A 72089-nucleotide genomic window follows, 5' to 3' on the forward strand; every position below is an offset into this window, starting at 1 on the left:
TAAAGAGCCCTTATTAGAGCCTTATGTGTTGTGATTCCTTCAAATATTTTTGTCCATTAACCCACTCATTCCAGTTGGTCTCTACACTTTTAAATGTCTTTATTTTTAATAAATTTTAAAATAATAAACGAAAATAATAACTTTCATTTAAGAAAGATACAATGAAATCAAGTATAATAAAAGAATTTTTTTCCCAGAAAAAGTTAACTACAAACTAATAGGAAAAATTTGAGAGATGTTGTAACTTTTCAAAACAGTTAGTGAAAAATCGTAATTTGAAAATAATTAGAGAAATATTGTAGTTTTGGAGATTTGACTTGTGTGAAATAATATATTTTAATTGATCAAGTGCTCAACAATTGATCAAGATACTTTGATTTTTTTTTTTAATTCCAACAATGATTGAGTGTTCAATAATCAACCAAGTTATTTAATTTATCTTTTTCAAATGGTCGAGTGTTGAACACTCAATCTAACTTTTTTTTAATACTCTTCCTTTTTACCTTTCCCTAAACGACGTACTCTATACAAATTTATCGTTCTATTTCTTAATAATATGAAAAATTTACCATTGTTTCATCCATAATTATTCTAACTTTAAGAGACAACATAGAAATAACAAATTCTCAATCTTTTTTTTTCTTCCATATTACAACTATTGTTCATAATTGAAAAATAAAAAAAATGTGAATTAAAATGTCCATATCAATTCAATAATTTGATGGTTTTCATTCATTTAAAAAAAAAAAAAAAAAACTCAACGTGTCCCACAAGGCGGGTTGGTTGTCATCGTTGTCTTTGAACTCTATGTTGCTCTGGTTTCTTTTGATACTCTAGTTCCTCTTGATCCTCTGGTGGCCTTGGTATCTCTGCAGGCGCTTCATAGTATAAATATTTGTTATGTTCTCCACGGCCCATGTCCATGCATGTATGAAGACGATGGACTGACCTTTGAATTATAATATCCTGAATGAAGATTGACATCATCATCCTCGGACTAGTATAACCAATTTGGTTTTGCGTCTACATCATAGGAGGCAATTCTTCCATATTCTAGTCCACCTCACCGAACTCATCTTCTTCTACTCGAGCATGTCCCCTATGCCTAGGAATTGGTGGAGGTGCAATAGGCATATCATACATATAATGTATCTCTTCCACATAGCTCTCATTATTACTACATACAGTAAGGACCTGGTTTGGATCATCTACAACATCACGAAGGCTACTGTTACTCAATCTTTGTGAATTATAAAATAATTAGAAAATATTTAAAAAAAATTTAAATTAAAAATAATTAGATAATATTTAATTACGTACCAGATGACCCACAACTACTCCCAGACGAGTAATATAGCACCTCTTAATATTATTATACTAATGGATATAATCTTGAGTTACATCCCTATCGAATTGCCCAATTGAAACCCTAATTGCAATAAACCTTCTATGATAGTGTCATCGCACTAGCAATTGTGCAAATTTTTCAGACCAATTTGTGATTCTCAAGTCAATGTCATGTAATAGATATTTGGTATTGCACTATGATTGGACATTCTGTTGAAAACCAAACTGTTTGATCACCTTGTCAGGAAGATGCCACTGGCCATGTGAAAACATATGAGATGACTTGTCGTCCGTCATATGTCTTGACCGTTCGTACAAAAATTGGACAAAGTGTCCATGACAGCTTTGTAAGGCTCCCAAATAATCTGAAGCATAACATATTATATTCAAAATATTAAAGACAAGTACATAAAAAATATGTATAAAAAATTCAATTGGGTATAGTATTCACGTACCTAATCAAGTTGAACGAGATCAAACATGTATATATACTGACTCAATACATATGTAGTTGACTTAGTTACACAAAATTGATTTTGAAGGAACCCCAAGGTCCACAGAAGAAGCAAGGTTCGTCCCAATTTCATTTTTACCATACAATTATATCTTACAGAACAAAAAAAATTATGCATTAACATTAAATTACAACATGCTTAAAATTGGAAAAAGGGAGAAGGTTACATACCCTTGAAGCCAAAGACCTTGACAAAATCCCTTGAACCGGTCACGAATAATTCGTGTAGGACACCACCAATAGTGAACCTCCTGTATTCTCCTTAGGGGTTGGGAATTGGCAGGAGGTGTGGGCTCTACTACTTTTTGGAAGAGAGAGAAGAAATTTGAGAAGGAAATTTTTCTAGGGAGATTAAGCAGTTGAACTCAACCTTCTCTATGAAGAAAATGAATTGGATTGTCAAAATTGATCTCCCACTAGCACGATTAATTGAGAGAAAAGGGAGGGGGAAGAGAGTTACAACTCCTTCCTAAAAATAATTTTCAAAAAATAATTTATGTCTATATAAAACATTATATATATATATATATATAACCACCTTATCATATTACAATATATATATTAAACTATATGTTATATCAAATATAACACATAACCTATAGCTTTTATATTGTATCAAATACAATATAACCTTTAGTTTGAATTTCTCTCGATAATGCATGTCAGTTAATATAAATCACATTTATACTAAATTTAATTATATAAATCTCATTTATATAATTAGTATTTGAATCATATTCAAATATTTAATTCTTCACAAAATAAAATTTATATTATAATGTATCAAATACATTATGTTAATTATATCACATATAAATAATTTAAATTAATCATATCATATATAATTAATTCTCTCAATTAATTTGAACATTTCAAATTAATCCAAAATTAATTTTCAATAATCTCAGTTGAGCTACAGAGAAAACCTTATGGACCATAGATTGAAGCTCCAGTAGTATTTGAATAATTAATTAAACTCATAATTAATTAAACTCCTTTAATTAAATTATTCCACATCCATTAACTGTTGGTCACTTCACTAGAGATTGAACAATGCGATGACCCTTCACAAATTGCTCGTAATTACAACTAAACCAAAATTACCATTTTGCCCATGTAGTTACATCTAACTCCTTAAGTACCACTAATCCCTCTAATGAACAATAAGTCATAGTCCAACTATGACCAGAAAGGGTATGACACCACATTGTTCAAGCCCCAGAATCAGCCCTTAAGGGAGCAATTTATCTACTTACCCAGACGTCAGGGAATGAGTGAATCTCGTCCTGTGTAATCGTGTTCCCAGCTCCCTAATCAGACGAGTCCTCAAAATGATAGGCTTATTGAGTTGATGATCTGGCCACTCTCACCCATATAAATCAAAGGAATGCCTTCATAAGCAGAAGTTTACAACTCACTCCGGATTCAGGTCATATCACCTTTGGTCATCCTGGTGAAATGTAAGTCTCTATTATTAACGGTGATATATAATGAGACTATTCATTTTATGGTCCGATCTTATACAAACCCTTTTGTATAGAACACCCATGCTCACATGTCTTCACATGAATGATCAGGATTTGACATTTGTAGCACTTTACAACAATTGTAACATCTACAAAGTGGATCATATTCGTAGTGTCACCAAGATAAGGTATCCAGCCTTATCCATCTACTACATACCATTTAGGTTATCATTTAAACATGATCCACATGTATGTCTCTACATACATGTTTAAGTTACAATAGATAACCTTGGATGTTAGTTTATTGGTTTTGTCGGTTAATACAACTAAATGAATAAAATATCTCATATTTTATTAAATAAATAAATTATTTGTACATTACAATTACAAACTATGGGACCCACGAGATTTAGGGCATCAACCTCAACAATCTTCCACTTGTCCTAAAGCTAGTGGAGTGTACATCATAAAAGTCACACTATATAAAAGTACACAAAATAGTAAACTATGGCATAATATGCGCCCATTACAAAATCTCGTACTTGCCTTATACTAAATGTGGCATGTCCCGTAGACCCATACTTTGCAGGTGATCGTTAAACACCTTAGCCAGGAGGACCTTTGTAAACGGATTAGCAACGTTGTGCTCCGAAGCTATCTCCGTGACAATCGTCCCCTCAATGCACTATCTCCCAAATGAGATAGTACTTCTACTCTATGTGCTTCCTGCACTTATTACTATTAGGCTCTTGGAAATTAACTACAACACCACTATTATTACAATAAAGTGTGATGGGTTTTGACATGTCTGGAACTACTTCCAGATCAATTAGGAATTTCTCGAGCCACATAACTTCCTTAGTAGCTTCACAAGTCGCTACGTACTCAGCCTCCATAGTGGAGTCAGCAATGCAACTCTACTTGATGCTCCTTTAGACTACTGCTCCTCCGTTAAAAATGGACACTGATCCTTATATGAATTCCTAGAATCCTTATCAGTCTGGATACCAGTCATGTATCTTATAAGAATCAAATCCTAAAAACCATACATAAGCATGTAGTCCCTCATTTTTCGTAAAAACTTGAGGATGTTCTTAACGCCGTTCCAGTGATCATATCCTGGATTAGACTACCAACAACCGATGCATAGGAAATCCGTCTCATTTCCTCAACCTCTTAAGGTGTCTTAGGACACTGTTACTTAGACAAAATAACTCTACGCCTGAAAGAGAGTAAACCCCTCTTAGAGTTCTGTATCCAAAACTTGACAAGAATTTTGTCAATGTACGATGTCTACGACAGGGTCAGTGTTTTGTTCTTTCGATCTCTAAAGATTTGAATGCTCAGAACAAACTGTGTCTCTCCCAAATCTTTCATTTGGAATTGGGTCGCTAGCCAATTCTTAAATTCAATCAACATGCCTACATCATTGTCAATGAGTAGCATATCGTCTACATACAACACAAGAAAAGCTACTAAACTATTGATGATTTTATTGTAAACACAAGGCTTATCAACATCCTGATCAAAGCCACAAGATTTGATCGCAGTATCAAATCTTATATTCCAAGATCGAAAAGCTTGCTTCAATCTATAAATGGACATATTAAGCTTGCAAACCTTTTATTCTTGACCTTAGGTTATAAATCCCTCAGGCTACTCCATATAAATGGTCTCTTCAAGATTTCCCTTCAGAAAAATAGTCTCGACATCCATTTTCCAAATCTCAATCATATTATGAGGTAATGGACAAAAGTATCCAGATAGACTTTAACATGGCAACAGGTGAGAAAGTCTCTCATAGTCGACTCCCTCAACTTGGGTATAACCCTTTGCCACAAGTATAGCCTTGAAGGTTTGCACCTTCCCATCAGCACCCCGTTTTCTCTTGTAGATCCACTTATAACCTATAGGTTTTACCCCATTAGGTTGATCTACAAGATCCCAAATTGAATTGAAGTACATAAACTCTATTTTGAGATCCGTAGCTTTAATCCATTCATCTTTGTCAATATCCTCCATTGCCTGTTTAGACGACAATGGATCCTCAACATCTCCGTCAGTTACGTTAGCCTTGAAGGTTTGCACCTTCCCATCAGCACCCCATTTTCTCTTGTAGATCCACTTGTAACCTATAGGTTTTACTCCATTAGGTTGATCTACAAGATCCCAAACTGAATTGAAGTACATAAACTCTATTTTGAGATCCGTAGCTTTAATCCATTCATCTTTGTAAACATCCTCTATTGTTTGTTTAAGCGACAATGGATCCTCAACATCTCCGTCAGTTACGTTAGCTAGGGTTTCTGTTAAACCCATATAACGAACAGGCGGGTTCACAACCCTCCCACTTCGTTGAGGCTCCCTCAACGTTTGAGGTAAATGTGGCCTACTGGATGATCCAACTTCAACAACTCTTATTGAGGTGTTGGGCTCTTCAACAACTCTTATTGAGGTGTTGGTCTCTTCAACAACTCTTGTTAAGGGTTCAATAGTTTCATTGGAAAATTCATTCAACACGATCCTACTGCGGGGCTTATACTCCCTTATGTGGTCCTTTTCTAAGAAGGTAGTGTTTGTCGACACAAACACCTTATTATTCTTAAGATCATAGAAGTAACAACCTCTCATTCCTTTAGGGTAATCTATAAATAGGCACAATTTTGAACAAGGTTCCAATTTCTTATAATTTTCCTTAAGCACACATGCTGGGCAACCCCATATCCTAAAATAACGTAAACTACCTTTACCACCATTCCATAATTCCAAAGGTGTTCCAGTAACATTTTTTAAAGGAACGCGGTTCAAAATGTAAGTTGCAGTATGTATTGCATAACCCTAAAACGAGTCAGGTAAGGTAGCATAACTCATCATAGACCGAACCATGTCTAATATGAAGGAAATCGAATCCGATATTTCCATGAGCAGCGGAAAATAGATCATTCCAAATTACAATCATTAATGAACATTACAAATTACAGTCGTAAACAAAACATATGCAATTAATACAGAAATTACAATATGAACAATCAAATAAACAAGGAGAATGCTACAAACGTTTGTCGACTCGTCTCCATGCTCCTTGCTCATGAATGTTCGAAAAAAACCTCGAACACCCGAAAAACACGACCACAACACTGCACGAACACTTCGCACTCGTCCTCAGCAATCGCCTCGGTCACGAACTCCCCAACAACACGAACGGCCTCCACAGAACCTCGATGATATCGAGTTGAGTATGACACCACCAAGAAGATTACCTTAGTCTTCTCAGTGTGAGAATCCAGAGGATGGGCTCTGTGTGGACTTGGAATAAGATAGACGAAAGAGGAACGAACAATTGTGTACAGGATCGGGCAAGTGGGAGAAAACAAAAACCTATTCTATAGGTCGATGCCTAATCGTTTAGCTAAAGCTAAGTGATCGTCTAACAAAAGCTAAGCAATCGTTTAGTTCAGCGTCCGTCGCCTACAAAACACTACACAATCGTTTACTTCGCTCAAGCTATCGCTTAGTAAATCGGTATTTACTTGAGAAGCTCCGTGAGTTTCTTTTTATGAGAGAGAAAACTCAAAAAAAAAATTTCAACCTTTTGTAAAAACTTACTAAAATTAGGAAAACAATTTTCCTTTTATCTCATAGTTATCATGAACCACCAATAATCTCCCACTCAATTGTTTATTAGAGAAAAATATTTAATTATCTAATAATTAATATTATTCTAAATATAAATGATAACCAACTTATCATATTATATTTATAACCTATAGTTTTAATATTTCATCTCATGAAACATATAAACCATAGTTCTTTTTCTATTCCATGGTACTTAATGTAAATCTCACCATAGTTCTTTTTCTATTCTATGGTACTTAATGTAAATCTCATTTACATTAATCCTCCAGTAGATGTATCTTATACATCATACCGATATCATATATAATCAAAATACCTCTTGTCAATTTGAACATTTCAAATCAACACCAAGAACTGATCCCTAACTGAATCAATTGAGCTACCAAGGGGACCTTATGAACCTGTAGCTCGAACCTCCAACGGTACGTGAATAACTTACTAAACTTTTTAGTCACGGGATCCACCATCCGTTAACTGCTAGACACTCCACTAAAGACCGACGGCTAAGCTCTCCTTACCAAAGATATATTATGTGTCCATCTTAACCAATCAGAACTGCGACAACACTTCACCAGTCGCTCGTAAGTACAACTAGGCCAATAACCGTTTTGCACCTGTAATTACATCTAACTTCTTAAGTACCATCGATCCCTCTAATGAACATAAGTCATAGTTCTACTATAATTGAGTCATCTCTTCTAAAGAGAAGTTGTGGCTACTATGTTCAAGCCTCGGAATCAGCCCTTAAGGGAGCAATCTATCTACTTATCCATGCTTCGGGAAAGGAGTGAATTTCATCTTGTGTAAGTAAGTTCCCAGCTCCCAGAACAGACAAGTCCCCAAAAAGGTAGGCATGTTGAGTTGGCAATCTGGCCACTCTCATCCATACTAATCAAAGGACCGCCCTTAAAGGCAGAAGTTCTCAAAACACTCAGGATTCTTGTCGTGTCACCTATGGTCGTTTAGGTGAGATGTAAGTCTCTAGTATTAATGGCGTTATATACATAGGCTAGTCATCTTATGTTCCGGTCTTATACAAACTCTTTCTATAGGACACCCCCGCTCCAATGTCTCCACATGAATAGTTAGGGTCTACCATCTGTAGTAGTTTACAACACTTGCAAACCTCTACAAAGCGGGTCATATCCGTAATGTCACCAGGATCAGGTATCCCACCTTAACCCTTATACTACAGACCTATTTAGGTTATCACTTAAGGCATGATCCACTTGTATATCACATATACATGCTTAAGTTCACATAAGATAACCAATGAGCTTTGTTTATTGGATATGAGTAAATGCTAGAATTAAATAACACTTATTTTATTCATTAAACAATGTGTATCTTTACAAAACAATGAGACTCCAGGAGAATTAGGACACCAATCCGAACATAATAGGGTTCTATTTCTCCTTTCTGATACACCATTTTGCTAAGGTGTATCAGATGTTGAGAGTTGAGATACAATTTCATTCTCTATCAAATAGTTTTGGAATTTTAGATCCAAATACTCTCCACCTCGATTAGATTGAAATATTTTAATAGTTTTATTTAATTCATTTTCAACTTCAACCTTATACTCCTTGAACTTTTAAAGGGTTTCAGACTTATGTTGCATTAAATAAACATACTCTTATCTAAAATAATCGTCAGAAAAAGTGATAAAATATTCAAACCTTTCTCCTGCCTTAACATTCATCGAACCACAGAGGTCTGAATGTACAAGTTCTAAGGATTCTTTGGTCCTGTGACATTTTCCAGTAAAAGATCTTTTAGTCATTTTGCCTTCAAGGCATGACTCACATACATGTAAAGAATTTTCTTCTAACTCACTTAGAAGTCTATTTTTTACCAGTCTCTCAATCCTATTGAGATTTATGTGTCCTAATCTTAGCTGCTAAAGATGGGCATTTTCCTTAAGAAAAATTCTCTATCTTTTATTTTGTGTTATCGCAGTTTTAAACAATTCAGTATTAAGGAAAACTTTAATTGCTAACGGTCTTAGCACATAAAGATTATCTTCCAGCTTAGCAAAACAAAGATTGATACCATTTTTGTAAATAAACATTTTATTTACAGAAAAATGTACAAAATAATTTTGTTCAAATAAATACTTTACATAAATTAAATTCCTCTTTAAATCAGGAACTACATATACATTGTCCAACAAATATAACTTTTCTATAAAGTAAGCCAGAGTCTTCGCACTGCCCTAGTTGAGACGACGTGCCCAATTCCAACACATATCGTAATCTTCTCAACCTCTAGTTGCCGCCTGGAACTAATTCCCTGAAATGAAGACCAAACATGGTTAGTGGCGCTTGAATCTATTATCCAGGTTGAATCATCATTCTCCACTAAACAAGTCTTTAAAATAACTAAATCACATTTACCTTCTTTGGCCTTCTTCTTTTCTGCCAAGTATTTAGGACAATTTCTCTTCCAGTATCCCTCCTGGTTGCAATGGAATCAAATTCCCTTTGTAACCTTGGCCCTTTTGCCCTTCTAAGCAGCAGTTGGTGGGTTAAATTTCCCCTTTCCACCATTATTCTTCTTCCACTTTTTGGTGTCGGAAGATGAAAGCACAAACTTAGTTCCAAAGAACGATCCTCTGTAAAACTTCTTAGAGGACGATCCTCTGTAGAACTTCTTGATGCTCTAAAATCTCATGTTCTGTAGTTTGTAAACAGTTTGTACGAACGCTTGTGATGTATAATATATGATATTTACTTCACTTCTTGATTTTTCTCATTTGAATGTTTTATTTGTTTTACCACAAACCAATAAACTAAAATCCCTGGTTATCTTTATATAACTTAAGCATGTATGTGGTGATATACAAGTGGATCATGTCTTAAGTGATAACCAAGATGGTTTTTAGTATATGGATATAGAAGGGAAACTTATCTTGGTAATGCAACGGATGCGGCCCGCTTTGTGGAATGGTTACAAGTGTTTCGACTTGTCACAGATGGTCTGATCCTAATCATTCGTGTAACGGACATGTGAGACGAGGAGTCCTATACAAAGAGTTTGTATAAGACCTGACCACAAAATGTTAATGTCTTGTTATATAATACCGTTCATGACAGAGACTTCACTTCACTAAGATGACCATAGGTAACATGACCTCAATCCTGAGTGAGTTGGGAACTCCTGCCATTGAGGGCGGTCCTTTGATTTGCATGGGTGCGAGTGGCCAGGCCGCTAACTCAAACCTACCACTTTAGGGATTCGTCTGATTTAGGAGTTGGGAACTCAGGTACACAAGATGGAATTCACTCCTTCCCCGAAGTAGGGGTAAGTAAATAGATAGCTCCCTTAATGGCTGATTCCAGGGCTTGAACGATATGGTTGTTGGGTTTTATGTTCTAAAAACTCGCAGTTTGTAAAATGATAAACATTTTCTATAATCAATATACTTATTATTGATTTTATAAATTATATGAAAGTCTAAATCCAATAAATTAAAACCCATGACTATTGTATGAGTACTTGAACATTATGTGGAGACATAAGAATGGATCAGGTTCGAGTAATAGTCAAAATGATCTATGGTACATGAATAAGGTTGGGTACCTTATTCTGGTAACACCAATGGATGCGGCCTACTCTGTAGTTGTTACAAAGAGTTGTAAAGTGTTACATGCGATGTGATCCTAATTCGTACATGTTGTGACATGAGAAGTAGGGCCGTCCTATGCAATGAGTTTTCATAAGATCGAACCAAGAAATAAGTCACTCTTACTTTATAACGCTGTTTACTGTATAAGACTGACTATTTCACCTAGATGACCTAGGTAACTCGATCTTAATCCTAAGCTAACTATGAACTCATGTTTATTCAAGATTATTCTTAGATTTACATAGGTGAGGGTTGACTCAACAACATCGGCTCAATAAGACTCCTATTTCAGGGGTAAGACCAAATAGATAGTTGGGGACGTAGGGTGCAAGACGGAGTTCACGCCTACCCGATTTAAGGATAGAAGAAAGGTTATTCTTTCAAGTACTGAATCCAGGTCTTGAACAAGGGGCCCCACCCTCTCACTGGGCTGAGAGAGTTTGGTTTAGTGATTGGATCACAAAGCAGTTGTTCATTAGAGGATCAGTATTGAGGAATAAGACGTAATCTCGGGGGTAAAACAGATATTTGACCCAGCCGTTATTACGAACAACCTGTGAAGGGTCGACTTGCTGATTATGGTTAAATCATGTGGACATAATATATCTACAGTGAGCGGGAGTGCAACTATGGCTTTAGTGGAGTGGCTCATTAGTTAACGAATGGGGTTAATCTAGTCTAATGAGTTTAGCCAATTAATCTCGTATATTTTGGACCCATGATATAGGTCCACGAGTCCCTACTAGCTCGTAACGAACTAGTTCTAGATAGCGTGATAAGTTGATTTGAAACGTTCAAATTAGAATTAAGGAAATTAGTAATTATATGAGAGATATAATTAGTGTTTATTGAGAATTAAACGAAATAGGAGAATTTATATTAAATATAAAATGAATAATGGTAAATAATTAATTTAATATTTGATTTTAAATTAATTAAATTTTATTTAAAAATTAATTTATGAAATTAATTTTATTTTTCAGTTTTTAAAATCAAGATGGTTTTTTAAAATTAAGTTTTGATTTTTGATAAAATTGGAAAATTAGAAAAACAAAATCAAGTTTTGATTTTTGATAAAATTGGAAAATTAGAAAAACAAAACACATGGAAAAACTTGGTTTTCCATTATCCATCTCCTAGTTGCTCACACAAAAGCCATCAACATTGTCTTGTGTTACTCCAAGCATGAGCTGCAACTCATGCGACTCTTTTCCTTGCATGATGGTCGGCAATATATGGAAAAGTTTGGAATGAATTTCGGGCATGCAATCAAGAGAGAATTTTAGAGAAAATTCGTGCTGAAGAAAGAGTTATTCAACCAGATTGCTGCTGTGAGCTATTCTCCTTAATTCCTTGATTCAAGCTTGTTTTGAATCCCACAACTCAATCTAGAGCACCAAGAGAATAGTGGGAAAGATCTTAAGGTGGTCTGCAACAAGACTTTAAGAAGATTGTAGCTGGAGAACAAGCTTTGAAGAAGTTCTACAAGAGGTATGTCATGAAACTCACTTGTTTCTTGCAAGAGTATGCTTTATATTTTGCCAAAATTAATGAATTAGAGTGCTTAAATGATCCTTGTTGCTTCCGATGCTGCTGATATATTACTACGTGGCGCCACACACCTTCTCATGGCCCGAAAGGTGTTCACACATAGTTGGACTATGTTGTATTATTCACTAGAGGGATCAGTGGTACTTAAGAAGTGAGATGTAACTAGAGGGGCAAAACAGTAAATTGGCCCAGTTGTAATTATGAGCATCTATGGAAGGGTTATCGTACTCATGATTGGTTATATCCGATGGACACAGAAATATATCTGTGGTAAGAAGAGTTCAGTTGTCGGTCTTAAGTGGAATGTCTGGCAGTTAATGGATGGTGGATCTCATGGTTAAAGAGTTTAGTCAGCTATTCACGTACCGTTGAAGCTTTAAGCCATAGGTCCATAGGGTCCTCTTGGTAGCTTAGATACAATTTGAGAATCAGTTTTTGGGTCAGTTTGAAATGTTCAAATTGACAAGAGGGAGTTCAATTATATATGGTTAATTATATGTGATATGATTGACTAAATGTATGAGATACATTATTTTGGAGAAAATTAGATATAAATATGATTTATATTAAGTAGAGGAGAAAACATTGTGGTTGATATATGATATCAAACTATAGGTTATGAATATAATATGATTATATTTATTATTTTATTAATTGGACGATTATGAGATAATTGGCTGGCGTTTTCTCCAAATTCATGTGTTAGTAGGAAGTTTAGGACAGTTCTAGTAACTGAAGAATAAAATGAAAATTATTTTCATTTTGCATGAGACACACATAATCGCTCACGGTGTGTTAGCCTTCATCGCTTAGTGTTTGAGAGCCTATATAGCGTCCGCTTACTAAACGATCGCACACCCACACCCGTACTTTCTTAACGATCGCCCACGCTTTCCTAAACGGTCGCTTACCATTTACTAGACAATTGCTTAGCACCTGAGCGTAACTAAACGATCGTGTATCCCATTCTAAACGATCAAGCACCCAACTATACGATAGTCTTCCCATTTTCCCACTTGCTAGATCATAGNCTGAGCGTAACTAAACGATCGTGTATCCCATTCTAAACGATCAAGCACCCAACTATACGATAGTCTTCCCATTTTCCCACTTGCTAGATCATAGTACACGATAGCCTTTCCTCCTCCCCTCTACCAATTCCATCAAAGCCCACCCTTTGGATTCTCACTCCGAGATTACTAAGGGCTCCGAGTGGTGGTGTCGTCCACTTTTGCTATTGTTTGTGCGAAGTTGTTCGTGTAGACGACCGAGTTGTTGTTGGGCGATTACTTCCTGGACTAGAAAGAGCGAAAGGAGTTCGTTTACAGAGAGAACGAGTTTTCAATTGAAGAAAGTCTTCAACTGGTATGTTCTCTTGGTCTTTTATTTATTTATTCCTTTAAGCATGCCAGTAATTTAGCATTATCAATGCATATCTATTTGTTTGAATGTATATGTGGAAATTCTATCACAATGAATTGGAAAGATTCGCTTCCGCTCATAGGTACTCTTGTATAAGAGTTCCTTCAATTGGCATCAGAGCTAGGTTTCTGATATTCCAATTTCATTGTTGGAAAGAATTGTATTTACATTCTTGGTGGGTGTAGCATGTCTACTCTCTATTTTAATTGTTAATTCGTTTGTGGATGTGTGGATTAATGGAGTTTTCTGAGATGAAGCCTCGGTTTGTTAAATTCTTTTACATTTCCAGTTAATGTAATGGCCCCTGTGTTTTTTGGCATAATTAATTGCTATCAAGTCTGTAATTTCAAAATTAGTTTGAGTTTTGAGACGTTCGTGAAGAAGTTTGGAGCAAGGGTTGCTATTCTTCAAGGAAAAAGACGACCAAGCGTTGGTCGATTCGTGTAGACGGTGAGGTAGATGATCACTGAGTATCGGATGCTTGGGTATCGTTCAACGCGCGCGTGCACTAAATGATTGTAATCGCACGGAAAATCATTTACCTTTTCGCGTGTTAAGCGATTGTCTAGATGATCAGGCTTCGTGGCCTCGTTGTCGTCTAAGCGATCATTTAGCATTTTGCACTATTGTCTAGTGTGAGCTACACAAAAGTTTACCTAGAGGTGTTTATTAAACGATGGAGCTTCGCCCGACAGTTCAAGACCCAGCTCGCCTGTGAACTGGTTTGCTCGGTGGAAAAATGTAATAAATAGAATTTTTCATTTCGATTTTAGTGTTGGTTCAACCCGGTCCATTAATCTGTGTTTTAATACATAAGATGTATATTTAATAGTATACACATATAGAAAATTTCACCTTAGGTTATGCATTGGTCATGCATCATCTCTTTATTATAAATGTTATACTTTAGAGAAGCACGATTTAAATTTCATAAGAGTATGCCCATACATCATATAATATAAGAGTTATATTTATGCATGCATAAAAAGCATTGACATGCATCATCTTTATATTATAATTGTTATAGTATAAGGGTATATGGAAAGCATGTTTGCTTGGTTGTTGCTAGTATATAAAAGTTATGTATAGTAATGACCGGACATTGCATGGAGCATGACACATAGGTTACTTTATAAGTGTTATAAATACCTTGTAATTTGGCAATATGTTTTAGTTGTTTATTTTTAAGGGTTAAAGAGAAATTAGAACTAAAAGCAATAAGAAAGACATACATGTTCACTTAGGTTTAATTCATGGTTTTAAAATGTTTAAAACTTGGATGACATAGACCTGAGATCACGGTTCTAATATGATTAGCAACCCTTAGGCTTTAATCTTTGAATTAGTTTAATAGGATTAAATTGACTAATAAAAGATTATAGTGTAGCAAATTTATCTATAAGGGACCTTTTTTCTAAGGCAGGTTCTGTCTAGGCTGGGGTATTTAAGTTGACGGAAACGTAACACCCCTACCTGGAAAGGTGAATTAGATAGATTTGATGCATGCATGCAAGTTAAGGACACTTCATTGAAGTGTTTAAATGTGACTACTTAAACTTGTTTTATTTCATATACAAAAGTTGTTTATGAGTAGACTTAAAAGATAACTTACACTAAAATCAGTCGTCGGATTGTCTAGGTTAATGAACTCCTAGGTAGAACATTCAGTGGAAGGTACTTAGGGTATATGATGCTTCATTTAAACCTTTCACGTTTCTCCCATATAGTCCATACCGTGAGATCTACCCTCGCCTCGTGGCACCCTGGGAGTGTCCCCCTAAAGGATGGTGTTTGGGTAGGTCAATATCAAGGTGGATGGATAGAATGTTCATAGTAAGTGGGAGCGGAAAGTGCGACAACATGTCCCACAGTCTCCCTCGTTGGATTGAATAAAGTTTCTGCGCATCGCCTCGAGGCACCCTGGGAGTGTCCCCCTATAGGATGACAATTTTGTGTGTTTCTTTATTTGATCTCATGTAAGAGGATAAGGTTACTTAATCTCTTGTCCTAATCTACTTCTTTCCTATGGTAGGCTCATTACAATGGGACTCTGGCGTTGAAAGCGAGGGGTCACACCTACGCAAAATTGTTAAGGGTTAACATTCTAAACCAAATAAATGGTGGTTGTTAGGTTCAGTTCCAAGAGTTGGTTCTGCCTAATGGTTGAGAATGTCTCATCCCAGTAAAGGGGCATCTAATCACCCCACCGGTGACGTTTGTTCTGCCTCGTTGGGGCATCATTGCAAAATAGAAGTCTTAAACATTTAGGGTACTTACAAACTGTTTTGCTAAAATTAATTGGTTAAAATGTGGTTTACCAAAATCTTATAAAAGTTTGTTTATTTTTCAGCAACAAGTTTTAAAAATGGCTACAACCACTATAGCTTTGCTTGGTGCTGACAAACTTACTAGCGACAACTTTTCAACTTGGAAACATACGATCACGACAATACTAATAATCAAGGATCTCGTGTTTGCCCTTACGGAGGTTTATCCTCTTATTCCAGCTCCCAACGCCGCTCGAAATGTTTGAGAGGTGTACGAGCAATGGACACGGGTAAATGAGAAGGCCCGAGCCTATATCTCGGCCAGTCTTAATGACGTGTTGGCCAAGAAGCATGCGCCCATGGTCTCAGCACGTGAGATCATGGAGTCCCTGCGGGGAATGTTCGGATAACCACCTGAACAGCTCAAGCACGAGGCTCTAAAATACATCTTCAACTCTAAAATGGAGGAAGGCACCTCTGTTCGTGAACATGTGCTTAATATGATGGTCCACTACAATGTTGCAGAGATGAATAGGTCTAGTATCGATGAGAGCAGTCAGGTTAGCATAATCTTGCATTCATTGCCAGAGAGCTTCCTACACTTTGTTAGCAATGTGATTCTTAACAAAGTGAAATATACCCTTATAACTCTCCGCAACGAGTTACATACATACCAATCTTCACTAAAAAAAAGGAGAGAAAAATGAGTGAGGCAAATGTTGCTTCATCTTCTAGGACGTTTCATCGAGGTTTGAACTCAGGAACGATGTCTACACCTTCTACTTCTAACTCTGCAAAGGGAAAGAAGAAGAAGGGTGGTTAGGGGAAAGGGAAAGCGCCTGCTAACCTGCCACCTGTTACACCAATGAGGCGTCCGCTGCTGGTTGAAAAGGGAAAATATTTCCACTGCAACAAGGATGGACACTAGAAAAGGAATTTTCCTTAGTGGTTGAAACAAAGGAATGTGGCTAAGGCTAAGGCCAAGGGAGATAAAGATAACTATGATTTACTTGTACTAGAAACATGTTTAGTGGAGAATGATGATTCTACTTAGATAATTAATTCGGACGCCACTGATCACGTTTGTTCTTCTTTTTAGGGGATTAGATCCTAGCGACAGTTGGAGGCTAGTGAGATGACGATGCGAGTAGGCACCAGACACTCATCTCAGCTGTGGCAGTGGAAGGCATCTAGTTATCTTTACAGAATAGGTTTTTAGTTTTAAAAGATGTATATGTAGTTCCTGAACTTAAGAGAAACCTCATTTCTGTAAAGTGTCTGTTACAATGTAAATATACGCTTTCTTTTAATGTGGATAAAGTGTTTATTCATAAAGATGGTGTTAAAATTTGTACAGCTTATCTAGAAAGTAATTTGTATGTGCTAAGACCGTTAGCATTAAGTTCCCTCCATAACATAGAGTTGTTTAAAACTATCATAACTCAGTCTAAACTTTATCGAAATTCTCCAAAAGAAAATGCCCAACTTTGGCACCTTCGATTAGGACACATCAATCTCAATAGGATTCAGAGATTGGTAAAGAATGAACTTCTAAGTGAGTTAGAAGAACATTCTTTACCGATGTGCGAATCTTGCCTTGAGGGTAAGATGATAAAAAGACCTTTTATTGGAAAAGGTTATCGAGCCAAAGAGGCTCTTGAGTTAGTACATTTTGACCTTTGTATTTCTATGAATGTGCGAGCCCGAGGTGGCTATGAGTGTTTTATCAGTTTTACTGATGATTACTCTACGTATGGGTATGTTTATCTAATGCAATGGAAGTCTGAATCTTTTGAAAAGTTCAAAGAGTTCAAGGTTGAAGTTGAAAACGCATTGGATAGACAGATTAAAACATTTTGATCGGAACAAGGTGGAGAGTTTTTGGATTCTGGGTTCCAAGACTATTTGATAGAACATGGAATCATTTTCCAGCTCTCAGCGCTGGGTACACCTCAGCAAAATCGTGTAGCTGAGAGGGAAATAGAACCTTGTTGGACATGGTTCATTCGATGATGAGTTATACTTCCTTACTAGAGTCGTTTTGGGGTTTTACAGTGGAGACTAAGGTATACATATTCAACTGTGTTTCTTCCAAGAGTGTTGCAAGAACACCTCTGGAGTTGTGGAACGGGCATAAAGCTAGTTTACGTCACTTCTGCATTTAGGGTTGTCCTGCACATGTGTTTGAGGCAAATCCTAAGAAGTTAGAACCATAGTCGAGGTTATGCCTTTTTGTAGGCTACCCCAAAAGTACACGAGGGGGTTATTTTTATGATCCATCAAAAAATAGGGTGTTTGATTCCATAAATGCTACTTTCCTGGAGGAGGAACATATTAGGGAGCATAGTCCATGTAGTAAAGTCATGTTACGTGATTTTTCCAATGAAACTACCGAAACTTCAACAAGGGTTGTTGAAGAACCTGCTTCATCAACAAGAGCTGTTGATGATAGTTCATCTAGTAGGTCGGTTCCACCTCAAGAGTTGAGGGAACCTCGACACAGTGGGAGGGTTGCAAACCCGCCTGTTTGCTATATGGGTTTCACAAAAAGCCTTGTTATGGTAGCAGATGGTGACATTGAGGATCTGTTGTCTTATCAGAAGGCAATGGAGGATGTAGACCGGGATGAATGGGTCAAAGCCATGGATCTCGAGATGGAGTCGATATACTTCAACTCAGTATCGGATCTTCTAGATCAGCCTGATGAGGTAAGACCTATAGGTTATAAATGGATCTACAAGCGCAAACGCCTCGGGTTTAGGTGGACAACCCGACAGCCATTAGAAGGAGCTTGTATATATTCTGCAGTCCCCCCTATGAATACTCCGCCGGTATGAAAAGTTCTTAATGTTAGTTGAGTACCCGGTATTTGGCTCAGCATGTTCTATTCGATACGGGTAGGAAAAGAACCCAACTCGGTATTATTAAAAAAATAAAGAAATCAGAACCCAGTCAAGATGAGCTTCATCGTCGAGAGGGAAACAGCCCGGATCACCAACTAAGGCCCCTAAATGACCGCTCAGTGATAAAGAAGGTAGGGGTGCAGAGACAGCCAGGAGGTTTGCCTAGAAGCAGCCACCCTTGAAAGAGTGCGTAATAACTCACTGATCGAGCGCTCTTGTGCCGAAGATGAACGGGTGCTAATGGGAAGGTGCAAACCTTCAAGGCTCGACTTGTGGCAAAGGGTTATACCCAGGAAGAAGAAGTTGACTATGAGGAGACTTTCTCGTCTGTTGCCATGTTAAAGTTGATCAGCATCCTCCTGTCCATTTCAGCTTATTATAATTATGAGATCTGGGAAATAGACGTCAAGATGGCCTTTCTGAATGGCAATCTTGAGGAGACCATTTACATGGTGCAACCCGAGGGGTTCATTGCCCAAGGTCAACAGTAAAAAGTTTACAAACTGAATCGGTTCATTTATGGGCTGAAACAGGCATCTAGATCTTGGAACATTCGGTTTGATACTGTGATCAAATCATATGGATTTGATTAGAAAATTGATAAACCTTGTGTCTACAAGAAGATCGTCAATGTTTAAGTAGTTTTCTTAGTGTTGTATGTAGACAATATACAACTCATTAGGAATGATGGAAGACTATTGACTGCAGTTAAGATTTGGCTAGCGACCCAATTCCAAATGAAAGATTTGGGAGAGGCTCAGTTTGTTCTGAGTATACAGATCTTTCGGGATCGTAAAAATAAAGTCCTAGCACTGTCTTAGGCATCGTACATTGACAAGATATTGCTCAAGTACTCGATGCAGAACTTCAAAAGGGGCCTACTGCCATTCAGGAATGGAGTCACTTTGTCTAAGAAAATGTGTCCTACGACGCCTCAAGAGGTTGAGGAAATGAGACGGATCCCATATGCATCTGTCGTTGGCAGTTTGATGTACGCAATTCTCTACACTAGGCCAGACATCTGCTACGCTATGGGAATAATCCGTAGGTATCAAGCTAACCCAGGCCAGGGTCATTGGACTGCAGTGAAGAATATCCTCAAGTATCTTCAGAGAACGAGGGACTACATGCTCGTGTATGGATCTAGGGATTTGATCCTTACTGGATACACAAATTCTGACTTTCAGACTGATAAGGACTCTCGCAAGTCCACTTTAGGGTCAGTCTTTACTCTTAACGGAGGAGCTATAGTATGGCGAAGCACTGAGCAAGGGTGCATCGCCGACTCCACGATGGAGGCAGAATACGTAGTGGCTTGCGAAGCTGCTATGGAAGTCGTCTGGCTCAGGAAGTTCTTGACAGAACTGGAAGTTGTTCCATATATGTCTAGGCCAATCATCCTCTATTGTGACAATAGTGGGGCTGTGGTGAACTCCAAGAAGCCTAGAAGTCACAGGCGCGACAAACACATAGGGCGGAATTATCACCAGATCTACGAGATAGTGCATCGAGAGGACGTGATCGTCACGAAGATCGCTTCAGAGCACAATGTTGCTGACTCGTTTACGAAGGCTCTCACAGCTACATGTTTGAGGGTCACCTTCAAAGCATGGATCTACAGGACCACCCGCGGCAGGACTAGGGCAGGTGGGAGATTTTATTGTACTGGGCTTTTCTGCCCTAGTTTATTATTTTGTACTTGTTTTTGTACAACCTCACTTCGCTTTAGGACAAGTGAGAGATTTTTGGGGTGGATGCCCTAAAGTCTCGTGTCCTGTAGTTTGTATGAACGTTTGTGACGTATAATATATGATATTTACTTCACTTCTTGATTTTGCTGATCTGGATGTTTTATTTGCTTAACCACAAACCAATAAACTCAAAACCCTAGTTGTCTTTATGTAACTTAAGCATGTATTTGGTGACATATAAGTGGATCATGTCTTAAGTGATAACCAAAATATTCTGTAGTATATGGATATAGGAGCGAAAACTTATCCTAGTAACGCTACGAATGCGGCTCGCTTTGTGGAATAGTTACAAATGTTGTGACTTGTCACAGATGGTCTAATCCTGATCATTCATGTAGGGGACATGCGAGCAGGGGCGTCCTATACAAAGAGTTTGTATAAGATCTGACTACGAAGTGTTAACGTCTCGTTATATCACACCGTTCATGACAGAGAATTCACTTCACTAGGATGACCATAGGTAACATGAACTCAATCCTAAGTGAGTTGGGAACTCCTACCATTGACGACGGTCCTTTGATTTGCATGGGTGCGAGTGGCCAGGCCGTCGACTCAAACTTACCACTTTGGGGATTTGTCTGATTTGGGAGCTGGGACTCAGCTACACAAGATGGAATTCACTCTTTCCCAAAGCAGGGGTAAGTAGATAGATAGCACCCTTAAGGGCTGATTCCAGAGCTTGAACGATGTGGTGCCACACATCTTCCCATGGCCCGAGAGGTGTTCACACATAGTTAGACTAATTTGTATTGTTCATTAGAGGGATCAATGGTACTTAAGGAGTGAGATGTAACTACAGGGGGAAAACGGTAAATTGGCACAATTGTACTTACGAGCATCTGTGAAGGGTTATCGTACTTATGATTGGTTATATCCGATGGACATAGAAATATATCTATGGTTAGAAGAGTTCAGTTGTTGGTCTTTAGTGGAATGTCTGGCAGTTAACGGATGGTAGATCTCGTGGCTAAAGAGTTTAATAAGTTATTCACGTACCGTTGGAGCTTTGAGCTATAGGTCCATAAGATCCCCTTGGTAGCTTGGATACAAGTTAAGAATCAGTTCTTGCGTCAGTTTGAAATATTCAAATTGACAAGAGGGAGTTTGATTATATATGATATAATGAACTGGTTAATTATATATGATATGATTGACTAAATATATGAGATACATTAGTTTAGAGGAAATTAGATATAAATATGATTTATATCAAGTAGAGGAGAAAATACTATAGTTAATATATGATATTAAGCTATAGGTTAAAAATATAATATGATTAGATTTATTAATTTATTAAATGGGCGGTTATGAGATAATTGGTCTACGTTTTCTCCAAATTAGTGCATTAGTGGGAAGTTGAATTCAGTTCTAGTAACTGAAGAATAAAATGAAAATTGTTTTCATTTTTCCAGAGAGATGCATAATCGCTCACGGTGTGTTAGTCTTCTATGCTTAGTGTTTAAGAGCCTATACGATAGCGCCCTCTTACTAAACGATCGCACACCCGCGCTTTCCTAAATGATCGCCCGCGATTTCCTGAACGATTGCTTACCTTTTCATAGACGATCGCTTAGCGCTTGAGCATAACTAAACGATCGTTTACCTTTTCGTAGACGATCGCTTAGGGCTTGAGCTAAACTAAACGATCGTATAGACAATCGCTTAACTTTTACTACACAATCGTGTACCCCGCACTAAACGATCAAGCACCCAACTATACGATAGTCTTCTCATTCTCCCACTTTCTTGATCGTAGTACACGATAACCTTTCCTCCTCCTCTCTATCCATTCCATCAAAGCCCACCCTTTGGATTCTCACTCCGAGAATACTGAGGGCTCCGAGTGGTGGTGTCATTCCCGTTGCCTGTTGTTCGTGTGCTGCTATTCGTGTAGACGACCATGGTGTTGCTGGGCGATTTCTTGCCAGACGAGAAAGAATGAGAGGAGTTCGTTCACAGAGAGACCGAGTTTTGTGAAGAAAGTCTTCAACTGGTACGTTTTCTCGGTCTTTTGTTTGTATCTTTTAAGCATGCCAGTAATTTAGTGTTTTCAATGCATATCTGTATGTTAGAATGTATGTGTGGAAATTTTGTCACAAAAAATTGGAAAGATCCGCTTCCACTCATAGGTACCCTTGTTTAAGAATTCCTTCAGTGGAAACACTGAATTGAGGTCAATTGAATATGGAAGGAAGAGGGTTTTATAGAGTAAATCAGAGTTTCAGAAATTCCAGCAACCTAGCCATGTTCGAAGTTGGGATTCAGCTTATTTAACCAGGTTAGCCATGCAAGCACTTAATTAACTGCTAATTGACAGTTCAATTAGCACTAATTAAGTGGGAAAAATGTCTTAATTGAATGAAAACACCTCAATTGAAGAAAAAGTTGGAGAATTCCACTCGAGTGGAATTTCCAATTAATTCTCAATTTTTCCACTTAAATAAAATAAAAATCAAGTCTGAATTTTATTTTAAAAAAAAATAGAAAAAAAATATTTAAATAATTAATTAATTAATCAATAATTTAATGTTAAATATTAAATTAATCAAACACCTAATTCATACATGAATCATATTCATGTAATTCAATAATCAATATTTAAATATTCTAATCTCTCCAATTTTGTTCAATTTCAATAAAATTAAACATTTTATTTATATCGCATAAAATTAATCAAACCCTAAATTGAATTTGAACACTTAAAATTCAAAAACCCTAATTTTGAATTTGAACACTTCAAATCCACTCAATTCACTAATCCAAGATATAATTTTACGAGCTATAGTGGGACCTTATAGACCTACATATCATGAGCTCCAATGATATGAGATTAATTGGTTAAACTCTTTAGATCGAATTAATCAATATTCGTTAACTACCGAGACTCACCACTATAGCTCGATAGTTTCACTCTCCTCACTGTAGATATATTTCTGTCCATTTTAACTATAATCAGTAAGTTGATCATTCACAGGTCGTTCGTATTTACAGCTAGGTAAAAATTACCATTTACCCCTGTAAATACTGTGAGGATTGATGCCCTAAATCTCATAGGGTTCTATAGTTTATAAACTTTGTATGAACAAACTCTTATGTGGTTAATAATATATGATATTTTTATTCACCTTGTCTATAAAATAATGTGATATTTTAGTTGCATTAACCACAAACCAATAAACTAACAACTATAAACCAATAAGCTAACTCCAAGGTTATCGTTGTAACTTGAACATGTATGTGGAGACTTACAAGTGGATCATGTTTAAGTGATAACCTAAATGGTCTGTAGTATATGGATAAAGATGGGTACCTTATTCTAGTGACACTACGAGTATGGCCCGCTTTGTAGGTGCTACAATTGTTGTAAAATGCAACAAATGATATGGTCCTGACCATTCATGTATTAGACATGCGAGCGGGGATATTCTATACAAAGGAGTTTGTATAAGACCGGACCACAAAATGTTTAGTCTCATTATATAACACCGTTCATAATAGAGACTTTCATTTCACCAAGATGACCATAGGTAACATGACCTTAATCCTGAGTGAGTTGTGAACTCATGTCTATAAGGGTGGTCCTTTGATTTGTATAGGTGAAAGTGGCTAGATCGCCGACTCAACAAGCCTACCATTTTAGGGATTCATCTAATTGGGAAGTTGGGAACACAACTACACAAGATGAAATTTACTCATTTCCCAAAGCAGTGATAAGTAGATAAATTGCTCCCTTAAAGGCTGATTCTAGGTCTTGAACAATGTGATGCCACACCCTCTCCTAGCCCAAGAGGGGTTTAGTCATAATGGGACTACGATCTATTGTTCATTAGAGGGAATAGTGGTACTTAAGGAGTTAGAGGTAACTACAGGAACAAAATGGTAATTTGGCCTAGCTCTAATTACGAGCAATTTGTTAAGGGTCATCATGTTGTTGATTGGTTATATCCAATGGACAGAGAAATATATCTGTAATGCGAAGAGTGCAACTGTCGGTCTATAGTAGAGTGCCCGACAGTTAAAAGATGGTGGATAATGTGATTAAAGAGTTTAGTTAATTATTCACGTACCATTGGAGCTTCAAGCTATAGGTCCATAAGGTCCTCTTGGTAGCTCAAAAGGATTTAGTTGAGAATCAGTTTTTGGGTTAATTTGAATTGTTTAAATTAATAAGAGAGAATTTAATTATATATAATTAAATTGATTCAATTATATATGATATAATTGTCATAATGTATTTGATACATTATTGTTTAATTAGAGGAAATAAATATTTGAATAAGATTCGAATATATTTTCTATGAATGTGATTCATAGTTGTTAAATTTAATATAAATATGATTTATATTAACTGTCATAAAATAGATAAAAGGAACTGTAGTTTATTTTGTATATGATACAATATTAAAACTATAGGTTATGTGTTATATTTGCTATAACATATAGTTTAATATAAATAAGATATAATAAGTTAGTTATCATATTTATTTATATTCATTTTATTATTTCGGATAATAATTCCCAATTTCTCTCCAACCACCTTAGTGGGTGGTTAATTGATTTTTTATGGCAAAAGGAATAAAAGAAATTTGGTTATCTTCTTCCTCATAAGATAAATGTAGAGCACTACACGATTGAGGTTTACATACGATTGAATATAGAAACGTTTTGTATTCTCAATTTTTCTTCCTCCTCCAAACTCAAACAAACCCTCCAAACCAAAATTTCAGAGCTTACCACTCCTAGACTCTCACCCTGAGAATACCAAAGGCTCTTAGTGGTTGTGTCTCGTGTTGGTTCGAGAATTCTTGAAGAGGGTTTTCAAGTTTGTTGTAATTTTTGAGCTCGTGAGCGTTCGAGGGATTTACAAGAAGAAAAGTTCTTCAAAGGTAGTATCTCTTGAATCCTTTTCTTCTTTCAAGCATGTTGTAATTTATATATAGAATGCATATGTTGTATGTTTACTGTAAATTTGTTTTTTTCAATCAAAATGGAATTTGGACAATCCGCTTTCGCTAAAGGATCTCTTTAAAATGAGTTCCTTCAAATACATCTTGCTTCTTAAGCTCCCATTAATCCTTCTATTGAACAATTGGTTTATAATCCAACTAATAAACCATGACCCTCTCAATCATGAAAGGGCGAGACCCTGTTGTTCAAGACTAGGAATCAGTACTTAAGAGAACAACTTATTTGCTGACCCTAAATTAGGTAGGAGTGAATTCCATCTTGCAGGACTATGTCCCCAGCTATCTATAAAGTCTTATCCCCAAAATGGGAGGCTTATTGAGTAATGCTATTGGACTACTCTCACCTATGCAGATCAAAGGATAATCCTGAATAAACGGGAGTTCATAGTTAACTCAAGATTAAGATTGAGTTACCCTAGGTCAGAAAATTTTGAAATAGTCAATTTTAACGGTGAACAGTCGTTATAAAGAAAAGTGACTATTTCGAGGTCCGATCTTATGCAAACATCCTTTACACAGGATGTCTCCACTCGCATGTGTCCACCTGAATGATTTTGGGATCACATCATTTATATCAGTATACAAAGTGGACCGCATCCAATAATGTTACCAGGATGAGGTACCCAATCTCATCCATATACTTATAGACCTTTTTTCTATATACTAAAGCTTGATCCACATTTATATCTCTACATAAAGTTAAAGTATTCATATTATAGCCATGGATTTGTTTATTAGATTTTTATAACAAAATGCAATATCAATAACATTTTATTGAATGAACAACTTAATAATACTTTTATTGATAAATAGAATATGTTTCCAGTATATATGAACTGCGAGTTTTAGGACATTCCCAACAAAACATTCCAAATGCAGAATATTAAACTCACCTCTAAACTGATTTTGTTTTAAAAAAAAAATACGAAGAACATGGATGCAAGAAATTGTCTCTGATACCAATTGAATGGATCGAATCCTGCTTGTGCAAGAAAGATTTGCATCCCGCAAATCGATTTTTACATAAAAAAATTCATTATACTAAAACAGAATATAAATATGTAAATAAGCATGCTTTGGGAAAATATTATGACCATTCTTACCTTTGTAGATTCTCAAGCTTCACGAACAATCCTCTTTAAATTCCAAGGACCGACTCCTCCAATGATCTTGATCACGAACGATTTCTTGAACAATCTCGAACACTACCAAGAGAGTAATCTCGTTATTCTCTAGGATTCTAATATAGGGATGGGTGGATCCAACTATTGGGTGAGGAAGGGGAGAAAATGGTTTTGGAAAGTAGAGAGGATTCTCTTTGTGGCTTAGGAAAAATTTTGCACAATAACACTCGTGTGTTGTGTATTATCAGTGTCAATGTCAGGTTTAGTGTCTCCTAAAGGGGCCATAGAGAGGTCTTTATATAGAGAAGGGTCGAGCCCTTTTCCTAATCATTTTCCTATTTTCCTTTTCTAAAATTAATTAATTAAATAACACTTATTTAATTAATTAGCCCAATTAATTAAATAACACTTATTTAATTAATTAGCACAATTAAATAACACATATTTAATTTAATTTAATTTACACATTAATTAAATAACTATTAAATCTAATTTAATGTATATATATTTAATTATCATAAACATCGTATGTATATATGCAATACCTTTCTATTAGTCAATTCACTTGAATTATTTAACTGAATCCTATTCAAATATTACTTTCTATTTTAATTTGAATTATGGACCGTATCCATAATCAATTATATATTAATCACATTAATATATGGTTTCCTCAAATTAATTTGAACAATTCAAATCATCCCTCTTAAATATCCTCTACTGAGCTAATAAGGGGACCTGATGGACCTGTAGATCAGAAGCTCCAACAATATGAGATTAATTGGCTAAACCCATTAACAAAGTTAATCAATATTCGTTAATTATGGGTACACTCCACTAAATACCTATGACTGCACTCTTCTCGCAACAGATATATTTTTGTGTCCACGGGTATAGACCTATAACAGTAAGTTAGTCTTTCATGAGTGTTCGTAACTCCAACTAGGTCAAATTACGGTCACGGATCCCTCTTGTCATTCGTCGGCCTATCTCTACCTTTACCTAAAAAACATGAAAGGAAAAAGATGAGTATATAAGTATACTCAGTAAGCGACCCCTACTGGGCCCACTCAGTGATCTGTTAACCTTCCCATCGGGATACAAATGCATAATGACACCGTAGGCGTAGGCATAGGCATAGGCATAAGCATAAGTATAAGGGGCGAACCCGTATGTAAGCTTTTATAAGTAGTGATCTCGGAGAGTACAATCATAAACATAAGTGGTGATCCCAGGAGAATACCGTACGTAGGCATAAGGTGTGGGCCCAAAGGCTCACAACATGCGATGTGCATAGCCCAATGGAAATGCTAATAGTCACAGCAATCTCGTTCAAAATGATTTAGAGCTCGCTACTCATTATTAGATTAAGGCATTGAATCTGGCTACGCTCTTCGTTTTGGATTACCCCCACGAGTTTCATGCAGGTATCCAACTTTGATTGCATGCCATATTCAACTTGACTCTTATCTTAGCTAAATAATTTGCGCCAGACAGAGGAGTTGTTATTATGCATTGATTTTGGTCACCTACTTTCGTTTTGGCTTACCTGAACGGGTGTCATGCGAAGTATCCAACTACACGTAAGTACCTTTCACAACTTAACTCTTATCAGCTTAGGTTTTCCCCTTTGCGCTGACAGTGGAGTTTTTATTATGATCATTTTTTTAAAAACATTATCGCTATTGTGAGCCTTCGGGCTATGCACATCGGGCTATCGCATGTTGTGAGTCTTTGGGCCCACATCTTATGCCATGTACGGTGTTCCCTTGGGATCACCACTTATGTTTATGATTGTACCCTCTGAGGTCACTACTTATGAAAGCATACCTACGGGTTCGCCCCTTATGCTTATGCCTATGCCTACGATGCCATTGTGTACTTGTATCCCGATAGGAAGGCTAACATATTACTGAGTGGGCCTAGTAGTGGGTCGCTTACTAAGTATACTTATATACTCATTCTTTTCCTTTCATGTTTTTCAGGTAAAGGTAGAGATAGACCGGCAAATGACAAGAGGAATCCATGACCTGGCCATTTGGACGAGTTATTGCTTCCACACTTAGGCTTCATTACTAGTATCTGGTTTAGAAGTCAGGCATTTTAAAATCCTATGGATATTCCTTAATTTCATTTATTAATTTATTTAATTGCTATTTATTTTAAAGTTGAGTCAGGGGTACCCCGAATGGTATCTTCATGATTTCTCTTCTTTATTTATTTGAGTTTTATTTAACGAAATAATTTTTTTTATCTCTTTTGTTTAATTGTCCTTCAACAAATGTATTGCCAAGCCTATACATGCATAGAGTAGCATCCTAGAATCTTAATAGAAATTTGGGTCATTACAAGTGCGGTCGTGGAGAGCATAACAAATATTTATATTATGAAGCGTTTGTAGAGGTACCAGCGCCACCAGAAGACCAAGAGGAATCCGAACAACCTAGGGTTCAAAGTCGACAACAACATCCAGCTTGAAATCGACGACGTCCCCCTTGTGAGACACATTGATTTTTTTATTATTATTTTTTAATGAATAAGAAATATTAAATTGTTGTATTGATATGGACAGTTTAATTTATATTTTATTATTTTCTAATTATGAACCACAGTAATTTCTTTTTATTATTAAGAAATACAAAGGTACTTTTTTTTATTACTATTAAGAAATAGAACGATACATTTTTATAGAGTAAAATTTTCTATTAAAAAAATAAAAGAAAATGAAGAGTATAAAATAAAAAAAAATTTAAATACTACTTTAGTCCATATGCTTTTGGTTTTGGTACATTTTGGTCCTTATACTTTCAAATCATTCATTTTGGTCTCCATACTTTAAAAATATTCATTTTAGTCCTTGTACTTTTAATTTTGTTTCATTTTTTGTCATTTTGGTCCTTTCATCTTCACTTTTAAATGATAAAATGATCGCTTTTTTTAAAGTTCAATGACCAAAATGAACCAAAGTTGAAAGTACAATGACTAAACTAAACATTTTTAAAGTATGGGGACCAAAATGAACCAAACTTAAAATGAACCAAAGTTGAAAGTACAATGACTAAACTAAACATTTTTAAAAGTATGAGACCAAAATGAACCAAACTTGAAAGTATAGGGACCAAAATAAACATTTTGAAAATAGAGAGACCAAAATGAACAAAAACTGAAAAGTACAAGTACCAAAATAGTATTTGAACCAAATAAAAAATGCTTTTTTTCAATTATAAAAGGTAAACGAAGAGTATAAAATTAAAAAAGAAAAGGAGGTCGAATGTAACACTTGACCATTTGAAAAGAAAAAAAACAACAACAAAACAAAGAGGTCATGTGTTCAACACTCGGTCCATTATATTATCATACTCCCTCCACGTCAAATCACCAAAACTATAATATTTTTCTGATTATTTACAAAACTACAATATTTTCTAATTAATTTGAAAAATTACAATATATATCTAACTTTTCAAAACAAAAAAAACACTCAGATTAGTAACTTCGTATTAGAAAACAAAAAAAATAACTAAATTTTTAAAATTAAAAAATTAATACTAAAAAATTGAATATTATAAAAAATATATATTTAAAAAAAAAGACCACTTAAATTACTAATTTTGTATTTAAAAATAAACAAAAATACTAAACGTTTTGTATTAAAAAACTATAAACATCAAACTTAAATACTAAAAAAATCGAATATTATAAAAGGTATAAAAATTCACTGAAATTAGTAATTTTATTAAAAAAATAAACAAAAAATACTAAACTTTTTTAAATTTTTTTTTTTAAAAAAAAACTAATACTAAAAAATCGAAGATTATACTTAATATAAAAAAATAACTCAAATTAGTAATTTTGTATGAAAAAAACAAAAACACTAAACTTTTTGTATTAAAAAACTATAAACATAAAATACAAAGAAAACTCAAATTACAAATATATTGTAAAAAAACAAACTATAATACAAATATAATTGTACTAAAAAACACAACTCAAATACTAAACTTTTTTAAAAAAAGAACTCTAAACCCTAAACCCTAAAACTCTAATACTCACCAAATCTAATATTATCTAAAATACAAATAGAAGAATCACTCAAATAACTAATACTCTACTAAAAAAATAACTCTAATACTATTATTTTTTAAAAAAAGCCTAAATGCTAAAACTCTAATACTAACAAAATCTAATATTATTTAAAATGTAAAAGAAAACATTAACATAGTAGATCTAACATAATATAAATAAGAACATTAAATTATAGAAGAAAAAAACTTCTAAAAATCAATATAATATTATTGAATTCAACTACCATTAAAATAATAAATAAAAACATTAACATATTAGATCTAGCATAATATAAATATTAGAAAATATAAAAAAAAACTAGTAGTAAATGAAAAGGAAACTCACAAATCCAACAATAATCCTACTTTTTTCCCCAAAGTTCACCCTCCCCCCCCCCCCCCCTTTTTTTTTGTTATGTGTTATCCAAACAATAATAAAAACTATGAACAAATGGAATAATATGAAAATATGGATCTATAACTTATTTTTCTTTAAAAAAAAAAAACGTATAGAACTTAGTTGGGTGAAAGTGTGCCTCTTTTTTTAGTTCTTTGTTTCCCAAACAACAATAAAAACTATTAAAAGAAATGGAATAGTATGAGAATAGGGGCAATATGAATTTAGTAGAGTAACACAAACCTCGCAACTTGAATGACCACAGTTTATGAATGAACGTCGCGAATAAGAGAAAAGTAGTAATAATTTTGAGAAGAAATTGGTTAATATGTGTGGAAGAGGAGAGAAGATTTGTGGGGAAGAGAAGAGAGTAATCGGTGGGATTTAAAATAGAGTAGGAAAGTTAAAAAGAGGAAGGTCGAGTGTTAAAAACTCGACCTACTAAACGAGACGAGACGTCGATGTGATAAGACGAACGTCGTGTCAGCATGCATGTTTCGGGTAGGGTATAGTCAACACAATGGATGGTGCAGATGGTTGAAGGTCGAAGTCTTGACCTAGCTTGGTTGAATTTTCAACTCTTGATCTAATTTAATTGATTTATTTATTTTTTCAATTAATTAATCGATAGTCAAAGACTCGACCATCTGAAACGCCTACTATACTACCACTAAATATTATCAAAGCCATTAAATTTTTCTAATTATTTTGTTAAACTATAATATTAAAATAAAAGGTCCAAACTAAATCACGTACTAATTTTAAATATATTTCAAGATTTATTCAGAATACATTTGTAACTACAAAATTAAAATGGAGCTAATCTCAATCTTTTTCCCTAAAGAAAAAATCTCAATATGTATTCTACAAAATTAAAATGGAGCTAATCTCAATCTTTTTCCCTAAAGAAAAAATCTCAATCAAAATCGTAGAACCACTCAATAGTAATGGACATATATTCATTTCTTCGTGTATGGAGTTCGGATCTTTATACACATTTTCATTATCACTGGCATCTTCAAGTACGAATGAATTTCTTGGATAGATGATCCAAATTTCACACCCAAAATATCGTTTGACATACATTTTGAAAAGCAATGAAAAATAACAAACAAAAGTTATACATTCTTATTTTCAGAAGTTGGATCGAACGACATTTTGACCGTAAAATTAAAAAATCTCCATACAAATATTCAAAATAATCATAGGCTGGGAAGATACAGAATCAGAAAATATTTGTTTGATCTAAAATTAAAATGGCAGCACCCACATTTTTCACGGCCATAATATCAAATTAACTTCTCCAGCTTCACTCACAGTTTAGAGTTTACAATACTCGGCCGTATGCTGAACAACGAGTGCCTTCCTTCAGCGACAATTTCTCCATTCCTTTTGTTCTTAATAATCACACTGGTTCCAGAGTAACGCCCTTTTTGACCTAAAAGCTTTGATACAATTTCCACTTCATCCTGCACATTTTCAATTTCGCATAAAACAGTTTCAATTTCATTCTTCTTCTTTGTTTATTTGCTTGTCTTAGGGCTTCTGAAGTGAATCTGAAAGGTAAAAGATAGTATTATACGTACATCGACGTCTGCAGTCGACATATACGAGATCGACATGTCGACGGAAACCGGCTCCGGTAGGGCTTCATCGTAGATTACGGAACAACCGATTTCATCCACCAGGTTTGCGATGGCTCCCGAAGCCAGTTTCCCCGATCGATCCTGAAACGGACAAATCGAAAACGAGTAATTAATTTTGAAAAATAAGCCTCTTCCTCTTTCTTCATCGAGTGATTTGTTCGCAGAAGAACAGATCGTGAATTGATTATCGGAACGTCTTCATCAGAATTATGTCCAAAATTAGGGCAAAAAGACGGCGAAGGATGTAAAAGAGAGTTTCAGAATCGTACAGTGAGGCGCGGGGGGACCTTGAGCGTACAAACGACGAGTCCTGGTTCGACACGGTCGACTCGGATCCCTCTGAGAGCGAAGAAGGTATAGAAGCATAACTCTCCGGCTTTCTTTGGCCGGACGGAGAGTTTCTCGACGGCGTCCGATTCCTTCCGAGTCAATTCCAGAAGCTGCTTCGCCTTCTCCATGTGTTCGATTTCACTCTCTCTTCTTCTGCTCTCTCAATCGCTCTATCTTGGTTATCTTGCTCGGATTTTGATTGAATGATCTGGTGCGGTGCAGGTCCATGAAAGTTCGGTGCTCCACCAATCAAATTGATTGGTATCCCACGCACCTCCAGATGGACGGTGGATCTAAAAAAAAGTACACCCACTTTAGTTTGTTTATACCATCAATTGATTCCAACACTCGTGGAACAAGTATAAATAGAGATGTCTATTTTTTAAAAAAAAAAAAAAAAAGATTTTGTACAAACATTTTAGGAGTCCTCTCAGACAAAAAGTTGATATTTATAATCTTATATTATTATAGTTGAATAATAATAGTTTGTATTTGAGATATAGATTATTTTAGTTTAGATTATAGTAATATGTGTTTGAGGTGTAAACTATTTTAGTTTGAGAAATAAATAGTAAACGTTATAGTAAAAAAATAAAAAAAAAATTATAAATGTAAAATAGTAAAAATTATAGCAAACAGTAAATATTTTATAAAATATGGGTTTTGGAATAGTGATGACTGTAGGTTGTTGGAAAATACAAAATAGTATATTTACTATAAATGTTATTATAGTCTTGAGATAGTCCTTGTCCCAACTACACCCTTAGATATAAAGACATAAATGTGTTAAAATATCATTTTAGTTGATGATTATGAGGTTTGTTCAATTTTAGTCTATATACTTTTAAATATATAATTTTAGTCTCGTAACTTTTATTAAATCTTAAGGGGAAATTACATTCTTCTGTCTTTAGGTTTATAGTATAGTTTTCATCTTGTACTTGAGTTTCAAAATGTTACAATTTTAAATTTGAGATTTAAGTTTTGTTTCAATTTCGTCATTTATGTTTCAGGTTTTACACTTTTAATTTTTTTTATTATTATTATTAAATATTCACTTTCAATCATCCACACTATTTTCTATTAATTAGTTAAAATAATAAGGAAATGAATATTTTTAATTTAATTTTAATACTGATGAAATATAGTGAAACTTAATTGATTGTAATTATTTTAAATCAATTTATATAGATTAACACTAAAGATAGAAAGTGAGTATCAACGGTGATAGATCCAGGATTTTATATAAGGGGGTAAAATATAATTTTAGATGCATCGATATAATATTTAAATCATATGATATCATCGTAGCACTAACTAACATACGAACAATGACATATCCAGAATTTCATGTTATGCGGACACAACTTTATATGAGGTTAAAATTTTAGTCAATTAACTTCTAAATTTATATTATATATAGTTCTCAAACTTTAAAAGTATGCACTAGATCATTGACATCTCGATTTGTGAGTGTAATACGTAACACCATACTTTTTTTAAGAATGATATTTCTATTGGCCACAAAATTAAAAACTCGAGGTTCAATTAGAAACCAAAATAATTTTGTCTAATACAACGGTTAATTCTTTAAACATTTAAAATATTTTATGAGATTTTTAGATACTAAATTGAAAGTTTATATATTTTCTAAAATTTTTAAGGGACTTATTATAGTTAAAATTAAAAGTTTAGATATTTATTAGTCATAATTTTAAAAGCTAATAATTAAATTTTACTAACTTGAATGTAATTTTAAAATAATGGTAAAGTAAATAGCAAAGCAAGAAAATTATATGTGAAAATGATATTTATATATTTTAATTTTAAAAAACTAAAAATTAATAACCAAATAATTATCAAATCAGCTTAAAATTTCAAAACTATTTGTATGTAATATATACTCATATATCAAAAAAAAATATATGGAATTAAGTTATTCTAATACTAAATAATTACATATATAATTACATTTATTTATTTATTGGTTAATATAAAAAAAATACATATGTTTAATATACATTCAAAGTATAAATACATATTTTTATATTTAATAAAAATCAATATATATATTTAACCACACGGTGTGGGAGACATGTACCCCTATCCCTTCATAGATATGCCCCTAAGTATCAAATGAAAAATTGATGTTAACCATTTAAATCTTGAAACTTATAATCAAATTAAACTAAAAATCAAATCTCAATGGTAAAATTGCAACATTTTGAAACCAGAGTCAAAATTTAAGACTTTATGTGTAACATTTTGAAATCTAAATCACAAAGTTTAGTCCATCAAAGATAATTTTTAGTTAAATAATTATAATAATTTTACGAGTAATGATTAAAAGCAATATAGGAAGCATGTAATCTTATATTCTATTTTTTTATAAAAAAAAAATAAAAAAATTTTAAAATGGTCACATATCAATTTTTTTATTGTATATGATACATATTTTTAGAAATGTATTCTTATGGACGTGTCAAAAATTTAAAAGAAAAAAATGACGTGGTATCCGTACATGTTAATGATCATTTAAATCGGCTTTGGCAATGAGATGGGCAATTTATTGTCTGGACGTGGTATGCAAAAATATTTGAGGAATCCTATGAAAAGTATGTGAATGATCCATTTACTTTACTTTTATTTTCCAACGTTAGCAAAATTAATATAATCTTTTCCCCTCAATGTCGTCTTTATTGTTATTAAAAATTAAAATAAAGATGATAGTTCTGGAAGAGCATCTCATTCGTATTCAACTTGGTACTTTTGTGCCAATTATTTTATTTATTTCTATTGATATCTGTGATTTGATAATTAATATATATATCAATTACCTAAGTTATTAAATCTCATTAAGCAATAAATAACTTGTAGTACTAAACAAATTTGCTAACATTTAAACGTTGAATTAATATAGAAATTAACTAATTTAATATCCTCACTCTAACTGCTTAATATATAAGTTCTTTAATAAATATATTTAATTTATAAAATACTAGTTATGAGGATGCATAGTCTATATTGGGGTGCATCCTAAGCTACATTTATTTTTGTGTATCTCATCCAATTGTCCAATCATAATTTATCACGTAACAAATTCTTCTTGTTTATATTTTAAAATACATTTCAAGAGTATTACTTAGTTGTAACTTAGGTTACGTCAATATTCATACATCACCCATCACAAAGTAGCATCACGAAATTTTGATTCAGTTGGCCATTTTAGACGAATGACCTCTCGTTCTCTTCTTCTTCTAACCTCTATCCATTTATAGTATTAGATTTTAGCTTTTCTTTGTTCTTCCTTATGCAATCAAGCAAAAAAGTGATGAATTTTGGCAACATGGTTCTGGCAGATTGCTAGTTCGTTTTCTAGCTTAAGAGTAGAAAAAACCCCATGTTCAGATTGTCATGCCTTGGTTTATGATCTGATTTCTTATTATATATATATTTTTAAAAAAATTTACCATATGACAATTTGTGATTGGACACAAAGATAGAATGCACAAATATGAGTGTAGTATAAGATGTATCCAAGTATTTTTTTTTTTTTTCATTTTTGATTTTATGTGTGTGATTATTAATTAGAATGGGATGCAAAAAGATATGTATATCTTAGAATGCACCATAATGTAAAGTCTAAAAATGGATATTTTATACAACATGGATTTATGAAGAATGTTAAGTTGGCAACTTGTATCTTATTTGTAAGCTTATATTTCTTAAATTTTAGTATACAATAGATTTATGGTCTCAATTTATTTTTACATAATATAGGTTTATACCATTAGTAAAAGTGCTAATTGCATAAATGGAATTCAAGCCCTAAATAATAGAATATGTAGTTCAAGAATAATATAATTGCATATATAGAACAAAAAATGATAAAAGGCCAGAACAATCTACGTCCAGCCACCATTTTGCACATTGCTTCTCAGTTTTTCTCAAATTGAAAGCTATCACTGATAGTTGATACCTTTCAATTTGAGAATTGTGCTATCAGTGACTATTACCAATAGTTGCTATCAGTGATAACTTTTCAATTTGAAAAATGTGCTATAAATTGCTATCACTGATAACTGCTATCAGTGAATATCACCGACAGCTACTATCAGTGATAGCTTTCAATTTGAGAAGTGTGTTATTAGTTGCTATCGTTGGTAGTTGCAACCAGTGACATTGCTATCAGTGACAGCTTTCAATTCGAGAAATGTGCTATCAGTTGCTATCATTGGTAGCTCTTATTAGTGATGCTACTTTTAGTTATAACTTTTAATTTGAGAAATGGGCTATCAGTTGCTATCACTGATATATTATTATCAATGATAGCCAAATAATGGCTATTGTTGATATGTTTCTATCAGTAGTAATGTTTTAATGCTTTTTGTTGTTTGAATTTGATATCATGTTATACTTTTTGTAAATAATCGAGGTCTTTTGATTAATTTGTTCATACATGTAGTGTGTTTGTATGTCGTTATTAATGCATATAGGTATAGAATGATATCCTTCTACATTGATAGTCATAACGGATATCATTGATAGCTACTGTCAGTGATATATTTCTATTGCTATCAATAAAAGGATATCACTGATAGTATTTATGTATTATGTAATGTAGTATTTGAGATGAAATGACTCCTCGAGATTGTTTGATTGTGCATAAAAGTTTTCATTGATAGCATGATATCATAGTATCACTAATAACATGCTATTCATGATAATATGTTATTAGTGATACTACTGGTAGACTTCATACTATTAAAGTTTTATAAAAATAAAAATAAAAAAAACCTATTAGCCTGTGGCCTGTTTGATAACATTCTCATTTATCATTTTTTGAGAAATAAACTTGTTTAGTAACTATTATCATTTCTTATTTCAAATTTTTAATAAATGTTTCTAAAAATGGTGCAAACTCAAGGATTTTTCTTTCAAGTTCATTTTCATTTACTATTTATATTTAACATTTCGTTATAATAATAAAACTTGATGATTGCCTTGTTGGTGTTAAGTCACTTATGAGTTAGACGCTTTCATCGTAATTATTTTTTAACAAGACAAGTGAGGCAAAATTGAATATTAGAAAACATTCAAAAGTTGACTGGTCCTATATTTACAAATATTTTAAAGAGGTACTATATTTCTAATTTTTTTTTCTCTTATTGTTTTATCTATTACAAATATCCTTAGTAAAATCAATGAATTCATAGCTTGAATACACAAATCTATACATGCCAAACATTGGTTCCATTCCTTTACTTTAAATCACACAAACCTAATATGCAAATCAAATTCTTCTTAACCCTAAATATGGATAACAAACAAAAGTTTCATAACTATGAATGGGCAATAAGAAGCAAGTGGATTACTAAGTGTGAGAAGAAGGGCATGTGTTAGTTGGATGAGAAGTGAGTGGGAAATGATGAAAGGGAGTTCAATAATTGAAATTGAATGGAGGTGGATTAATTGTCAATTTGCAAATATATGTTTTTTTTTAATTACTATTTTCGTCTTTTTACTTTGAAATTTGTCTAATTTTTATTTCTATATATTCAAACATTCAATTTTAATTTCTATATTTTCAAGAAATCTTAAATTTAATTCATACAATTATATCTACGAAGATACATATATATAAAATTAGATAAAATTAAAGAATGAAATTGATATTTTAATATTTTTATTGGGAAAAGAAATGGATGCAAATTTCATTGACTTCTTGATTATTCATTGAATTAAACAAAATTTGTTGTGGGTCACAAATTTTTGAGCAACCCCACGAGTGGTTAGCCAAGTTCCAAATTGGGCATAATCATTTTTCCCCCCAACCAAAACCCAAAAAACAAGATGGTTTTTGGTGCACCTACACACTCCAACAAGATGCTTCCAATCAAAAACTACACACCTTCCCATATCCACCCCCCATTTTTTCTCTAATTACAATCCATTCCCTTACTCTTATCTGAAATTGCAATCCCCCCCCTCCCCCATTTTCTTTTTTATTTATTCCAGTTATTAATGTGTTTGGTTTGAACCTCCATCTACGTAGAGTATTAATTTATTTATCCAATCGTAAACACTAATTACTCTCTTTTTTCTACTTGTTTTTTTATAGGAAAGAGATGGAAAAATAAGACAAGGGTTGATTTTAGTTTCATTATTTTTTCTTTTAAGTCTAATTATACATGAAAGTGAGAAAGTAAACATAGCTCAACGATAATTAACATGAAATATCTCCTCTAAGATCAAAGATTCAAATATTTAAACTTGGTCGTTATATTAGAAAACAATATTCATAATCTTTTTTTAATCTACCATATACTTTTGCCAAATTCAAAGATCTCCTATTTTTCGAGAAGTTCAAAGATGTTAATTGAATTATTTAGTTATACTTTTTCTTTACCTTATTTCCTTCTTACACATGCATAAATGTTTCTCACCTATATACCTATAATCTTTATATTATTTAGTTGAGAATAAGAATTTGAATCATTTACATTTTGTTGATGATATAATTCCTTAACCATTTGACTTTGGTGAAAATTCCAAATATACATAAGTAAAAATTAAAAATTGTAGTGATTAGAGCAAATTGCAAAAATCACCCTCTAAAGTATAGTGATAGTTGCAATTATATCCATAAACTTTAAATAATAACAATTGGGCCTCTAAATTTTTAAAAGTATTAAAATTGGACCCCTCGAACTTACAATAATTATAAAAAGAACCCACAAATGATAAAAATTGAACCCTCAATCTTATACAATTATTATAATTTATAAAATTATGTAAGTTTAAATGTCACGTTTTAACATTTGGATAAGGTTTAGGGCTCGATTTTTAAATTTAAAAGTTTATAGATATAATTGTAACTACCATTATACTTCAGGTGGTTTTACAATTTGCCTTATAATTAAATGAATTGTGTTGTGAGATTGAGGAGCACAACGAATATGGAGAAAATATAATATAATAAATAAAATAATAAAATAACTAAAATTATGAAAATTTAGTGGAAATTTGAAGTGGATTTCTCACCAATGTGTGATTTTAAGATCTACCAAATACCACTATTTATAGGCAAATTAGCAAGTAGGATGTGGTCTTACATGAACATTAAGCATGAATAACTGCAAGGCACATGGACAATATGAAAATTGACACATGACTTTTAGGATACTAAGCAATGGACATCTATTTATTTTTATAATATTTATAATACTCCCCCTTAGATGCTTATATATATATATATGAAATATGACTCGATAAAATCTTACTAGAAAAAACTCAATGGGAAAAAAACCTAGTGAATGAAAAAGAGTACATATTTCATATAATATATAGTTATAAAAGAATACAGTATATTTACTTCCCCTCATGAAAATATCACCTAAGATATATGAGTCGCCGCATTCCAATGTTATGCACCAATTTTTCAAAAGTTGCGGTTAGTAATGTCTTTGTAAATAGGTCTGACAAGTTATCTTTCGAACAAATTTGTTGTACAGTGATGTCATCATTTTCTTCAAGATCATGAGTGTAGAAAAGTTTCGGTGAAATATGCTTTGTTCTATCTTCTTTAATATATCCTCCTTTAATTTGAGTTATGTAAGCTTGTTGTCTTCGTATAATATTGTTGGAAGATTTTTATTAGAAGACAAGCCATATGTTTTACAAATGTGTTAAGTCATTGATCTTAGTCATACACATTCTCGATTAGCCTTGTGAATTGCAATAGTTTCAACATGATTTGAGAAAATGTTCGTTATGGTCTGTTTCATCAAGCGTCATGATATAGTAATTTCTCCACATGTGAATAGATAACCTGTTTTAAATCTAGCTTTGTGTGGATAAGATAAATATTTAGAATCTACATAACCAACTATGTCAAAATTTGATTTATTTGAATAAAGTAAACACATATCAATTGTTCCTCAGAGATAACGGAGTATATGCTTAATTCTAGCTAATAAATTTACTGAAAATGTAATATCTGATATTGTATTATTAGCAAGATACATAAGTGAACCAATTGCACTAAGATATGGTACTTCAGGACCAATAAGTTCTTCGTTATCGTCTCGAGGTTGAAATATATCTTTCTTTTTATTTCTTCCTCTATCACGATCACGATCACGACCTCGACCACGATTATTATTATTCACAACATTCACTTCAAGGAATGGTGTTGTTCCAGTTGATCAAGATTTGTGGTTCCTCATCAATAGTTCAGAATATTGTTTAAAACATCTCTTGATATTGTTGCTGTAGGAGCATATTCGAGACATGAAATGTAAAAAATGTCTTCTCTAATATATCGGGATCAGTAATTTTCTCTCCGCATAACAATAATTTTGAACTGATTTTAAATAATGCAGAATTGTAATCACTTACTGATTTAAAATCTTGTAGCATTAAATGCATTTACTCATAACGAACTTTAGGAAGAATAAGTGTTTTTTTATGATCATACCTTTCTTTTAAATTTGTTCACAAGATAGGGGGATCTTTTATTGTAATATACTCCATTTTTAATCTCTCGTGGAGATGATGACGAAAGAAAACCATAGCTATTGCGTTGTACTAACTATATGTCGTATTTCCTTCTTTAATTATTTCTCTGACATTCAAAACATCTAGTGAATTTTGGCATGAGCACCCATGACAAATAATTATTATCATTAATGTCAAGGGTTGTTTGCGAATTCTAATTTTGTAAGATTTGTCATGACAACACTATCACAAAATATTTTATTCATATTAGAAATTTATTATGTACTAAATATGAAAAATAACATTTAATTTATTAATTATAACAAACGGGAAAAAATGACCTACCTTTAGCAATGGAAGCAATAGGAGTTTGTAGTGATAACGTGTTGTGAAATTGAGGAGCATAACGAAGCACAATGGATATAATATATATATATATAATATAATAATAAATAAAATAACTAAAATTACGAAAATTGAGTGGAAATTTGAAGTGAATTTCTCACAAATGTCATCGTAAAGTAGCAAGTAAGATGTGGTTTTACATGGACAACGAGCATATATAAAAGGCATATAGACAACATGAAGATTGACAGATAGGTTTTAAGACCGAGAGCAATAGGCATGTATTTATTTTTATAATATTTATAATAAATGGAAAGTAATAGAGTAACAATTATTTTTCATAAAATAAATGAAGGCACATGTATGCAATAGAAGCGAGTGAAAAGCACGGGCGTAGGTATAGGAAAGCTAAGGGGGGAGGGGATGAGAATGCTAGGGCTACAATTTTATTAGTGAAGAAATTATTAATAATTATGCAATTGAGAGTTGAGAGTTGAGAAACAGAGGGTTTAATCAGGGTTTCTTCTGGGTTTACTTTTTCTTCTCCATTTCTCCACTTCTCCTTTCTGTTTCCAATTTCTTCTTCACCTTCTTCTCTCTCTCTCTCTCCATAACTATGAGACATGAGAGCCTTCTTCATCTTCAACCATGAATCTGCAGCTCAAAACTCTATCCCATCGCCTTTCCACTTGTCACCGTCATCCTAGCAAGCCGGTGACCGGATTCTGCGCCTCTTGTCTCCGGGAACGCCTTGCCGGGATTGATACCGACACGCAGCAGGAATCGCCTGTCCCGAATAACCATTCTTCATCGGAGCTTCGTCGGAGTAAATCCTACTCTGCGGCGAAGCGTGAGGCTGGTATCGAACAATCGGAGGTGCAGCATCGGAAGTCTTGCGATGTTCGCTCCGGGAACTCCTTGTCGGACCTTTTCTGTCGTGAAGATAAACCGAGATGTACGATTCGGGAGGTGGAGATCGAATCCGAGAATTTAGGCTCTGAATTGCGTGAGGTCGTGGCGAATGAGAGACTATTTAGGGCTTCCGAGGGGATAATTGGACCGGCTTTGGGTACGATCGATGATTTTGCTGGAGAGGAGGCTGAGTTCAAGACGGTGAAAGAGTTTATAGATCTTGAATTTCGGAGGAAGAAGAATGCAGGTCGAGATTTAAGAGAGATTGCTGGGAGTGTTTGGGAAGCGGCTTCAGTCTTCAGCAAGAAGCTCGGCAAATGGAGGAAAAAGCAAAAAAGGAAGAATCTCAGTAACAATGGCAATGTAGGTACGGTGAAAGCAGAGGATATCAAGCCTAGAGTGCTTGAAATCAGGGAGACCCGTTCCGAGGTTGGAGACTATGGATTGGGAAGAAGATCTTGTGATACAGATCCAAGATTCTCTGTTGATGCAGGTAGAATGTCGTTGGATGATTCACGGTATTCATTCGATGAGCCAAGAGCTTCTTGGGATGGGTATCTGATTGGAAAAACTTATCCAAGGATTACGCCGATGGTTTCAGTTTTGGAGGAGGCCAAATTTTCCGGAACTGGATTTGAGAAAGATGATCCTTCTGATGAAGCAGAAGGGTCTCCGATGAATGTAGGAGATAAGATCCCTGGTGGATCGGCTCAGACTAAAGACTATTACATGGATTCACTGTCTTCTCTGAGGCGGAGGAAGAGTTTTGATCGTTCATGTTCCCACAGAAAAGGGGCGTCCGGTGACTTTGATGACTTGAAATTAATATCAAACGCAAAGGTATCTCCTGCTACTACGGAGTTGTTCTATGGTGCAAAGGTTCTAATCACAGAGAAAGATTTGAACAACTCTCACTCAAAAGCAACCAGAGAGGGCGATTTGAGTGGCACTGATGTTACTTCCAAAGATTCTGTCCCTGATGCAGCTGTGATTGACCGAAAGACTTTCAAGAAAGTGCATAGATGGCGTAAAGTATTAAGTGTTCTGGGTATGATCCAAAAACGAAGTGGTGAAAGCAAATCTGATGATGAAGAAAGCAGTGTTGGAGGGAATGTGGTTGATCGGCCTATTGCCGAGTCTTGGGAAAAGCTGAGGCGTGTTGCTAATGGAGAAGCAAACTCTTGCGTTAGCCAGAAGCTTATTCGCAGTTACAGCGTAAGCTGTCGGGATCCCAGCAAACTAGCTGGCTTTAATGGCAGCAACGATTCGAAACTGAATGTTTCAAGATGGAGAGACGATTTTACATTGCAGAGGAATCGGAGTGTCAGGTATTCACCAAATAACTTTGATAATGGCTTGTTAAGGTTCTATTTGACACCATTGAGGAGCTACAGCAGCAGAGGCAAACCGGGAAAGAGCAGGCCGAGAAATTCTCCTTTCAATGTCAAGCATGTCATGTAAAAAGGTGCATCACTTTCACTTCTTCTTCCAAGAAACTTTGTATTGTAAACATTATATAAACTAGTTGGTTGTCGTTCCTTGGATTAAACTTATGTTCTTATTACGAGATGGATAAAGTTCGATAAATGAATTCAATTTCAGTTGTTAATTGCTTTAGTGTTTAGCCAATGCCAATCAATTTTTAGACATTATCCATAAATAAACTTTTGACTCTTAATACTTTCTTGTTTGAACATGAGTAGTATTACAAACATAGAAACATCAACTAAATTTACTGACAGAATGTAGAGGCTGTTCTGTTTTGCATCATTCTTCAGTGAGCTATCCATACTTTCTTCATCAATCAGCGAAGCGTTCCGATGGGTCTCTTATACTTGTACCACTTGGCTATGAAAAGAAAAGCAATCAAGTTTTTGACACTCATGATCCCCAAGAGAAAAAAGAAATAATGTACATGACCATAGTTCAAATTGTCTGGTATCCATCCAAGCCTCCCGTTTTTTGTACCGACTTTGGTGACAATAGTCATAAGTAGAGAACTCAGGTAGTTTCCAAGTGCAATGGTAGTGAGCGAGAGAGCCGAGCCAAGACTCCTCATAGCATCGGGAGCTTGCTCGTAAAAGAATTCCAACTGCCCAATGAAGGTAAATACCTCAGCACAACCAATAAGAAAATACTGAGGAACTTGCCAAAATATGGACATAGGCATATGCTTGAGTTCATAATAGTTGTGCATTTTCACTTCTCGAAGCCGCACAAGTTCTAAGATAGCTGCAGATAGCATAGCTAGAATTGAAATAAACAGGCCAATACCCATTCTCTGCAGTTGCGTTATGCCGTTTGGGTGACCTGTGTATTTTCGAGCCACTGGAACTATGACTCGATCGTAAATCGGGACCCAAAAGATCACACTCAATGTGTCGAAAATGGAGAGTGATGCAGCGGGAATCTCAAACTTTGGGCCGATATGAGGATCCATTTTGTCACCTTGTAATACAAATAAAGTGCTCATTTGACTATATACAGCAGCAAATGTAATCCCAGTTGCCCATACTGGAAGCAACCTTATGATGGCCTTTAACTCCTCTACTTGAGTGACAGTACAAAGCTTCCATGGGTTTACTGAGCCCTTTAACGTCTGATCTGATTCAAGCTCCACTGCTGCCTTGTCGAAGAACCTAACAAAGACGACAGAATTTGAAAATAACAGAATGAGTCGTTTCTTACATCGTATAGTTAAGCTTACGACTAGCCTAGATTGGTTTTTAGATATAAAATAAACCTGGACCTATTCAAAAAAAAAAAAAAAAAAAAAAAAACCTGAAATCATCTGTGTGATCAAGTTTGCGGCTTCCCACGATAGAAGACTCGGAATCAGTGGTCTCATATAAAGCCTTGCTTTCAGGTACTTTTAACTTATACTTTCTAAAAGATGCGACCAGGACCTGACATATACGTGTAAAAGGACTTCCTCCAGGTTTCTGGTTCCGATACAACCGAGTCCCGGAAAAGAAACTAACGACAGCAATCGCCATAGCGATGGCTGGAATACCAAACCCCCAACCCCAGCTTACATTTTCTTGTACCCAAACAAGCACAGAACTAGCAATTAGAGCACCAACATTGATTGAAAGATAGAACCAATTGAAGAAAGAGCTCTTGTGCTTCTTCTCGGTTTCATTAGCATCATCAAATTGATCTGCTCCATAAGAAGAAACACAAGGTTTAATCCCACCAGTTCCCAATGCAATCAAATACAAAGCCGAAAAACAGAGTGCACTTTGAGCAGTGGTTGCATGACAATCATCTTTAGCAACGCAGGTGGGCTTTAGGCCAGGCACTGAAGCTGACAACGTCAAAAGTGTCATCCCCTGCATGTGTATTACAATTTCCCAATGAAACTTCAACTCTTAAAAAAAAAAAAAAAAAAAAAAAAAAAATCCATTTCCTGTTTGTTTGAGAGTGGTAGCGAAATCGTATGAAAGCACTTTAAAATAAGTTTATAATCATTCGAAATCATTTCTGATTCGTGTTTCAAAGTGTGAAATCAAATGGTTAGAACACACAAGCATATATATAATGGAGAAGGTAGTTTGATATGTACCCAAGTAGACATCAACCAAAATGCTCAAAACATACTTTTAATAACTCAAAATCAATTCTAATATTATCAAACTCAAACCATAACACCTTAACAATTAACAGAATTCACAATCAGTCATACAACGAAGAAGGTAACAATGGTCTAATATCTACCCAAATAGGCATTAGTCAAAACCGCTTCTTTAATCACTCCAAAACATACTTTTAAGCATTTTGATGGTATGAAAATTGCGTTTCAAAGTGAAATCAAATGGTCAGAACTCACAATCACATATAGATAGCAATAGTTCAACATCTATCCATTTGAATGTAAAAACCACATTTTGAACTGTAAAATAATTTTTTTTACGAACGAGTAGGTAGCAATAGTTTGATATCCATCCAAATAGGTATCAACCAAAAACACTCCTTTAATGACTTCAAAACATGTTTTTAATAATGTAAAATCCGTTTTAAGGGTATAAAAACCACGTTTCAAAGTGTAAAATCAATCTCTTATGATTGAAAAGGTAGCAATAGTTTGATATCTACCTAAATACGCATCAACCAAATCAGTCCAAAACATGCTTTCAATTGGTATCAAAATAGCATTTGAAAGTAAAATCAAAGAGTTAGAACTCACAAAGACATAGACGATGGAAAAGGCAGCAATAGTTCGATATCGACCCAAGTAAGCATCAGCCAAAAATGCTCCGATCAAGGGGGTAATGTAACAAGTTCCACTCCAATTATTCGCATTCTGAGAAGCTGTAGCACTATGCTGATTCAAATGATTCTTAAAGTAAAGCACCAAATTAGAGCTCATTCCATAGTAAGCCAATCTCTCACAAAATTCATTTCCTATTGAAACAATCAAATCAAATCAAATCCAACCATTAGTTTGAAAGAAAACTCATCAAAATCCACAGAAGAAAACAAGAAAAGATTACCCAAAATATAAGGACAAGCTCTCCAGGTTCCAGTTTGTGTTCTAACAGCAGGATCTCCACGATAATCCACAGTTCCATCTTGTGTGTAAATACTATCTTCTTCCCCCATGGTTAATTTGAAGAGAATTTCAGAAATTAAACGAATAAGAAGAAGGAGAAGGAGATTTTGCTTTACTCAGAAGATTTGAGGAGCCCTAAAATAAAGAGAGAATCGGATCAAGAAGGAATGAACAGAACAAGGAATTTGTTTCAATGGATTCATGAAATTAAAGGAAAAGAGTGGAAGATAATGAGTAGAGATGGTACTCTTTGAAGTCCACGCGTTCAAAGTCTACTGAAAATGAAATGTGGTGGGACCTATGATTGAAGATTCCATTAAAAAATAATTTGAAGAAGATGTAGAAGAAGAAGAACAAGGTTTTTGTCTTAAATTGGCGGCTATGACAATGAATGATGAAAAGCAAGTGGGGAAGGAAGTGAGTGTTTGAAGAGTTTTTCTATTTGTGTTTTCATTAGGAAAATTTGGATTTTATACAAAAAAAAAAACAATGAAACTAACTTTTTAGTTACGCCAAAAAATACTTAAATTGTATTGGTTACTTTCTCCGTCCTTCTTGTTTGAATACCTTCTTTAGATCTCGTATTATTGTTCCTCTTTCTCATCTTCAAACATTGGAGGAAGAATAATAAATCTTCATTTTCCTCTTTTAGATCCTTGCGTTTTTGATAAATGGTCATTTGACATTAACGCAACGCGGATTGGCTCACTTGCACACCCAAAAAAAAACCTAACAAGAAACTTTTTTTTTTTTTTAATTACAAGTTTAGTCGGTGAACTTTGAGTTTTGTGTCTACTTGGTTCTTGAACTTAGGGGGGTTTGGAGTAAGAAGTGAAATAATGAGAAGTAAAGAGTCATGAAGTCTAAGGAGTTGTGAACACTTGGGTCCCACAGTCTAAGAAGTTAATCGATGTTTTTAGTAACGGAATCTACCAACTTTTTGGGTCAAACAAGAAGAGAAGTTCACAACTTTTTCTTTTGAACCCCCTACTTCACAACTCCTTGGGTCAAACACACACTAATAGATTTAATTTTGTATTTGATAGGTCATTGACAAATTTAATCATTAAAAGCTAAAAATTACTTTTGATCCTTGAATCGTGATTTATAAGGTTTTAATCTCTTGAAATTTGTAATAATTTAATTTTCGGTGTAAATAAAACCTACTAAAATTAAATGTCAATATTTATTATTTAACGGTTTAATCTTAATATGTTGGGTTTCTAATTAGTTTAATAATATACTCATGGTAAGAAATTCTATTAAATTTCAATAATTGTCTTCTATTATTTTTTTAAGTAAATAAAAGAATTGATAAAAGTTTTTCAGTTTCTATCAGTATCTATCATTAATAGATTCTGAAATTTTCAACAGTTTTATTATTTAAAATAATTTTTCTAAATAAAAACCAAAAAATTTAATAATGGTCTATGTTAACCTTGAAATCCAACTAATTGTGTGTACGAAATATGCTAGTCAATTACCATCGGCTTTTTAAGGTATATTATCTTCTATTTGGTCTTGTTCTTTCTTTTTCCTTATTCTCATGTACTAAATAGAAAGTTATTTCTATTTATTTTTGGAGTTTCAACAAAGAAGATTTTACCTCTTGAAATTTTAGAAATAGTTTCCATTAGTGGCCTACTAAAGATGGAAAAGACATTCAATAATTGCTACGATAATCAAGTGTAAATTCAAAAATCTCTTAGGGAACGTTTGAGGCAAGAAGTTGATTATTATAGTTCTGAGTTATTATAGTTGGATTATAATTGTTTATGTTTGGGACGTGGATTATTTTAGTTTGAGTTATGATAACATGCGGGTTTTGAAATAGTGTTGACTATAGCAAATTGGGGACACAAAATAAAAATAGTATTTACTGTTTATAGTTTTAGATAGTTCTTGCCCCAAATGTCTTTTATTATCTTGGTATAATTTATGAAGTAATCTTACTATTTTTCTCTCACAAATTCTTCGATCCAAAATTATGAGTTCCGTCTTCTCCAAATCTTGCTCAAATCAACTCAAATGTATTAGCGTTTGTTGATTTAAATGTGGATTAAGTTTATGATTTTGACTATTTCTTAATCAGTGGAATATCGAACATTGATGAAATACAATTCAAACAAAGAAGAGAAGTTTGAATTTTTTTTTCGTATAAATGAAGATTCAAACATTCTACTACTAAAAAAATTACGTTGATAATAAAATATCATTCATGTATAAAGCTTTCACAAATACAATATTAAAGTCAAAATGAGCATAATTCAACTAATATATCAATCTCGAAGTTAGAAGTTTGACTTTTTATTCTACATATCGTTAAAAAAAATATAATATTAGAAAAATGACAAAAAAAATATAAAAAGTGTAAGCTATTGTTTGTTTGTTTTTTCTAAGAGGATGTGAACCATTGTTGATATTGTTCATTTTGACATGATATATTCAAATTATTAAAAAAAAATAATGAATAAATAAATACAAGTCGCGCTCGTTTACCACTTGGCGTAGAATTCTTCTTATGTTAAATATTATAATTAAAGTTTTCATTGAAAATATTAAATTTTACTTCTCTCTTATAAAAGCAACATATATATATATATTTTTAATAAACTAGAAAGCTATTTTTTATTTAAAAAAATAACTTAAATACAAACATTCATGCAATTGGGTGTTGCCATGTGCACATTTTCATTTTTTTTAAGCAATTTATGGTCTGTTTGATAACTTTTTCGTTTTTTATTTTATGTTTTTGTTTCACATTTTAAGAAACTAAGGAGGTGTTTGGGACAAGGGTTATTATCAAAATATAATAATGACCTCAGTAAAAATTATTTTAAACCCTGCAATTAACTATAGTTAACACTATTTCAAAATCTCCATTTACTACCGTATTTACTATATATTACATTTTTTTAATATTTTACATTCATCATTTTTTTTATTATTTGCTATCGTGTTTACTATTTCTTTTTTAAACTAAAATAGTTAACACTTCAGACACGTACTATTATGTATATTTAAATATTTTGTAACCTTAAATTTTAAATTTTTTTAATATATATGCATATTTTTATATTATTTTAAATTTTAAATTATTGTTTTTAGTACATTTGAAATTAGTTACAAGTTTACATTATATAAATTTTGTTTACTAAGATATTTATTTAGGTTTACTTTAATATTTTACAATACAACATTTATATAATAATATAATTGAGTTGGATTTCAATCAACATCATATAAGACAAATGAATTTCGTGAGAAATAGTATTTCCAATCAAATTTAGCAACATATGAATGATAGAAATAATTGTATTATTACTAATTTTGCATCAAGACTTATATGTATTTGATAATGTAAATGTTTTATAATTATTTTTTACATTTTAATTCATCCTATATATTTTTTTCTTTAAATAATTAGATTATATTTATACTATAAAATAGGAGAAAATATAAGAGGAAAACAAAATACAAGATACAAGAAACAAGAAATGATTATCAAACAAGTTTCTATTTCTATTTCTATTTGTTTTTTAAGAAACAAGAAAAATGAATAGTTACCAAACACATTCCTGTTTATAGTTCTCAAAAAAATAAGAAACATAAACAAGAAACAAGAACATGAAACATAGAATGGGAAATGGGAACGTTATCAAATGGGCCCTTAATTTTTAGTTTCCTTCTTTGAATGTTAAGACGAGAAGAGAATAATACTACATAATTGGATCTTGTTGGATAACCATCTCATTATTTATTTATTTATTTTAAAAAAATATGAGTTTTTTAACAGTTTATTTATTACAGTTTTCATTTTTTAATCAAATATTTGACGTTTAACCGAATTCTAAAAACAAGTTTTTAAGAAATACTAGTTTTCAAAATTTGACTTGGTTTTTAAAACCCTTCTAAAAAATAGAGCAAACAAACCAAAAGATTATAATAATATTTTACAAGCTTTATTTTCAAAAACCAAAAACCATAAACCAAATGATTGTCAAACGGAATATAAAATTTACGATGTGTTAATTTGAAACATCTTCTAATTCAAAATTTTTATATTTGTAATGCATAAATAATAAATTGAATTTTTAATCAAGGTATTATTAGATATTAAATTCAATTCTATAAAAAAAGATCAATTTTTTTTTTTATTTTGATCTTGTCAGAGATTTATTGACACAGAATTGAAAGCTAAAGATAACTTTTAAACACAAAACTAAAAGTTTGGAGATATATAATATACTTTTGAAAATCTATTGATTAAATAGATACAAACTTCAAAATCAATGACTAATTCAATCAATTTTAATATTAGTTTTTAAAATCTAGATTAAAATATCATCATGGTCCCTATAATTGAGAGTTTGTTCAATTTTTAGTCTATATACTTTCATATGTCTAATTTTAGTCTTTGTACCAATAAATTTCAAATTTAGTCCCTCGAAATTAATTTTTATTGAATTTGGTTAAATAATTACAATAACTTTTATGCAAGAAAATACAACATGCGAATGTGTTTCTAAATTTTGTAATAAAAATATTTTTTAAAAAATGTTAAGAAATCAACCCTAAAATCAGAAATATAGACTAAATTTAAAATTTATTAAATAGACCTATAGAATACATTTTAAAATATTGAAAATATCTCCCCATCTAATGATTTAAAATAATAATAATAATAATAGTGTGCTGGATTCCAATAAAATAATTCGTCAACTTTAATCATAATAATTAATTTGACTTGTTAACGAGTGTTTCATACTTCATTAGATAAATAAATAACAAGTTTTTTTTTCTTTTTTTAATTTGTGAGGATACTTTTGTTGATTTAATCATATATTAATATGCTATCAAAGGAAATCATATATTTAAGGAAATGTTTACATAATAATATTGAGGTTGTACTTGTCAAAGGAAATCATACCTCAAGCAAGTTCGATAATTTCCAAGGAAGAAAATGTTAAATTTAGGATAATTAAATTAAATTAGATATTAATGTGTAGATTAATATACCATATTTTAGATTTTCTAGCCATTTAATTATGTGAATGAAAGATTTAACATATACATTTAACCTTATGTTATAAATTCTAATGTGGTTTAATATGACATAGATGAATAATTGATGTTTCAATGAGTAATGCTTCAGATTTTGAATGTTTTGACATCATTTCTTCCTATTTCACATAATAGTCAATTTTTTGGGTCTAATTAATCAAGTCTAAAAGTAATAGAAGGGTATTGATATTTAGTACATAATAATAACCTAATCAATCTAAGCCTTTTAGATAGTTTAAGAATGATACTCAAACATGGTATCGAGTTAAAATATCAAAATATCAAAATTTCTAACTAATACTAGCTAAATATAATAGCTATATATTTATACAATTCTAAGTTCCGATCCCGATAAGGAAAATAGATAATTTATAACAAAGTTTTCGTGTTGTTGATTTCTAGGTGTAGTGCTTCTTCCCCTCTGCTACCTACTCCACTAGTGAATATTGTGATGTTGTACCTGGTCGTTTAAATCAGATCTTCATTTTGGAAACTATCGACATTTTTTTTTTAATATATGAGGATGGGGAATCAAAGATCTAATTTTGAAGTCAATAGTACATGCATTTTACCATTTGTACTATATTCATTTTGACTTTTTAATTATATAATTTCACATGATAGGAGTTTCTAAATTTTTAAAAATGTCTAATAATTCTTTAATTTTTAATATTGCATCTAATAGATATTCTTGCATTTCTAAGAAATGTCTAATGTCTCAACTCTCACAAGTTTAAGATTTTATTAGAAAAATAATTTCAAGTTACATCTAAGATTTGTTAATTTAAAAGGAATTATCAAATATGCAAATGGTCTCTTAGACTTAAAATTGACCGCTAAGGCCTTGTTTAGTAATCATTATTATTATTATTATTTTTTTAAATTAAGCCTATGGATACTATTTCCATCTCTAAATTTCTTCATTTGTTATATACTTTTCATTAATGGTTTAAAAAACTAAAGCAAATTTTGAGAATTAAAAAATATAACTTTCAAAAAGTTGTTTTTGTTTCTGAAATTTAGCTAAGAATTCAACCATGATACTTAAGGGGCTGTTTAGGGGCCTAACATGAAATGGTATATTTCCACATCCTATATCATCTCAGTGTTTGGAGGCCCATTATCCTATCTCACCGATTTTAATTGTTTGTGGGCCCATTTTCGGAACGTGTTTCGTATCTCACTGTCATTTTTCATATATCGTATATCATCTTAGTGCTTGAACATACTCGATCAGAACTCCCCAGACATCAGAACCTCCCACATTCTATATCATCCCAGCGCCCCAAACTACTAAGAAAGATGCAAATCATTATATGAAATATGGATGAAATAGACTTAATTTTAAAAAACAAAAATTAAATGGTTATCAAATGGAGCTTAAAGAATATATTATATACTTTGAAATTTGAAATTTCTCCTTAAAAAAAAAAATTAAATTAATTGAACCTTATTTAAAGTTTATGCAACTATTGACACAAACACCATAGTTTAACAATTAAATTCCTAATTGTCAATTAAATTTCCAATTTTCAATGTGAACATAGTTGGACTAACATATAAATGTGTTAGCAATCAAGAAAAATACCATTGAAATCTCCTTTATTACTACTGTTTCCTTTTTTATTTTTTTAAGAATAGATTCCTCTATTACACTACAAAAGACATCTTAATTTATAATTGAACCTAAATAAATGAATACGTCACTTCAATACTTTATTATATAGTATAATAAGGCTAAAAATGAGCATTTATGTGAACATGACGTCAAAATATGAGGGGTAGGTTTAATAGAGAAAGTGCAAGCGAGCTAAGCAGCTCTTTCAAAGCTAGAATATTCAATGGAGGACTTTATAATATATATTTAATTTTTCTCATTTAATATTATATAAATCATATGATGAATCATTGAATTCCAAAACTCTTATCTTCAATCCTGCAAAGTCGTTTTCAAATCTGTTTTACATTTCGCAGTTTACTTTCACATGCCACACTCATTTAGAATTGATTTTTATATAAGCACATCGAAAAATATTAATAATTGAAAACTAAAATTAAATAAATGAAATAAAATAAAGGAGAGATAGATAGGATTTCTTCTTAAGGGAGTTTTAACCGAAAATCCTTAAAATATAGGTTAAGAAATAAAAAAACATCTTTATAATTGATAGGATGATTTAATGGTTAATACGTAGATGTAAACATCATAAAAAAAACAAAAACAAAAAAACGGTTTGCTCTTGTTTTTGTTTTTAACAAATACAGAGTGCGGTGTTGGGAATGAAAAGGATTTGAAAACTCTTGTCACACATTGGAAGTTTTGACAATGAAGAATGAGTATAAATATAAAGAAATATAAATGAATTTCCAAATTATGGATGTGGTGGAAATTAGAGTCTTTTTTCACATGTGTGTCATCGGTGTTCATTTGGCTGGACAGATGAGTTTGGATAATTATGCTTGTGCAAAAAGATCTTATTTTTAACTTTTTTTTTTTATTGTAACCATTTATTAATGGACTAGAAATAAATTTATTTCTTCTAACAGTTTTGATAATTAATTAAAATATTTAATTGATTAATTAATTAAAACATTGAGACTATTTATTTTTTTGAATGTTTTCAAAGCCAATTCATTTCAATGAAAACATTTTTTGTTCTTCACCTCTATATACATTGGCATTTTCGGTTGTTCTTCTCTTTTCCTCTGTTTTTTCCCTTCCTAAAACACTGTTCTAAATATTCTTTCTTAGACGATTCCATTCCTAGTTCCGGCGAGTACACGCATGAAGTAAGAAATTGTATTTGGAGAACAATCGACATACGTGATTTAGCACCAAAGTTGTGTTAAAATTTATTTTTAAGTCGGTGGAATTACCATTGCACAACAACAAAGGTTGGTATTTTAGTTTTTATATAGGGGAATCCAACATTTAACTTTAACATTGATAATAGTAATACAAACAATATGTTACTGAACTATGATTTGTTTGGCATCATGTTAGTCATTTTTACCATTTTTTTTTACTATTTAGGTACTTCTAATCCATGGAATTTTGATATAACAAAATTTCCCATAAAAAAAAAAAAAAAAATTATGGCGCACGTGCCTCACCTGCCACTGGTGGGCTTTTCTCCTCACAAGCCCAATCCAGCTTTATCCACCCAAGAACGAGTCTCACTGGGCTCAACGTGATTCTATTATGGGCTTTCCCCTCACCGGCCCAATATTGTCTTCGCCATCTTGGATGAGTAACCGTGTATGGAGTTTATTTACTGCAACGAAAATCTAAGTGTCACAAACCAAAGTTGAATTACAATGAGTAATTGGATAACACTTTTAGGCTCATTTGTTCCGGGACGTCCTAGATTCTAGGGGTATATATGAATTAGGTTGGGTTGAGGATGGTTTTTTTGGACCAACCCAAAAATTTGGGTTAGTTGGATTGGCAACCAAATGACCCAATTAAAGTTTTCAACCCAACCCTGAGTTGAGTTGTTGGGTTAATTTTTGTTTTAATTAAAAATATATAGATTTATATACAACACATAATTAATAATTAAAATCTCATAAAATTCCAATGCTAAATACCAAATATTTATGATTTTTTTTTTTTTTTTTGCAAACTTTAAACAAAGACAAATATCATAATAATTTTAAAAGAAAAATATAAAAACTTTAACAAACTAATCAATACAAATTAATCAAACTTTAAATAAAGAGAAATATATATGTATATTATTTATATATATATAATTGGGTTAGGTTGGGTCAACCAATTTTTTTTTAGCCAACCAACGACCCAACCCAATTCTTACCTTTTGGATTGGATAGTCTGGGTTGTTTGGATTATCGAGTTATTTGAACACTCCTGCTAGATTTCCATGGAGTTGACATCTAATTCCGAACATCTAAAGATTTTGGTTATTTACATTCCAAAAAACAAACAGCTAACAGCCCCTATAACTAACAAATAAGTATATAGTAACATCTCTAAAGAATTACAAACATAACAAAATTTATCAGTGATAAACTCCTATTATATATTCTATCACGAATAGACTCCAAAAGTTGAACCTATATTTTGTCATATCTGTAAATTCTTTTTTGTATTGTACTATGTGTACTAATATTTTGAGATCTAATTGCTATATTGACAACTACCCCAATTCATATTTTAATGCATTTTTAGCACAACATATTTGAATGTTAGAAATTTAAAATAATACTTTTGTACATACATATGATATAACCTGATCATTTGATTTGAATTACAATAATACATAATTTCTCGTGAAGTTAAAAGTATAAATATAACTTCTTTTCAATTTAAGTGTGGTCCTAACTTACATTATAAACTATTTATATCATAATAAAGTCAATTATTTGAACTTCTAAATAATGGTGCAAATTAACAATCTACAATCCTTGAAAATTGGATACCTTTTAATATATTCAGTAATATTAATTATAAAACAATTTTATTGACACAGATTGAGAATTTTGTCTTAAAATGAATCCCAAATCTATCCTATAAATCACAATAATTTTGTTCATGCCCTTACTATCCTACTCTAATATTTACTCATAACATGTATTGATTTTTATTTTAGTTTTTAATACTTTTTTGTGATGAGGTATTGAAACCATTAGGTGAATTCTATGTCTTAAATACTGCGACAAACAAATTCATAAGCTATAGTTTTTTTTTTTGTTCAATTATCCGCTTTTATAAAAACGTATAATCAGATAAACTATGCCTATATCAACATAATTTAAACAACTTAAAATACTAATATATTGTTTTATGTATTATGAAGGAAAATTTTTACATATAGAAAAAAATGTCAAACTATTTACGGAAAGAACAAAGAAAACATTGAAGAGCTGTTTGGGAGTCCAATATGAGATAGTATATCCCCACATCTTATATTATCTCAGTGTTTGGCGTTCCATTATCCTATCTCACCAATTTTAATTGTGTGTGGGCCCATTTTCGGAACGTCTTTTGTTTCTTACCGTCATTTTCCTTCCGTATATCGTATATCATCTTAGTGCTTGAACATACTCGATCAGAACTCCACAGATATCAAAACTCCCCACATCCTATATCATTTCAGCGTCCCAAACAGTCTTTGGTAGATATTGATAAACTTCTATCAACCTCTATCAAAGAACATTAAAATTTTTTTTTTTTTTTTTTGAAAATTCCCATATATTAATAATATATATATATATATATATATAAAACTAATAAAGAGAGTTTGCAAGTGATTAAAAAAACATGAATTATTATTTGTGTAATACCCGTCTTAAGATTGAAAATTATACACAGCTCAACCATTTAATTATTTTGTTGAATTGCATTAGAAAAAAAATAATCATAATAATTAAATTAAACCGCCAGGGTGGAGTCCCCACACGTGAGAGGAGGGATTGGGAAGTGGAAGTAGCACGCGCGCACGTGGGAAGAGTCCATCACACGCTTTCCGTGATGCCTTAGAAATCTGAATCACATTTTGTCTGACTTTTTTCAACTTTTAGAAAAAGGAAAGCCAGAGAGGAATCTTTCCTTAAATGGAAAAGGCCCACACCCATTTTATTAAATGCCTTTATATTATAATAATATGCATTTTAAAAAAAAATACAAACTCTTAAATTATTTATATATGTATTTTTCCTTTTTTTAATAATAGCTTTTTGAATGCCAACAACATTTCCAACTAAATACCCTCTTCCCCAATTACCCTTTGATATACCCAACAGACACATGGGAACCACCACACTACTCCTCCCCCCCCCCCCCCCAAAAACACTAAAATTATTTATTTAATATTAAAAAAATCTATTTTAATCCTTTTCTCTTTCCATTTCTCTACTCCAATTAATCATATGTAAGCTACTTTTTGGGGAAATTTTTATAACAAATTTAAATATTGCCTTCATTTTATGCATATTTCTTAGCAATTTTGATAGACATGGTTGAACCAAAATTTGATATCAATTTAAATAGGTTTATAATCAACGTTAATAAACGTGAGTTCAAACGAAAACATTAGTCTCGTTGACTAGTAAAAGATAAATTAATGTGATCATGAGTCAATCTTTAAAAAAAAAAAAAATTAGAAAAGCAACGTCTTTAATTAAAGAGAAAAGCATAGGATGGTAACGTGTCATCCTCTCTCTTTATCAATACACGCAATAAAGAAAGATATTATATAATTACTATCTACAAGAAGATCATTATATGCAAAGTTCTTTAAACGCTTTATTATCCGATTAATATGAAAAGATTTGGTTGTTTTATACTTTCAAATTTCATCTCCATTTAATTAGCATCAAAATTTTGATGCAATTTACAGATAATATTCTATTTCAATCACTTCACATTAAATATCATATATCCATCCAAAATCATGGGGCCTATTAATATTTTCAATTACTATAATCCTAACTCATTGGACGATTGATTTGATAACTAAATTAATGAAAAGTAACCTAAAAATTGGATTAGGTTGAATTTGGTTTAATTTAGTTGAAGAGCAAATAGACAAAGCTATTGACCAACTTGGAAAGGAATATTTAGCTGACATTAATTTAATATGAATATATATCTTGTTTAATTCTCACATTTCCAATACTAATTTTATTTTAGTGCTTTCAATTTTTTTCAAGTGTCAGCCACCAACCACTGAAATTATTTATTTTGTCTTCTTTATATTTATATATTTGTTAATAAATTAAATTAAGAAGAAGAAGAAAAAAAAAAAAAAAAAAAAAAAAAAAAAAAGGCTTCACCAGCAAATATATATTTTAAAATTGCTTGTGTTCCCTAGAGCGTGTGCGCATGCAATAGAGAAAGGACAGACAAAGCCCATTTCATGAAGAACACTCCCCCAACATATATTATTGTCAATGAAATTACCTGTAATTTTGTGCATTTTATTCCAATATGTATATATATACACAATTATAAAAATAGGATACTACCCGTTAAATTTTGGCAAAATATTAAAAGTACAATTGTTCATACATCAAAAAGGTTCAAGAAACTGATTGATGGAATTCAAATACTATAAAACGAAGGTTTATAGCTTTTATTTTAAAGTGCCCCCAATTAAAAACACTTTAAACTTAGTGTATTAACTCTAACGAAATTTTCTTTTATATTTCCTAGTTTGAGAATGAAAATATAGTGTGAAGATATTGTACAACGTTTTGAGAGTGTGCTTTTGTAATTAAGATCAGAGAGAGAATTATTCTGCGTGATTGTAACAAATTTACGAATTGTAGATTTCTTTAGGGTGGAACGTGATTTTTTTCCAAATTTGAAATTTTTTACATGTAAATTCTTGTATTTACTAATTTTGTTGTTTTTTTTTTGGTTATTTTTCTGGTTATTCACGTGCAGATGGGGGATATTTTTTCCAACAAATTGATCCTCTGACTTAGAGAGTAAATATATATTCATTAATTAGCAAAAGCTAGCATTACGTACTTCATTTTCAAGCTTCAATGCCCCTTCCTTCTTCTTTTAATCCTGTATACATCATTTTTTATTAGTTTTAAATTCTCTTTTAACATTTCAAATATAAATGTAATTAAATAAATAGATGAAGGCATAGGAGGAAATGTCGTGGTATGATTTTAATTTTTAATTATATTTTTCCAATTTTAACTGAGCCTAAGTGAATATGAGTGAGTGTGAATATAGGAATCAGGATGGTTCAAAAATAAAAATCAGAGTTGAGATTTTTATATATGGTTGATATTAAAAAATGGATCAATCGAAAATTTGTTTTATAGAAGAAATGTGTAAGTGCCCGTAAGACAAAAGAGATTAAGCATTGGTGTGGTATCAAACCATACACATTTCGACATTCAAGTCAATTTCGAATTTTATGAGTAACTTGACAATAGAAAATTGTAAAGTCTGTAACTATTCTAGTGATATTAATCCAATTGATATCTTTGACTTGGCTGACAAGGAAGAAGGAAAATCACACTACCTAACCAACTGAGAGGGGCTAGCCTGTCTTTTTTTTATAAGAGTAGGGGCGAAGCAGCTCGACCGAGAGGGAGAGGGGCCGACCTCTTTTTCACTAGTGCTGACGCAGTGTCTACCTATTTCTTCTCCATAAACAATGTTCGATTCAAACTCCAGTTGTCTAAAAGTTCTTGTGTTACTTGCGATTGCAAGTTTCTTAGGAAAATCAACATTTAATTTTACTTTTATTCTCACTAATTCATGTAACATCCTATCTTATATAAAGGATGATAAATTGTGAGAAATAGAAATGAGAGAGAGTGAGAGACTCATCTGTACAACAATATTTCTCAAGAAGTTTCAAAGCTCATTTTCTTTCGTGGATGTAGGCAATCTGTCGAACCACGTATATCATATCTTGTTCCTTTCTCTCTTCTCTTTCTTCTTTCATTTATGCATGCTTCTTCTCCTTAATCATTTTCCTGGCATTAAAGAACTACAATCAAAGAGTGAAGAATGAAGAGAGAACTGTAGAGAGAGAGAGAGAGAGAGAGAGAGAGAGAGATTTCATTCAAACTTAATTGCAGAAAGTGTATGTTGATTGTCTGAACAAAGGAAAGTGGGAAGAAGCTTCCTCGGCCAGCTACTTCATTAGCTACGTGGCCTTCTCATGATCACATCTGTCACCTACCAGACTTCTTCCCTTCTGGATCAGGTCTTCTTTTGAGCCTAATTTGGGTTCTTGAAGCCCAATAAAATGGTATCAGAGCCTGCAAAAAGAAGTAAAGAACTTCAAGAAACTTAAAAGAAAGTAAATCTTGAAGAGTTAACAACATTCAATGGTGTTTGCAAGGCATGAAATAGAAAAATTTGGTGGCAAAGAGGATTTCAACTTGTGGAAAACGAAGGTGAAAGCAATTCCTGGTTAGCAGAGAGCATACAAAGAAATTCAAGATCCATCAAAGTTGCCTAAAGAACTGACAAAAGATGAAAAAGAAACCATGGAGCTAACTACTTATGGTACTCACTCCTAAATCTAAGTGACTGTGCTTTTGGACATGTAATGGATCAAGATACTACATTCAAATTGTAGAATAAGCTGAATGAATTGTATGCAACCATTGATCTTCCCAACAAGATGTTCTTGAGGGAAAGGTTTTATATACAAAATGAATTATGTCAAAAACTTTGGCAGAAAATCTAGATAACTACAGAAAAATCACCACTGAATTAAAAAATCTTGGGGAAACGATAGGTTCTGATAATGAAGCATTCGTTCTAGTAAATTCCCTATCAGATGCTTACAAAGAAGTGAAAAATGCCTTAAAATATGGAAGAAAATCTATATCAATGGATGCTATTATTTCAGCATTAAAAATCAGCGAAATTGAACTACAAAATCATAGAATGCAGAGGGTCTTTTTGTGAAGGGCAAAAATAAAAAAAAACAATGGAAGAACAAAGAAAAACAACAATCATTCGAAGAAAATAAAGACAAATCTAAGATTAAATGTAAATATTGTAAAAAGGGAGGGCATTTAATCATTATCGAACTCTCAAGTGGAAATATGAGCAAAAGAATCAAAAACAGAAAAATCAGATACTAGAAACTTCTGACTCTGAAGCATCTGTTGGAGAAGATTCATATTCTATTCTAATGCTTTATCAACCTCTAGTGAAGCTGCTAGCCTTGAGAATCCAGCAAAAGACCGTGATTGGGTGTTGGATTCAGGTTGTTCTTTTCATATGACACCTGACAAAGAATGGTTCAACACCTATAAAGAAGTCAATGGAGGTACAGTCTACATACGCAACAATAATGCTCGTCTTGTTATAGGCATTGGATCTATCTCCCTCAAACTAGAAGATGGATTAATGAAGTTGCTGAGAAATGTAAGGCATGTACCCAAACTAAAGAGGAATTTAATCTCTTTAGGAATGCTTGACTCAATTGGGTGCGAATACAGAGGTAGAGGGGGCCACTATGAGGTGTGAAAAAACTCCAAACTAGTCCTAAAAGGTGTGAAGGTGAATGGAGTTTATATTGTCCAAAATGTACAGAAAGTGATGACTGCCTTGATAGTCTATCTTAAATCATTTTCACAAGGAGACCTATGGCACAAAAGATTAGCTCATATAAGTGTTAAGGGTCTACAAATACTTGCTAAGCAAGAAATACTTCCTAAAGGAGTTGACGAAGATGTAACTTTCTGTGAACATTGTATTGTTGGAAAGGCTACAAGACAAAGCTTTACCAAAGCTCAGCACAAAACCAAAGGCATTTTAGACTACATTCACTCAGACCTATGGGCCCTTCTCCATCACCATCACTCAGTGGATCCAGGTAGTTTCCTACCCTTTATCGACGATTGCTTTAGGAAGAGCTGAATTTTCTTTCTTAAATCTAAATATTTTGTTTTTGAGAAATTTAAAGAATGGAAAATGATGATTGAAAAACAAACTAGTAGACAAATTAAATATTTAAGCATTGATAATGGTCTTGTGTTTTGTGGAGAAGGTTTTAACCAATTTTATAGAGAGAAGGGAATTGTTAGATATAGAACAGTGAGATATACCCCTCAACAAAATGGGTTGCAGAGAGGCTGAACAAAACAATTCTTGAAATAGTGAGAAGCTTACTGTCTGATGTTATCTTACCTGAGAAAGTTCGGGCTGAAGCAACCTCCTACACTGTCTGTACTTTGAATAGATGTCCTTATGTCTCCCTAGACTTCCTCATCCCTGAGGAAAAGTGGTCCAAGCACCTACCAAACATAAGCAATCTAAAGGTTTTTTAGTGTATTTGGTCTGTCCATCAGAATAAAGGGAAGCTAATTGCAAGAGCTGTGAAGTGCATATTTGTAGACTTCACTGAAGGTGTAAAGGGATTTAGACTATGACATCCAACTGAGAATAAATGTGGTCTCGTGTCCTGTAGTTTGTAAACAGTACATACGAACACCTATGATTGTTAATATATGATATTTACTTCACATCTTGTTGTTTTGCTCATTTACTTGTTTTAGTTGCTTTACCACAAACCAATAAACATCAAATCCCTGGTTATTTGTATGTGACTCAAGTATGTATGTGGTGACATACAAGTGGATCATGTCTTGAGTGATAACCAAAATGGTCTGTAGTATATGGATATAGGAGGGAAACCTTATCCTGGTAATGCTACGGACGCGGCACGCTTTGTGGAATGGTCACAAGTGTTGTGACTTGGCACAGATGCTCAGATCCTGATCATTCGTGTTGGGGACATGCGAGCGCGGGCGTTCTATACAAAGAGTTTGTATAAGACCTGACCACGAAGTATTAATGTCTCGTTATATAACACCGCTCATGACAGAGACTTCACTTCACTAGGATGACCATAGATAACATGACCTCAATCCTAAGTGAGTTGAAAACTCCTGCCATTGAGGACGATCATTTGATTTGTATGGGTGCGAGTGGCCAAGTCGCTAATTCAAACCTACCATTTTGGGGATACGTCTAATTTGGGAGCTGGGAACTCAGCTACACAAGAAGAAATTCACTCATTCCCCGAGGCAGGGATAAGTAAATAGATGGCTCCCTTAAGGACTAATTCTGGTGCTTGAACAATGTGGCGCCACATACCTTCTCTTGGCCCGAGAAGTGTTCACACATAGTTGGACTATGTTGTATTGTTCATTAGAGAAATCAGTGGTACTTAAGGAGTGAGATGTAACTACAGGGGCAAAACAGTAAATTAGGCCAGCTGTACTTACGAGCATCTGTGAAGATTCATCGTACTCATGATTGGTTATATCCAATGGACACAGAAATATATCTATGGTAAGAAGAGCTCAGCTGTTGGTCTTTAGTGGATCACTAACAGTTAACGAGTGGTGAATCTCGAGGCTAAAGAGTTTAGTAAGTTATTCACGTACCGTTGGAGCTTCGAGCCACAGGTCCATTAGGTCACCTGAGTAGCTTAGATAAAGTTGAGAACTAGTGTTTGGGTTAATTTGAAATGTTCAAATTGACAAGAGGAAGTACAATTATATATGATATAATTGACTAAATATATGAGATACATTATTTTGGAGAAAATTAGATATAAATATGATTTATATCAAATATAGGAAAAATACTATAGTAGATATATGATATCAAACTATAGGATATAAATATAATATGATTATATTCATTAAATAAATTAATTGATTAATTATTTAATAATTAACCAATTTTCACGATTGTGAGTGGGACGTGGGCCGCGAAGGTTAAGGTAACCGGCGGGATACAAGTTGAAAATCGTTTCCAATTTTTGGGACAATTCATTTGTGCAAAAGAAAGCCCGCACCTAAAAGAAATTGTGAAAGACTGATTGCCGAGAGCTTATACGATAGATTCTCAGACGTCTAAATGATCGTCTAATTCACGCGTTCCCTAAACGATCATACATCAGTTTCCTAAACAATCGTCCAATTTTTCCTAAACGATCATGTATTTTTACTATACGATAAGCGTCTCGTCTACACGATTTCTTCTCCTCCGTCTTCTACCAAACTCACTAGAGCCCACTCTCTGAGTTTTTGACGCTGAGGATACCTGAGTATCCCTAGTGGTGGTGTTGTCCCCGACTTCTTGTTTGTGTACGTTTGGATCGTGCAGTATCAGACGAGAGACTCTCCGGGGTGCTGGTAGATCGGTGGAGTTCTTCCGCTGCTGTTAGTTCATATATTTGAAGATCGTCTTCCTCTGGTAATGAACCCCTTCTTTATGCTTTATTGATACTGAGCATGCTGTCGTTGAGTTTTATTATGCATAACTGTTAATTTAGAATGTATATTGTTTATATTCCGGTCACTATGAAAATTGGAGCGATCTAAACCCGTTCATGCAATTCCCGTTTTGAGATACTTCAGTGTAAACAGTAGGATGCTATTTTTATAGAAGCTAAAAGGTTTATGCAAAACACTTCCTCTACAAGTGAATCACCTCAAGAGTTGACTAATAAAATTGAGGTGGAGTAGATAATCAATCCTAATCCTGAACACTTTAGCTCAAGTTTAGAGAATAATGGTGATGAACACCTTGATCATGAAGAAGAAGAGGTGGTTGAAAAAACTAAATTTGAACAACTAGATCTAAGAGATTACTCCTTAGCTAGAGATGGGGAAAGAAGAACCACTGTGCCACCAACCAGATATGAGGCTGATTATATCAACCTTGCCCTAAATATTTCAGATAATATGAATGAAATTGAACCATCATCATTTGAACAAGTTGTTAACAGCTCTAATGCCAAAAGATGGATTGAAGCTATGAATGAAGAGATGGAATCCTTAAAGCTAAATGAAACTTGGACCCTAGAACTGAAGGAACTCTTATACAAGAGTATGTCTGAGTGGAAGCGGATCTTGCCAAAGACATTGTGACAGAATTACCACATTTACATTCAAACATACAGATATGCATCATACTATAAAATTATCGGCATGCTTAGAATAATAAACAACAAAGAGAAGAGATACGTAATAGTTGAAGAACTTTTCTTCACAGTAAATCTCGCTCTCTCCAAGGGAATAACTCCTCTTGCTCTTGCTAGAACGTTAAGCTATCATTCACCACAACTCTAGTCGTAAATTACGAACGGCCTCCACACGAACAGAAAAAATGGGGACGACACCACCACTTGGAACCCTCAGTATTCTCGGTGTGAGAATCCAAAGAGTGGGCTCTGTTGGGATTTGGTAGAGGGGATGAGGAATGAAGATCGTATACAACGATCAAGCAAGTAGAAGAAGTCTTAGTCTATCGTATAGACAAAATGCTTGATCATTTAGGTGAAGTACACGATCATGNTCGTATAGACAAAATGCTTGATCATTTAGGTGAAGTACACGATCATGTAGGAAAAAGGCAACGATCGTCTATGCGATCGTTTAGTAAATGCTCAGGCACTAGATGATCGTTTAGTAAAAATTAGGCGATCGTTTAGAAGATGGCGCACGCGTGTATGCGATCGTGTTGTAAATTCGAGCTATCGTATACTCTCTCAGTTTACTCAGCGATAGGCAGCACACACTTCGTGAGCAAATTACGTGATATCTTGCAAAATAAAAATGATTTTCATTTTATTCTTCAGTTACGAAAACTGAATCAAATTTCCCACTAATGCACAGTTATGGAGAAAACAGCGGCCAATTATCCTATAATTGTTTAAATTAAAATAATAAATATAATCATATTATATTCATTAAGCTATAGTTTGATATTACATATAAACCATAGTGTTTTCTCCTTCACTAGATATAAATCATATTTATATCCATTTTTCTCCAATTAATGTATCTCATATATAAAGTCGATCATATCATATGTAATTAACTAGTTCAATCATATCATATATAATTGAACTCCCTCTTGTCAATTTGAACATTTCAAATTGACCCAAAAACTAATTCTCAACTTGAATCCATTGAGCTACCAAGGGAACCTTATGGACCTATGACTCAAAGCTCCAACGATACGTGAATGACTGACTAAACTCTTTAGCCACGAGATCCACCATTCGTTAACTGCCAGGCATTCCACTAAAGACCGACATTTGAACTCTTCTTACCACAGATATATTTTTGTATCTATCGGATATAACCAATCAATAGTACTATAACCTTTCACAAATGCTCTAAGTACAGTTGGATCAATTTACTGTTTTGCCCCTGTGATTACATCTAACTCCTAAAGTACCATTGATCCCTCTAATGAACAATACAACATAGTCATACTGTGTGTGGACACCTCTTAGGCCATGAAAATGTGTGTGGCGTCACATCGTTCAAGTCCCGGGATAAGCCCTTAAAAGAGGAATCTATCTACTTTCACCTGCTTCGTGGAAGAAGTGAATTCCATCTTGTGTCGCTGAGTTTCCAACTCCCAAATCAGATGAATCCCCAAAGTGGTAAGTTTGAGTCACGACCTGGCCACTTGTACCCATGCAAATCAAATGACAGCCCTCAAAGGCAGAAGTTCCCAACTCACTCAGGATTGAGGTCATGTTACCTATGTTCATCCTAGTGAAATGAAGTCTCTGTCATGAACGACGTTATATAACGAGACGTTAACACTTCGTGGTCAAGTCTTATACAAACTCTTTGTATAGGTATAGGATGCCCTCGCTCGCACGTCCCCATATGAATGATCATGATCAGACCATCTGTAGCGAGTTACAACACTTGTAACTGTTCCACAAAGCGGGCCGCATCCGTAGCGTTACCAGGATAAGGTTTTCCTTCTATATCCATATACTACATACCATTTTGGTTATCACTTAATACAAGATCCACTTGTATGTCACCACATACATGCTTAAGTTACATAATAACAACCAGAGAATTTAGTTTATTGGTTTGTATTAAAGCAAATAAAACATCCAATGTTCAAAGGTAAGTAGTAAAGAAAATATCATATATTATATATCACAAGCGTTCGTACAAAATTGTGTTTACAAACTACAGGACACAAGAGTTTAGGGCACCATCCCTAACAAGAACCACTTCCAAAAGGATGCAAACCTATTGCATCCAAATGGATCTATAAATTCAAAGAGGGTATTCCTAATGTTCAAGAGCCAAGATTTAGGGCTATATTAGTAGAAAGGGATTCACACAAAGGCAAGGTATTGACTACAATGAAATATTTTCTTCGGTAGTTAAGCACACCTCAATTAGGATGCTATTCTCACTTGTGGCACAACTAAACCTAAAGTTGTATCAACTTGATGTCAAGACAACCTTTCTTCATAGGCATTTGACAGTGTACATGGTACAACCTAAGGGATATAGAGTTGAAAGGAAAGAAGACCACTATTGTCTATTAAGAAAATCTATCTATGGTCTAAAACAATCTTCGAGGTGTTGATATCAAAGATTTGATGACTATATCACCAAGATTGGTTTTCAGAGAAGCTCATTTGACAGTTGTGTATATGTAAATACCAAGTCAAGTCTTTCCATGATTCTGTCTATCTACTTCTCTATGTGGATGACATGTTTCTAACAGAAAGATCTAAAGAGAATCTAAAGTATGTTAAAGAACTTCTAAAGGTAGAATTTGATATGAAGAACTTGGGGGAGTCCAAAAGGATTCTAGGCATTGAAATTGAAAGGCACAAAGATAAGTCAAAATTATACATAAGTCAACCTAATTACTGCAGAAAGTTGATTAGAAAGTTTAATATGGAATAAGCCAATCAGTGAACACTCCTTTGGCACAACACTTCAAACTATCAACTGCAAATTCTCCTAGTAAGAATTGTTGGGTTTTATGTCCTAAAAAATCGCAGTTTGTAAAATGATAAACATTTTCTATTATCAATATACTTGTTATTGATTTCATAAATTGTATGAAAGTCTAAATCCAATAACTAAGACCCATGACTATTGTATGGGTACTTGAACTTTATGTGGAGACATAAGAGTGGATCAGGTTCGAGTAAATAGTCAAAATGATCTATGGTACATGAATGAGCTGGGTACCTTATTCTGGTAACACCATTGGATGCGGCCTACTCTGTAGTTGTTACAAAGAGTTGTAAAGTGCTACATATGATGTGATCCTAATTCGTACAACTTATGAGATGAGGAGTGGGGGCATCCTATGCAATGAGTTTGCATAAAATCAGAACCAAGAAATAAGTCACTCTTACTTCATAACGTTGTTTACTATTTAAGACTGACTATTTCACCTAGATGACCTAGGTAACTCGATCTTAATCCTGAGCTAACTACGAACTCTTGTTTATTCGGGATTGCCCTTAGATTTGCATAGTTGAGGGTTGGCTCAACAGTGTCGGCTCGATAAGACTCCCATTTCAGGGGTAAGACCGGATAGATAGCTGGGGACATAGGGTGCAAGACGGAGTTCACGCCTACCCGATTTAGGGATAGAAGAATGGTTGTTCTCTCAAGTACTGAATCCAGGTCTTGAATAAGGGGCCCCACCCTCTCACAGAGTTGAGAGAGTTTAGTCTGGTGATTGGATCACAAACCAGTTGTTCATTAGAGGATCAGTAGAGACTTGAGGAATAAGACGTAATCTCGAGGGTAAAACAAATATTTGACCTAGCCGTTATTACGAACAACTTGTGAAGGGTCGACTTGTTGATTATGGTTAAATCATGTGAACATAATATATCTACAGTGAGGGGAGTGCAATTATGAGCTTTAGTGTAATGACCCATTAGTTAACAAATGGAGATTAATCTAGTCTAATGAGTTTAGCCAATTAATCTCGGATCATTGGAGCCCATGATCTGTAGGTCCGTGAGGTCCCCCTACTAGCTCGTAACGGACTAACTCTAGAATAGGGTGATAATTTAATTTGAAACGTTCAAATTAGAATTAAGGGAATTAGTAATTATATGAGATATAATTATGTTTAATTTTAGAATTAAACGGAATAGGAGAATTTATATATTTAAATATGATTTAAATATATAAAGATGGATATGTGTTAAAATTAATTTAATATTTGATATTAAATTAATTAAGTTTTATTTAATAATTAATTTATGAAATTAATTAAATTTTCATTTTTAAAATCAAAATAGATTTTTTAAATCAAATTTTTTTATTTTGGATAAAATTGAAAAATTGGAAAACTAAAGCAAAAAATGGACAAATGGGTTTTTCCATTATCCATCTTTGAAGTAGCTCACACATGAAGCAATTTATTTGCCTTGTCTTCTCCAAGCATGAGTTGTAACTCATGCTTGGAGAAGACAAGGCAAATAACTCATGCTTGGGGAAGACAAGACAAATAAATTGCTTCATGTGTGAGCATGTAACTCTTCTCTTTATATGTTGATTTTCAATATAATGAAGAGATTGGAGTGAAAATCGGGCATGCAATCAAAAGAGTTTTGAGAGAAAATTCGGTTTGAATAATGGTTCTTCAACAAGATTGCAGCAGTGAGCTTTTCTCCTTCATTTCTTGATTCAAGCTTGTTTTGAGTCCCACAACTCAATCTAGAGCACCAAGAGAATAGTGGGGAAGATCTTGAGGTGGTCTACAACAAGGTATGGAGAAGATAGTAGCTGGAGATGGAGTTTTAAAGAAGTTCTACAAGAGGTATGTCTTGAAACCCATTTTTTCTACAGAAGCATGCTTTATATTATGCCAAAATTAGTGAATTTGAATGCTTAGATGATCATTGTGCTTCCGTTGCTGTTGATACAATCCAACAAGAATGATGATGAGCATAAAAAGATGATGTCTATTGTCCCCTATTCTCAAGCAGTAGGTAGCCTAATGTACTTGATGATCTCTACGAGACCAGATTTAGCTTATGCAGCAAGCCTGGTTAGCAGATATATGCCTAATCTAGGAAGAAGGCATTGGAAAGCTACTAAGTGGATCCTAAGGTACCTAAAGAGTACTAAAGATGCTAGACTTCTGTATCAACCTACCACTAATTAAGAACCAGAGCTATTTGGATTTGTGGATTCAAACTATGTATGGGAATTAGACAAAAGAATGCCTTTCTCAGGCTATATTTTCCTATATGGGAGTTGTCTCTTAAGCTGGAAAGTACATTACAACCGGTTATAGCTCTCTCAACAATTGAGGCTGAGTTCATTGCTTTATTAGAGGCTGTTATAGAAGCCCTATGGCTAAGAGGACTCTTAGAAGACTTTGGATTCAAACAAAAAAGTAAAGATATGCTGTGATAACCAGAGTACTATACACCTATAAAAAAATCCTCAATTTCACAATCGCATAGAACATATAGATGTTAAATTTCACTTTGTTCAATAACAAATAGAGTATGGGAGTATAGAACTCTTGAAGATTCATACCTTTGATAATGCCTCGTACATGCTGACTAAAATAGTTCCTTAGCTCAAGCTTCAAAAATGTCTTGACATTATCTGCTTCGAGCTTCCTGAAAGTGGATGACAGAAAAAGTGTTAGGAGAGAGAGTTATCTCTTAATAACTTAAATGTTATTTTCAAGGTGGAGATTTGTAAAGTCTGTAACTACTCTAGTGAAAATTAACATTTAGTTTCACCTTTATTTTCACTAATTCATGTAACATCCTATCTTATATAAAGGATGATAAATTGTGAGAAATAGAAAGAAGAAAGAGGAGAGAGAAAGGTACAAGATGAGATTGTCTACATCCACAAGAGAAAATGAGCTTTGGTATAAAAAATGGCAAGCTATTTTATGCGTACTTTCAACCAATGCCTTTTGACGTTTATATAGGATAGTAAAGCGTAATTGATGTTTGGGCTCATAATGTCCTTCTTAAATTTTTAGAATCATTGAGTTCATACTTGTTGGGAGGTTACACCATCATTGTAATAGATGCTTAAGTGCGCCACCCACTCAATTTCTCAACATTTCCTTTCTAGCTCATATGTTAATAATCTAGGCGATTTCAAATTCTACCACTTTAAGGTCCTACAGAGATTTTCCATGAGTCTTCCAAGGTCCCTCATATAACTCATACGCATAGGCTCTCTCTGGCTCCCCATTATTCCTCTTTGCTTCCTTTGAGCTCTTCTAGACCCTCCTCGTGAGTCCACTGAGCTCTCCCCATAGGTTTTCTAAGTCTTCCTAGGCTCTATGGCTCTACTAGGCTCATCTCATTGGTCTTCTAAGCTCAACTAGGTTCATCCTAAGGGTCCATTTAAACTCCCCTAGGTTAATCCCATGGGTCTTCTGAGCTTCAC

The 72089-nt window shown here is 33.3% G+C and overlaps 3 protein-coding genes across 3 annotated transcripts; 1 reads left to right on the forward strand and 2 right to left on the reverse strand.

The window, feature by feature from the left end:
• Positions 1–32092: 32092 nt before the first annotated feature.
• LOC120088569 lies at positions 32093–33195 on the reverse strand. The gene is made up of 3 exons (XM_039045962.1): positions 32953–33195; positions 32624–32764; positions 32093–32506 (listed from the first exon to the last, which is right to left on the reverse strand). The coding sequence occupies exons 1-3, from the start codon at positions 33139–33141 to the stop codon at positions 32351–32353; spliced, it is 486 nt and encodes a 161-aa protein (XP_038901890.1). The 5' UTR covers positions 33142–33195; the 3' UTR covers positions 32093–32350.
• A 9088-nt stretch (positions 33196–42283) lies between these two features.
• Positions 42284–44378, forward strand: LOC120088055 (protein OCTOPUS). The gene has a single exon (XM_039045085.1). It carries the CDS (start codon positions 42506–42508, stop codon positions 44228–44230), a length of 1725 nt encoding a protein of 574 aa, XP_038901013.1. The 5' UTR covers positions 42284–42505; the 3' UTR covers positions 44231–44378.
• Positions 44379–44425: 47 nt separating this feature from the next.
• Positions 44426–47542, reverse strand: LOC120088056 (protein NRT1/ PTR FAMILY 8.1-like). The gene is made up of 4 exons (XM_039045086.1): positions 47263–47542; positions 46956–47173; positions 45551–46101; positions 44426–45408 (listed from the first exon to the last, which is right to left on the reverse strand). Exons 1-4 carry the CDS (start codon positions 47369–47371, stop codon positions 44574–44576), a joined length of 1713 nt encoding a protein of 570 aa, XP_038901014.1. The 5' UTR covers positions 47372–47542; the 3' UTR covers positions 44426–44573.
• Positions 47543–72089: the final 24547 nt, after the last annotated feature.

Source organism: Benincasa hispida, chromosome 10 (assembly GCF_009727055.1).
Source record: "Benincasa hispida cultivar B227 chromosome 10, ASM972705v1, whole genome shotgun sequence".
NCBI classification, from domain to species: domain Eukaryota; kingdom Viridiplantae; phylum Streptophyta; class Magnoliopsida; order Cucurbitales; family Cucurbitaceae; genus Benincasa; species Benincasa hispida.

Bases quoted from the DNA above. Each gene is read 5' to 3' on its own strand.
- LOC120088569 (XM_039045962.1), bottom strand. From the start codon at position 33,141: ATGGAGAAGGCGAAGCAGCTTCTGGAATTGACTCGGAAGGAATCGGAC. The intron at 32,765-32,952 runs GTACGATTCTGA...TGTCCGTTTCAG, and splicing joins AGGTCCCCCCGCGCCTCACT to GATCGATCGGGGAAACTGGC. The intron at 32,507-32,623 runs GTACGTATAATA...GAAAATGTGCAG, and splicing joins TGTCGACTGCAGACGTCGAT to GATGAAGTGGAAATTGTATC.
- LOC120088055 (XM_039045085.1), top strand. From the start codon at position 42,506: ATGAATCTGCAGCTCAAAACTCTATCCCATCGCCTTTCCACTTGTCAC.
- LOC120088056 (XM_039045086.1), bottom strand. From the start codon at position 47,371: ATGGGGGAAGAAGATAGTATTTACACACAAGATGGAACTGTGGATTAT. The intron at 47,174-47,262 runs GTAATCTTTTCT...TTGTTTCAATAG, and splicing joins AGCTTGTCCTTATATTTTGG to GAAATGAATTTTGTGAGAGA. The intron at 45,409-45,550 runs GTTTTTTTTTTT...CGTCTTTGTTAG, and splicing joins GATCACACAGATGATTTCAG to GTTCTTCGACAAGGCAGCAG.